Source organism: Momordica charantia (assembly GCF_013281855.1).
Source record: "Momordica charantia cultivar OHB3-1 chromosome 3 unlocalized genomic scaffold, Mcharantia_2.0 BLBB01000003.1, whole genome shotgun sequence".
Lineage (NCBI taxonomy): Eukaryota > Viridiplantae > Streptophyta > Magnoliopsida > Cucurbitales > Cucurbitaceae > Momordica > Momordica charantia.
Genome location: NW_028275161.1, coordinates 7127149 through 7199237, shown reverse-complemented (window position 1 = coordinate 7199237; position 72089 = coordinate 7127149). Strand labels below are relative to the sequence as shown.

General features: G+C 41.5%; 3 protein-coding genes across 5 annotated transcripts; 1 reads left to right on the top strand and 2 right to left on the bottom strand.

Moving 5' to 3' along the window:
• The first annotated feature begins 554 nt into the window (after positions 1–554).
• Positions 555–1058, top strand: LOC148212266 (uncharacterized). Its single transcript, XM_088122169.1, has one exon. The coding sequence runs from the start codon at positions 555–557 to the stop codon at positions 1056–1058; it is 504 nt and encodes a 167-aa protein (XP_087978295.1).
• Positions 1059–36459: 35401 nt separating this feature from the next.
• Positions 36460–36973, bottom strand: LOC148212265 (uncharacterized). The gene is made up of 2 exons (XM_088122168.1): positions 36534–36973; positions 36460–36478 (listed from the first exon to the last, which is right to left on the bottom strand). Exons 1-2 carry the CDS (start codon positions 36971–36973, stop codon positions 36460–36462), a joined length of 459 nt encoding a protein of 152 aa, XP_087978294.1.
• An 11476-nt stretch (positions 36974–48449) lies between these two features.
• On the bottom strand, positions 48450–50364 carry LOC111025496 (large ribosomal subunit protein eL38z/eL38y). 3 transcript variants are annotated; one of them, XM_022303363.2, is made up of 3 exons: positions 50213–50364; positions 48886–49069; positions 48450–48752 (listed from the first exon to the last, which is right to left on the bottom strand). In XM_022303363.2, the coding sequence occupies exons 1-3, from the start codon at positions 50213–50215 to the stop codon at positions 48730–48732; spliced, it is 210 nt and encodes a 69-aa protein (XP_022159055.1). In that variant the 5' UTR covers positions 50216–50364; the 3' UTR covers positions 48450–48729. The 3 variants fall into 3 exon arrangements, with proteins under 3 accessions (XP_022159055.1, XP_022159053.1, XP_022159054.1); XM_022303361.2 differs by having other exon boundaries at positions 50154–50292; XM_022303362.2 differs by lacking the exon at positions 50213–50364 and adding an exon at positions 50056–50163.
• Positions 50365–72089: the final 21725 nt, after the last annotated feature.

Below are 72089 nucleotides of genomic sequence, written 5' to 3'. Positions count from 1 at the left end.
CTGAGCCTGAAACCAGGTACCCTTAAATGGAGAAACTGGCCCTCACCTTAGTCACCTCGGCATGCAGGCTGAGACCGTACTTCCAAGCCCATACCGTGACCGTCATCACAAACTTGCCCTTAAAGCAAGTTTTCCATGAGCCAAAAACGTCTGGCCGTTTAATGAAGTGGTTTGTGGAGCTGAGCAAGTACGATATCCAATTCGAACCCCGAACGGCTGTGAAGGAGCAGGTCGTTGCGGACTTCACAGCCGAACTCACTCCTCCACCGGCTCAAACCTCTACGTCCGACTAGTCGTGGACGATGTACGTGGACGGTTTTTCGAATAAAAAAGGATGCGGCGCAGGTGTGCTCCTCCTCGCCCCGGATGGCATGTGTTTTGAATACGCCCTTCGCTTCAATTTTCGTACCTCAGACGATGAGGCCAAGTACAAAGCCCTGATTACCGGACTGCGCATGGCAAGAGGACTTGGAGCCAGCCACCTTCAAATTTTTAGCGATTCACAACTGGTAGTGCATCAAATCAAAGAAGAGTACTAGACAAAAGACTCTCGGATGGAGAAGTATTTGGGAATGGTCAGGTCGCACCTCACCCACTTCCAGGCTTACGAAATCAGCCAGATCCCGAGGTCACAAAACTCCAATGCCGATGCCTTGGCCAAATTAGCTTCTACCTATGAGACCGACCTGGCGAGGTTGGTTCTAGTGGAAAACTTGGATAACCCTTCCATTCTGGAACTAGATATGATGGAAATTGACTCCCAGCCTTCCTCATGGATGGATCCAATCAGGGACTTCCTAGAAGGCAATATCCTAACAGACCCAAAGATGACAAAGAGAGCAACTCGGTACCTGCTCCGATATGGAACAATGTACCAGCATGGGTTCTCCTTACCCTTCATTAAGTGCATTTCCAAAGACGATGGGAATTATGTTCTCAGGGAAGTGCATGAACGGGTCTATGGCAACCACTCAAGGGCCAGGTCCTTATCGGCCAAGGTCGTTCGTCAGGGTTATTATTGGCCTACCATCGATCAAGACGCAAAAGAAAATTTGTGAAAGCGTGTGACAATTGCCAGTGCTTTGCGAACATCATCCATCAACCTCCCGAGCTGTTGACTCCGATCTCAGCCCATGGCCCTTTGCACAGTGGGGAGTGGATCTAACCAGACCTTTCCCATTAGGTAAGGGATAAACTAAGTATGCTATGGTAGCCGTGGATTACATTACCAAATGGGCCGAGGCCGAGGCACTCTCAACAATTACGAAGCCTAGAGTCACGACCTTCATCTAGACAAACATTGTCTGTCGCTTCGGCATACCCAATGTCATTGTGACAGACAACGACAAGCAGTTCGATAATGGGAAATTCAAGGATTTCTGCTGCAAGCTCGGAATCAGCCACCTCTGCTCATCGCCAGCTCACCCAAAAGCCAACGGACAAGTAGAGGCAATCAAGAAAATCATTAAGCGCGGCCTAAAGCTACGGTTGGATGCAAGGAAATGACAGTGGGCCGAGGAGCTACCTGAAGTACTCGGGTCCTACCGAACTACCCTTGAGGAGTCTACTGGTAAAACTCCCTTCAATATGGCCTTTGGCTCCAAGGCCGTGGTGCCTGTCGAAATCGGGATTCCAACTGAAAGGATGGATTACTACGAGCAAACAAGGAATGGGGAAGAGCTACTCCTAAACCTTGACCTCCTCGACGAAAAAGGGAAGCGGCCCAACTATGCTTGGCATAGTACCAAAACGGATGGCAAGTCACTACAACTCGAGAGTTTGACCTCGGAGCTTCTAGGTCGGACACTTAGTCATTCGCAAAGTACAGAAGCATGTTGATCCGTTGGAACCAAGTTGGGAGGGGCCATTCGAAGTCAAGGGCATAGTCCGACCTGTGACGTATATGTTTGCCGATCTCGAACGAAAGTTACTTTTGCATCTGTGGAACAAAGAGCAGTTGAAGCAATACTACCCTTGAAATGTTGAAATGGTCCAAAAGTAAATGGGACTTGTAAAAATTTTCAAGGGTTAGTCCCAGTAAAATGCTCCATATTAATTTAATTTCATGTCTCCTAAGGATTTGAGTTGGACGTGAAATTAAATGGGGGCCAGATGAGGATTAAGACATAGAAAATTTAAGCCTCTAGAACTTACGAGTTCGAGGTAAGATGTGAACTAAAAACTTAGAAATTTCTAGATGAAAGCTAAGATTTAGAAAATTTGAGCCTCCAGAACTTACGAGTTCGAGGTAAGATGCGAACTAAAAACTTAGAAACCTCTAGACGTATGCTAAGACTTAGGAAATTCAAACCTTCACAACCTTCGAGTTCGAGGTGAGAGTTGAATTAAAACGCAAAATAGAAGTCAAGATGAAATGTTGTATTAATGATTAAAGTTTGGGCCGAGGCGTATAGACCTCGAGACCCAATACAAAAGAGGAGAGAAATAAAGGCATGACAATAATGCTGGAAAAGATGGAGAAGCCTTAACTGCTTCCGAGGTGCGACCAGAGCTGGCCCTGGGACCCAAGGATGTCGACCTCCTGAGAGTCTATCATTCCAACTTCTTGGGAGGAGTTCGTACCAATAGTTGGAAGGAGAGCCCCGTCAACTTCTTAGGAAGAAGGGTCTGCATCATCTCCCTCGTCGAGCTCGGCGTCAGACTCGAGCTCCTTCAGGCATTGCTCCACGAAGTCTTAAGAGTCAGGGGTCACGTTGGGACCCGAAGCCCACTTCTGCGCATACCTAAATTTGATAGGCACGAGGTCGAGCTCGAGAGCCACTTCCTTGATTCCCTTCATCAGGAACCTAAAACCAGCATCGTTGAAGTCCTTGGCAAAGCCGTCGAAGTCAGGATACTTGCGAAACGCCTCCTCTAGAAGGACCCCGTTGCTGAGCTTGGACTCATCGAGCTTGAGCTTAGCCTTCAATTCTGCCACCTCGGAGTCACGGGCTGTAGTTTGCCCTCCAGGTCTTCTCGGAGGCGCTCGAGGTCGTCGTTCTGCTTTATCAGCGCGAACTTCTCCTTTTCGAGGCACTTGGCCACAGAGTGTGCGCCCCTTAGATTCTCTAGGTGTCGAGCAGCCTCCGCTTGGGCACTTTTGAGCTCGACCTTGTCAGCTTTAGAAGTGGATTTCCATGCCTGGGCCTCAGCCAGAGCCTCCTTGAGCTCCCCTTCCAAGGTAGCGGCAGCCTCTAAAGCGGCCGAGGAGTCGTCCCGCTCCTTCACAATGAGAAGGTCACACCCCTCCAGTTCAACACGTACCTACCTCACCTCGTTCTCGGTGTGGTGAGCCTTACGCTTCTTCTTCTTGGACTTCTTGGGGGAGGCCTTCCTCTAAATCTCCCTAAGGGGGGAGACCTCAAGGATCTCTTGATCCTGAGAGTTTGCAGCCGCAGTCACTCCCTGTGTTGAAGCCGCTCCATGTTCGACCTCAACCACCTTGACCTCGGTGGGAGGGTCAACGACAGCAGGGTTTGGTGCCTCCTTATTCTTGGAAGCCTACCCAACGTGAGGGCACTTGCGCCTTACATCCTGGGAAAAGTCGCACACCATAGCTGCAAAGAAAACATATAGAGGTTAAACTCAAAGGAAAGCACTAAAACAGTTAAGTGCAAAGTACACCAAAGATAACCAACCTAGGTTTGAGTTCGACCTCCAAGCTTCAGAAGGGGCTAAAAGAGGGTTGTAGTCTAGCAGCCCGAAGGTAAGCAGAAGCTTGTCAGTAATAAGCGTGCTGATTTGCTTGCCACTCTTGAACCTGCCTTTGAAAAACTTCAAAACGTTGAAGGTCGACTCGAAAAGTTGTGGGATCGACTTTATAGCAACTGAAAATATCAAGGTGAGTTAAACTACGAAGAGACAATTGAAAGCACGTAAAGACTTTACTCCTTACCTAAATTCCCAAACCTGCAAGGGACGTTGTGGAAGGGCAGGTCGGACTCGTTCTTGGCCAGCCATGCTTCAGAGGCGAAGAACCATTTTCCACCCCACTTCTTTATGAAAGTTGGACCTTTTAGGAAGCCTCATGCGCCCTTCCTAGTGCATAAGTAGTACCTCCCTGGCTTCCTAGAGATCTACTTGACCTCAAAGCAGGCTAAAAGCTGGTCGACTCCAAGGAAGTTCAAGTTATCTACCTCCCTACATCTAAACCAAAATAAAACGGCTAAACCAAAGATGACTCCCCATCCATTGGGGGCCACTTGAGCAGGCGCTAACCCAGTACGGACTAAGAACTTCTGTACTAAGGGATGAACGGGAAGGCGAAAGCCATACTCGAACATCTTTAGGTAAAGGGTCACGCACCCCTTCGGTGGATTATCAGCTTGCTCCCCTTCCTTGGGAAGCCTAAGAATAATGTCATTTGGTATGCTATACCTCCTACGAAGGGGGCCGAGGTAGTTCTCAGGCATTTGGGAAGGGTATTCTAAATCTTGACGCAAAGTCGAAGTATCGCTATCATCTCCGTCATCTTCGGAGAATCTAAAGTTATCTATTTCCTCCTCCAGTTCGGAGTCTAGCCTACTCGCAAATGCCTCTACGGAATCAGCCTTCTTAGGGGAAGAGTCCCAACTCCAAGCTGCACCACTAGACGAGCTACTACTAGGTGAACTTGGGGAGCTACACGACGTTGACATGACTTCAAAAGTAAAAGGAGAAAATGAAACAAAAGCGAGGGAACGAGACTGACCTAAATTAAAAACTCCGATCTAATCAGGTCGGACTCTAAGATTTCAGAAAGCGTAAAAAGCGGAGATGAAGTCTAATGGGTATTTATAGTATCCCGATATTTAATCCCAACCGCACACTGCCCAAAATTGGACAACCCAGATTAGAAGAAGTCTGAACGTCAAGGGTAATCAAGTGTGCACCGAACGCCGGTTCCGTTTTTCAAGGTTTCCCAACGGCAATAATTACTATGACGGCGTTGGAAGTCGCCACGTGGATTGGTTTTGTAAAGAGAACTTCTCTGCTAGATCGAGATCGAACTCGGCAGAGAGGGGGCCAATATTTGGAGATGAAAAATCCTATTGCCACGTAAAGGACGGGGATTCGCTAGTAAAGCTAGATTTGAAAGAAAAAACTTACGAAGCTCCATCTCAGAACCTTCCAAGATGGAAGACTTGTCATTTCCTATTAAGGATCAACCTGTCATTTTCGGGAAAGTGTCCAAGCTCGATCTGCTGGAGCCCGACACGTCCGACCTCAAATCCGACCAAGGTAACCGCCTGTCGCAACCCCTGTCATAACCTAAACCTATAAATATAGAGCTTCATTTTACTATTAAGTATCGAATTTCTCCTCGAACTTAATATTGAGTCTGAGCTGCTTACTGACTTCAGCGTCGGAGATTTTACCCTCTAGTGCAGGTCATTCCTTAGCGTTTCGGGTCGGAGCAAGGGCCGGGTTTGAGCTAGATTGACGTTGTGCAATTTCTTGCATAAATAGGCATCAATTATAAGCAATTCTAAAATAAATTTTACTTTAAAGAGAATTGCTCCCCCTAAATAGATAAACAATATGCATAAGAGGGATAAAGTTCAAATCATACCTCAATAAGCTTTCACATAAACTATTAAGCTTAAGTGGAGGTGTTCATAGGAAGGATTCACAATTTTAGCTTTAATGAACTCGAACAATTTTAGAAAGTTATCCCAACATACTCAATTTCAAAATCACTAGTATACTCTTTTAAAATAATTACATAAAGAGGAATAAACAATGATGAGCAATATGAAAAAAAAAATCATATATAAATGGTATTACTCCCCCTAAAATCATGCATTCTCCTTTCAAAAATAGAAATCAATAAATATCAAGGAGATAAAAGAAATACAAGCAAAATTATCCTAACAACTTGTACAAGATAGATATATTAAAACAAATCATGGTATATCAATCTATCTTAAACAAATTATCAAAATATTCCACAAAATTTTCATTCAAGAAAATATGGCATAAGACAAGTAAAATTTCAAGACAGCAATTTTAATTCTTTTGGTTATGCACAAAAACAAATTTTCAAAACTAAATGATAGACTAAGCAAAATAATCTCAATGAATGAACTTATCAAATCCATACAAGATTTAAAACATCATCATGATACCAAAATATTAAATGTTAGAGAATAAACACCAATTGATAAAGAAAAACTAAAATTGATATCAATTTGTCAAAATAACAATATCACCGTTTATGTCACCAAAACAAATCTCAATAAACATTAGCAAATAACATGGTAAAAAGATTAATCGATTTTGAATAAATAGCTAATGGAAAACTAATTTCATAAATACTCCCCTTATGAAAATTTCAAAACAACTCTTTTCAAACAAAATTTGTTGATGAACAAAATTTTGAAATTAATTTTCATAGAGAGCATATAGTTTATGGAAGCATCTAAACAAATTCTTCTAAGAGAGTAAACAATAATCATCAATAATAATATTTCTCAAAACTCACTATCCTCGATATTTTTAAAGAAAGCACAAGGACCTAATTGACCAAAAATTAAAAAACTTTAAATTTATTTAAGAATCAAGAAATTTGGATAAATTTACAAATCAATCAATTAGATAAACATCAACATTAAAAACCAATAATCAAATACTCCAGCAATAAGCAATATGAATTATGGATAAATCTCAACAAAATCTACATATACTTTTAAGAGCATTAATTCACTAATTCATAAATAATCAAGTAAAAAGATTAATGTCAAAAATATTTCCAATGTACTCAAGGGTATTTAATCTAATAAACAATAAGGCTCAAGAGACAAATTCAAACTTCTCTAACCTAGCAAGAAGATAAAGTTACCGAAAAAGTCATTTTCCTTTGTTGTATTTCAAGCAAGCCATAGTGTTGCTCCTTTAAAATTTACTTTCAATTTGAAGTCCGAATCAATGGTTTGCTTCTTGAAACATACCTACTGATTACGCTTGTTTACATGCGTAAAAAGAAGGTTTTAGATGCTGTTTTTACTATGTTTCAGCTTTGTTTCGGATTTTTCTCGATCGTTTGAGTTCCAATTCATGCAAAATTCATATACTATGGTTTGTCGATGGCTTATATTGTATTTATGACATTTTAGGACCATTTGAGAGTGCAAATTAATCAAAAGAAGCAAAAGGACGAAAAAGTTACATGGGAGGCGCCAGGCGCCTGGGATGCCTGCAGAAAAACAGGTTTTCTTCCAACTTTGCCCTTAATGAAACGCGTCTTCCAATGCGTTTTGGTGGTTCCAACCGATGCATACGTGTAGAAGAAGTGTTCCACTATCAGTTTGAGCACGATTTGGTCAGTCAAAGGAGTTGGAAATGGGTGATTCACCATCGTTTTAGGACCTACCTAACCAATTCTGCAAAGCTATAAATTCCAGCAACTTCTCCACCAAATTCATCAAGCCTTGCTTCCTTCTCTTGATCATTTTTAGTGTTTCTTTGTTGCTTTCTAAGTACTTTTGAGTTGCTTTCATTAGTTGCTTTTGGTTTTTAAATCCCGAGCACTTTACATTCTTTTATTGAGCTTTGTTTTGTTCCATTTGTACTTAGTTATTTTCTACTTATTCAAATATATAAAAATCGAGCACTTTGCTTATCTTCTCTTTGTCTTTACTTTATTTTTAGTTAAGAGAGTTGTGTTTTTGGAGGAAAGAGCACGTGACACTCTCCCTTGCTTGAAAGAGAAGGGCGAAGCTCTCAATCCCGATAAAAACTCTCCGTTAGTTAACTTTCGTTTTTCACACATGCATTCCACATTCAACCATTTTACTTGCTGTATTTTCTTCAATATGTCTTTCTAAATTCCCGTCTCTAGCCCGGTTATGGATAGTTAGCCTTTTATGTCTAAAAAGGGTTTGCTAAGAAGTAGTGTTTTTACTTTCCATTCATTGCTCAACATGTTTTCCCAAAAAGTTAGGATTTAGAGAAGGCCACTGTAAGTCTTAACAAGTCAATACTGAAAAGGTTGCTTATTTGCATTGTTGAGTGGTTAAACCGAGGAGAGGAGCGCCTTAGACATAAGGGTTCCGCTTAAGTAGCCTAGACATAGGACCTTAACCCGAGGTTGCGACTATTTCCATCCTAAAACTAAGATATATCTCATAATAGACATATTAGGGAATGTCTTAGGACTTTGAACTTGCTTAGACATAAGTAAAGTGAGAAGCGTAGTCGTTAGTTTCTAAAGTAAAATGCATATTGTCCTTAGCATGTTTTTGATTCTTTGTTGGCTAACTTGAAGTAATTCGGGCTAGGTTTTATTATTATAAGTCCAAATCCCAAATCCAAAACCATTATTTGTGACCACTTCCCATTTACAAGAATCACTCATTTCAACATTCACTATTCTTTAAAACTTCAGAGTTTGGAAATTGTTTAGAAGTCCTTGAGGATCGATACTTGGATACTCCATCCATTTTATATTACTCTGACAGGTGTGCGCTTGCATCTATATAATTGTTACCACGCTTAGCGCGTGCGTTCAGCATAAACGCCCAGTCACCTACAAAAAGAAAGCTCAACCAAAAGATGTTGGTACCCATTTATTAGGTCCTTCATTGTTAGTGAGCATAGGTTTTGGAACCCATTTTAAATTATTTCCAATATTTTTAGTATTCATTTTTTACAAACGAATATCGAATTAATTACCAATTTTGCCATATCACACAACATTAGACAAGAACTTCTTTTTAGCAAAATTATTTTGTATACTATTTTTCTTAAAGAAATTCTTTCTTGGAGAATTTTTCAATCTAAAACAATTAGGCTTAGTATAACCTTTAACTCCACAAAAATGACATACGGCACAAATTTTGATTTTACAAGTATATCTCTAGTCCTTTTATGTCTAGGTACAACATAGGCATGTTTATGCACAAAGTTGAATTTTGCGTGTATATTTCTATCATTTCTATGTTTATGTATAAATTTAGCACTTCTATTGAGATTTGAGGTATTAGATTTAGACAAGTAACAAGAATAAGTTTTATGTCCATACCTGCCACATGAGTAACAAACAGCATTATGCAAGGATTTATCTTTTTCAACAAATTTATGCACTCTACTTTTCTTTTGGAAATTTTCTTTTCGAGCATTGTACAACTTTGCTGTTTGAGAAAAATTTCTTCTAGAAGAAGTAGTTTGTGCATATTTCAATTTAAAGCACTTAGGTTTAATATGACCTTCAATACCACAATGACAACATATAGGCACAAACTTAGTTTTAGCATTCTTAGAACCAACATTAGGCATATTAACTTTAGGCACAATAGGAGATGCTTTAACAAACTTGAAGAAGTAGGGCACTCATCAATATAGCCTAAACCTCTCTTATCACCATAAGGTTTTCCTACTTCAATTATTTTGTATAATCTTTGAGAACCTATTGTCAACTTTGTAATAGAATCTTTTGAATCTCAAGCTCTTTATTAGAAAGTATTAATTTTCTCACAATTATCATTGTTTAGGGAAGAGAATACCCTGGACACGTGGAGGACCCCTATTGGTGCTCCAAGATGACTCATGAGTCATGCCCAGCTCGGACCGCCGAGATCACCACCACTAGCGTTGACAGATGCTAAGTATGAGGGCCGAGGAGAACCTGGCCAAGGTCCGACCTACCGGGAAGCTCGGTAGGGGCCGATGTGAGCTACTGTCAGCGGCGTGATTATCGGGTGTAACCGTCGGTCCCGAGATTACCGGGTGTAACCGACGGTTCCAAGATTACCAGGTGTAACCGTCGCAAGATTAGCGGGACTACCACCCATAAGTAGAGGACCTCACTCCACGATCAGGTACGCACTCCAGAGAGAAATGGAGGCAATGCGCACACAAATGTGGTCCATGGAGGAAATGTATAACGAGATGATAATAGCTGCAGGCGTAGGATCCCGATCTGAAAATCGAATGACGCGCATTAACATACGCGAGCAAAGGGGTTCCCACCTCGGCCCAGTCGAGGAGGAACATCCCGAAGACAACGAGAGTGAGGGACACACTCGCCGAAGAGGAGACCTCCGTGAACACAACAACAGAAAGAGAGGCTCATCTCTCCGAAAAAGACAGTCACCATCCCGCTCACACGGGAGCTCCAACCAGCAGGCTGAATCCTCTCGCAACCCAGTAACTCCTGCAGGAGTGATTACAAGGGAGGAGTTCGACCAGCTGAGGGGCCAGCTTGACGCTCAGGTGGAGGCCTTAAAGGCCAAATGTGAGCAGAAAGAAGGTCCACTGAACGATGGCGACTTGGGAGAATCGCCCTTCACCTCGGACGTTTTGGAAGCACCGATCCCTCCGAAGTTTAAAGCTTCGACCGTGAAACCTTATGATGGGTCGAAAGACCCCAAGGATTATGTTGAGGTCTTTGAAGGCCTCATGGATTTCCAAGCGGCATCAGATGCAATCAAATGCCGCGCCTTTCAGATCGCGCTTACTGGCAGCGCGCGATTGTGGTATCAAAGACTGCCAGCCAGGTCGATCTCGACCTACTCTCAGCTGAGAAGGGAGTTCCTCGCCCAGTTCTCTTCTCGACATTATGACAAAAAGACAGCGACCCATCTCGCCACCATCAGACAGACGGAGGGTGAGACGCTGTGACAATATGTCACCAGATTACAAGAGGAGCAGTTGAAGGTCGCACACTACTCCGATGACTCGGCCATGTGCTATTTTCTCACCGGTCTAGTCGACGAGACCCTCACGGTGAAACTTGGAGAGGAGGCCCCGGCCACCTTCGTCGAGGTGCTTCAGAAGGCGAAGAATGTCATCGATGGACAGGAGCACCTCCAAACTAAAACCGGCCGACCAGAACGAAAGATCGGCCGGGGCAGAAGTGGAAAAGATATAGAAAGGGCAGATCCCAAGTCCAAGGACAAGGAATCATTTTCCAACGGCCGAGCTGAGTATCGGAGGGCGGAGAACGGACCTACCAGGAGCCGACCTTATGAACGCTTCACCCCGACCACGATTCCAATTTTCGAGATCCTAACGAACATCGAGAAGTCTGGAATGGAAAAACTACTCAAACGTCCTGAGAAGCTTCGGGGAGCCCCGGAGAGGCAGTCAACAAGATCATCAAGCGAGGCATCAAACTTAGACTGGACTCCAAGAAAGGCAGGTGGCCCGAGGAGCTACCAGAGGTTTTATGGTCGTACCGGACCACCCAAAGAGAATCGACGGGTGAGACCCCGTTCTCCCTGGCCTTCGGCTCCGAAGCTGTAGTCCCGGTTGAGATCGGCATGCCATCCGACAGAGTAGAGCATTACGAGCCTACGGTAAATGAGGAAGAGCTGCTCCTCAACCTCGACTTGTTGGAAGAAAGAAGAGCAATGGCCCAGCTACGCCTGGCGGAATATCAGGGCAGAATGGCCAGACATTACAACGCCCGCGTTCGACCTCGGACCTTTCAGGTCGGACATCTGGTCTTAAGGAGGGTCCAAACCCATGTAGGTGCCCTTGATCCGACCTGGGAGGGCCCGTTTGAGGTCAAGGGCATAGTCCGACCTGGGACGTACGTATTGGCCGATCTGAAAAGAGACGTCCTCGCGCACCCGTGGAACGCGGAGCACCTGAAGCGTTATTATCCTTGAAATGCCAAAGAGGTTTTCCATGGATCTGTAAAAAACTGTTTCAAAAGAATTATGATCGGAATTAACGTGGTGATTTAATTTCATGATCCCGAGTTCGACCAGAAATTAAATGGGGGCCACGGACTCCCACGCGATCACATTCCAGCAGTCGGTTAAAATTCAATCCTCCAAAACCTAAGGGTACGAAGTGCGATGCCAAAACCACTGATGAACTTAAAATTCAAACCTTCAAGGTAAAGGGACGATGTGAAAAGTTCAAAATGATCAAGCCTCTGAACCTGAGGGTACGATCTACGATATGAAGAACAGCTACGGACTTAGGATTTTAGCCTTTTAACGTTTTTAAGTTAAGGGTGCGATGTTAAAAAATCCAGAGTTGGTGCAATGCATTGAAGGCGCGACCTCAAAAGTAAGAGGTGCGAGGTAACATTGGCTGCAGTTCAAAGAAAAAGCAAAGAAAGGAAAGATGTTGCCAACAACAAAGTAAAAACAAATGGGAGCTTCTTTATTGAATGGAGAGCAGAGCCGAGGCTTATAGACCTTGCAGCTCTGCCCTGACACTTACAAACAAAAAACAAAAGAGAAGAGAAGAAAGACAGCGAAAAGCCTCTTGAAGGGTGGTCGCCTAAGAGCCTGCTTGAGGAGCGCCCTCTTGAGTGGTGCCGACCTGATCCTCTTCGAGATCGGAGTAGTCAGAGTCCAGATCTCTGACGTACTTGTCCACCAACGCTTGGGGGCCAGGGGTGCCGCTAGGCCCAGACGCCCACTGCTCAGCGTACCTCTTCTTCAGACCACCGAGATCGATCTGAAGGTCAGGCATGTCGGAAGCAATGCCCTTCATGAGAAACTTGAAGCCCGCGTCAGAGAAGTCTTTGGCAAATCCATCGAAGTCAGGATGTTGCCTAAACGATTCCTCCAATAGGGCTCCATTGCTGAGACGCTCCTTCACCGTCTCCAGCTCGGCAGTCGCATGCTTCAGCTCCTCCTCCTTCGCTTCAAGCGCTTGGAGCATGTCGTCCTTCTCCTTGAGGAGTTGGAACTTCTCCTTCTCCAAGCCCTTGGTGATAGCGTGGGCAGCTCGGAGCTGGGCCTTACGTTTGTCTTCTTCCTTCTTCAGCAGCTCGGCCTTCAAAATTTCCACCTCAGAGTGAGCCTTCAGCAGCTCATCCTTCATTGTGGAGGAAGCAGCCTCCAAGGCAGCAGAGAACTCCTCATTCTCCCTCGCTGCCAGAACTTCCCTCCCATCCAGCTCGGCCTTCACGGGCAAAGCCGATTGAATGGAAGCAATGAACGCCTGAGAAAAGGTACAACTAAGAACTTAGACCGAGCTACCTGTTAGGTAAATTGAGCAAAAACACCAATCTTACCTTAGCGGCGTAGTCGATGGTCCTCTGCAGAACGGACCCTGGGTCACTTACAAATTTGGATGCCCTCCTTAGGCAGCGGTCCAAACTTGCGGCCGAGATGCGGGACACCTGGTCCCTCACCCCAGAACTTGACGGCTGAACTCTGAACCGTGCCGTCACATCGGACGTCCCGCCTATCCTGGCCTCAGGATCGTCCACCCGACCTGCGAAGCTCGCAGGCAAGACCCCACGAGCTCCGACCTCCAAGGGGAAGGTGGTCTTCTTCTTCTTCCTCCTTCGCTTCAGAGGGACTTCCTCCCTCACCTCCTCGCCCAAGGGCGAGACGTCCACCGCCTCGGTCTAATCCCTGGGGCGCTTCTCCCTCGAAGGACACCTAGAAGACTCCAGCTCGATCACTAGGGCTGGATCATCCGAGGCTGGCCCTACCACAGCAGGGGTGGCAGGTTTCGAACTCTGGGCGGCCTCGAGAGCATAGGCTCGGCCCTTGGACTTGCACTTCACGTTGCTTGCAAATCCGCAAACCATGGCTGTAAAATAAAAATAGGGGTCAACACAAGGTTAGAGGAAAACGGAGGGAAGCAAGCTCGGCATACCAAGTTTGGAGTTCGGCCTTGAGGATTCAATGGGACGAACTGCGGGGTTGTAATCTAGCAGCCCGGACTCAAGCAGCAGCTTGTTGGTCACCAAGGTTCCGACCTTCCTACCCCTCGAAAAACGCTCCTTGTAATATTTCAGCGTGTCGAAGAAGGCTTGGTAAGCTCGGGGACTAGTCGGATTGAAACTGCACAAAGACAAAATTTGAGTCAGACCTGGATAACAAGAAAGAAAGTTATCACAAGAAGTAAGAACTACTCCGTACCTAGTTTCCCAAACCTAGTGGGAACGTCAAAGAAGGAACGACCTGACTCGTCCTTTGCAAGCCATTCCCCAGAAGCGTAGAACCACTTCCTCACCCATCCCTTGATGGAGGTCGGCCCCTTAACTACACCGCCTGCGCCTTTCCTTGCGCACATATAGAACCGACCAGGCTTCTTAGCTATTCTTTTCGCTTCAAAGCACGCGAGGAGCTGGTCTACGTCTAACAGCTCGACCTCTTCACTATCCCGAGCTCGTAGCCAAAAAAGGATGGCCAAAGCGAAAATGACACCCCACCCATTGGGGGGCCACTTGAGCCGGAGCCAGCCCAGTTCGGAAAAGAAACTCTTGGACGAAAGGGTGAAGGGGAAGTCTGAGGCCGTACTCAAACATTTTGAAGTAGAGAGTGACCCATCCCTCTGGAGGATTGTCAGCTCTCTCCCCCTCCTCCGGAATCCTAAGGAGGATGTTCTCAGGGATAGCGAACCCCCTAGAAGGGTATTCCAAACCCTGACCCGAGGTAGAGGCATCACTATCCTCCCCGTCATCGGAGAACCTAAAGTTTTCTATCTCCTCGAGCTCGGACTCTAACCTACGAGTTAAATCCTCATCAGATCCTAAGTTGCTGCTAAAAGAGGACGACATGCCTACTACGTTTGAAAGAGAAAGTGATGGAAGAGACCGACCTACCAAGGGTTCGAGCTACCTTCAGATCGAACTCCAAGAATTCAGGGAACGTAAGGTATGACCTGAAGGATTGGGGGTATTTATAGCTCGTCGGAGAAATTTCCCCACCGTACACGTGTAATCAACGAGCGGCTAGGATCCTCCCTAAGATCCAAAGCGTCGGAATATTTGAATATTCCGACGATAAATCTACCGCAACGGTCATATTTTCCCACGAATAGGAAGTTGCCACGTGTCCAAAGCAAGTCGAATGAACTTCTCTGCGAGGTCGAGATCGGACCCGACAGAGAGGGGGCCAATGTTTGGGGAAGAGAATACCCTGGACACGTAGAGGACCCCTATTGGTGCTCCAAGATGATTCATGAATCATGCCCAGCTCGGACCGCCGAGATCACCACCACTAGCGTTGATAGATGCTAAGTATGAAGGCTGAGGTGAACCTGGCCGAGGTCCGACCCATCGGGAAGCTCGGTAGGGGCCGATGTGAGCTACTGTCAGCGGCGTGATTATCGGGTGTAACCGTCGGTCCCAAGATTATCGGGTGCAACCGACGGTCCCGAGATTACCTGGTGTAACCGTCGCGAGATTAGCGGGACTACCACCCATAAGTAGAGGACCTCACTCCACGATCAGGTACGATAATTTCTGACCTCGAACTAAGCTGGGAATCCGACCTATACTGACTTGATCGTCGGAGTGCTCACCTTTTTGTGCAGGTCCGCCCAAGTATTCAGATCGGTCCGGAGGCCGAGTTCGAGCTGCAATCTGAAATACACTGTTATGCATATCCTTGCATAAACAATCATATTCAAGGAATTTAATTTTATCAATGAGACAAAATTTCTCTTTTTCTAAAGATGAATTGCTAATTTCTAAAATAACAATTTCATTTCTCAAACTAGCAATTTTATCTTTTAATTCAAAAGAAAAAGATTCAATTTTCTCATTTTTATTTCTCAATCATTTAATTCAACTTTTATTCACATGCTAAAAATTTGAAATCCTCATTCTCATTTTCAAGAAATTTAATCCTATCATTCAAGGCATGTTTTTCATCCCAATAATTATCAATATGCAAGACATTATTAGTAGCTCTATTTTTCAAACAATAATTTTCATCTATCAAAGATTTATTTTCAATGGACAATGTTTTGTACTTCTTTGACAGTCTAACATATTTAAAGCTAACTTTTTCAACGTCATTTTGCATATTCTCAAATGCATCAAATAATTCCTCATAAGTTGGGGGCTTATGAATTACCTCATCGCCATCGCTTTCAAGATCGCTCCCATTGTCCGAATGTGCCATCAAACACAAGGACGATCCATCACATTTTTCTTTTTCCACTTTATGGAATTTTTCTTGATTTTGAGAATTATAATTCTCCTTCACATCAAAAAGTCATTAGCAATACAAGGAGAATTTTCAACATTATACATATTATCAAGAAAATTTCAAATATCATATGCATTTATAAAATCTGAAACTTTATCATATATTTTTCTATCTAAAGCGCAATATATGATATATCATATGTTGATATATCATTCTCACAAACATACCAAATATCAAAATCAATAGCAATCAAAAACGTTTTCGTTCTATATCTCCAAACATCATACTTTCTACCATCAAAAACTGGAGATTTATCAATACAATAACTTTCAAATAAATCTAAAGTTGTCATAGCTCTAGAAATTAAGCTTTTCAAATCATTTTTCAAAAATTAATAAGATACTTAGTATCAAGATAAAATTTGAAAAATAATTTATGTAGAAGAGCGAAATCGAGCTCTGATACCACTTGTTGAATCAGTATGACAACCCTAGAGAGGGGTGAATAGGGTTTGAGACTTTTATAAACTTTTTACATGGTGGGCCCAATTTAAATAAATGAGTAAGTTTTTTATGATCAAATGAATTTAGCATAAAATTAAAGAACAAATTAGAAATACAAACACCCTAATTAATTTCACTACCAAAAATTTAAATATAAATATTGACCATAAAGATGAATAACAAATTCGAACAATTACTTTCATGCAATTTGTAATAAAGAAAGTTAATTGCAAAAATTAAATAGAGAGGGGCTAGAGAGAGTGACACTGGAAATTTATAGTGGTTCGGCAACAATCGGCCTACCCTACCTCTGAAGCTCCTCTTGGATGTTCAATTGAAGAACTTGCTTCTTTCCACAGCTTAGAGTCCGATCGGTACAATATTCTTACAAAATAAAGCCCTCAAATGGCTAAGAGAAATAAAAATTAGAAGCACAAATATCTCTCAAATAAAATCTCCCTCGAGAATTTAGAACAAAAATTGAAGATTTGAATAGAGATTAACGAGGTATAAATTGGAGAAAAAATTGGGAGAAAATTGTTGTTAAAATTTGAAAAAATGAGGGATTTAAATAGAGGAAAAAATTGGAAAGAAATTTGAAATGAAATTTAAATTTGGATCATTAGATTTCAAATGATTAAAGATGAAAGGTTGAGATTTAATTGAATAAAATAATAATATTATATGCATAAGATAGCCACCGAATAGTTTAAAAAAACTTTGATTTTCTTTTCATTTCTTTTCTCTTTCTTCTTTTTTTTCTTTTCTATTTCTTTTTTCTTATTTATTTCTTTTCACTTCCTTTCTTTTTTCTTTTCTTTCTTTATATTTTTTTAATGATACAAATTTCACCACATGTTATCTTTCTATTCGTGACATAGATAAATAATCTGACACGTCATCCGCCACATGTATTTTTCTTTCCAGCTCGTTTTATCCATAAATTATTTATTTAAACTCTGACTTGGGTGATTCAAAATTTGTTGGAATCGTTGTAACGAGCTCTACGCTGTAGACACTTCAAAATATAAAATTGTCAAATATCAAAATTAAGTTTGTTATCATCAAAACATTAATTAATTAATTTGAGATTAAAGGCCAAAAAGCTAACATCTTGTACCTGTTGTACATTGAAGTTTATAATGCAAATCTGAAAGCCTCGTTAAAGAAAAAGAGAGAATGTTTGGAAGTAGAATTTGCATATATACCAAAATAATAAGTCTTTAGACCCGCTTAATATGAATTATTTGGATGTTGCAAATGTTTTTAAATCTCCGGAAGATATGATGAATTTTGTTGAAGAGAGAATATGCAATGAAGATATATGTCTAGCAGATAGTGCAACTACGCACACAATACTGAAAAGTAGAAAACGTTTTTCCAAATTGACAATGTTGGAAGCAAAAGTCAATACAATATCAGGTTCTGCAAACCTGATTGAAGATTTTGGAAAATCATATATTATTTTGCCTAGAGGAATAAAATTTACAGTTGACAATGTATTATTCTCTATTCAATCAAAGAAAAATCTACCAAGTTTTAAAGATATACGTTATAATGGTTATCATATTGAGACTGATGATAATAATAATATAGAATATCTCTATATCATATCTATTGTCTCACACAGCAAATGTATACGGGAAAAGCTACCTGTTTTTTCTTATAGGTTATATTATACACATGTACGAGTAATTGAAACATATGGAACAATGAACCTGAAGTTCATGAATCCAAATATATTTACTATTTGGCATTACCGGTTGGGACATCCTGGATCCATAATGATGAGACTAATTATCGAGAATTCACATGTGAACGGATCGGATCCCACAGTAGAAGCGCGTGAACGTGTGTGCTTCGATCTTGTTTTAGAATTACAAAAAAAAAAAAGATATAAGCATGAGTAAGAAGGAAAGCGTTTCACCCCTCGACTTACACTTAAGGTTTGGGGAGCTCCGACAGGGGGACTTGAGTCTCAGCTGAAAGGGAAACTGAGAGATCGAGAGAGAATTACTCGTTGGAGTTTCGGAAACTCAACAGTCGAGTACCGAGATGTCCGTCAAAAGGAATTGGGAGAGCCCCCTTTTATAGGGAAGGAGGGAACTAGGAAGACCTCCCTACTTTCCACCATTAATGTGGGAGGTTTCCTCCCATTTTCCTTTTCCTTTTTTTTTCTTTTTTTTTTAATTAAAACAATTTTAGTTAAAATAATACAAAAAATTATTAATTTAATTAAATTAGATCTAATTTAATTTAACCAAATTAATATATCACATTAATTTAATGAATGTAATTAAATTATATTCAATTAAATTAAACTTAAAATAATCAACTATATTAGAATCAAATTATAATATCCATCTCTCTCATAATTTTGAATCCAATTCAAAATAAACATTATATTATAATGTATCAACATACATTATGTTAATTGCATCTCATACAATTAACCTTAATTCTCTTTAACTAATTTGAACAATCCAAATTCCTTTCAAGACTAACTGTATTTAACTATTCTTTACGAGCTAGCAAGAGGACCTAATGGACCTACAAATCGGAAGCTCCAACGATACGAGATTAATTGATTAAACTCCTTAACCATATTAATCAGCATTTGTTAACTGTCGGTCACTCCACTAAAGACCCACAATTGCACTCTTCTCACTGTAGAATATTTTGTCCATGGATTTTGACTAGTGACGGTAAGTCAATCCTTCACGAGTGTTCGTAACCACAACTGGGTCAAATTACCGTTTTACCCCTATGTTACATCTTATACCTTAAGTACTGTTGATCTTCTAATAACAACCCGGTTATGGTCCAACCAATAATCGGAAGTTCCTCTCGGGCCAGTGAGAGGGTGGGGCCCATTGTTCAAGTCCCAAAGTCAGCACTTAAGATAACACTCATTTACTTACCCTAAAGTCGGGAAGGAGTGAATTTCATCTTGTGTAGTTATGTTCCCAGCTCCCTACCCGGTCTCGTCCCCAAAATGGTAGGCATATTGAGTCGACAACTCGGGTCACTCTCACACATACAAATCAAAAGACAAGCCCTAACAGGCAGGAGTCCATAACTCACTCAGGATTGAGATCGAGTTACCTGGTCATCCTATTGAAAATTAATCTATTAGCTAACGGTGTTAGAGCTAAAGATTAATTATTTCGCGGTCCGATCTTCTACAAACTCATTCTATAGGATACCCCCACTTGCATGTCTCCACACGAACGACCTGGATTAAGTCATTTGTAACTATTACAAAGTGGGTCGTATCCATAGTGTTACCAGGATAAGATACCCAACCTTGTCCATATACTATAGATCCTTTTAGGTTACTACTGGAACATTATCCACCTGTATATCGAATATATACTGTATATCTGTTATATACTGTTCCAGTTACATGACATAACCTCGGATGTTAGATTATTTGATTTGAGTTAATGCAATTCTATCAATAACAACTTTATTGAATTAATATTCATTTTATGTTTACAAACCATGAGTTTAGGGCATAAAACCCAACAACATGGACATCCATTGAAAAACCAGAAGATTCTTCAATCTAATGAATTGTTATGTGATGCTTGCTCTCAAGGTAAATTAATCATTAGACCATCACCAACTAAAGTGGGGATAGAATCACCATATTTTTAGAATGAATTCATGGTGATATACGTGGGCCTATTAATCCATCAAGTAGACCCTTTAGATATTTTATGGTGTTAATAGACGCATCTAGTAGATGGTCACAAGTATGCTTATTATCAAGTCGAAAACTTGCATTTGCAAGATTACTTGTTCAAATAATTAAGTTACAAGCACAATTTTCTGATTATACAATTAAGATCATTTGTCTTGATAATGCAGGTGAATTTACATCCCAATCATTTTATAAAAAAAAGGGTTTGGCCAAATCATGTATAAAACGATTGCTGTTAATTGCTAGACCATAACTTATAAGAGCTAAACTTTCTACATCTGTATGGGACCATGCTATTTTGCATACAGCATCACTTGCACGCATTAGGCCAACAACCCATCATAAATATTCTCCAGTACAATTAACTTATGGCCAAGAGCTGAATATTTCGTATCTGTGAATTTTTTGATGTGCAGTATATGTTTCCATTGCTCCACCACAACATACTAAGATGGGCCCTCAAAGGTGGTTCAGAATATATGTTGGTTTACTGCACGATTTGCTTATTGTCATTTTAATGAGACAAATTTTCCAACATTAAGTGGAGGGTATTAAGAATTTGGAAAAATAAATTACATAGAATGCATCTTTATTGTCTCATTTAGATCACCGTATAGATCAAAGTGAACTTGAAGTTCAGAAGTGTTGGGTGTGTTGCCCTAAACTCGTAGTTGTATTTTGTAAAAACAAATATCTATTTAATAAAGTTTTATTCAATAAATTTGTTGTTGAATCATAGCTTTGCATTGTCCAAAATACAATAAACTAAATATCCAAGGTTATTCTTGATGTAATCGGGACAGTATATATACTGGGTATATAGTTGATGTACGGGGTATATATTTGATATACCACTGATATATGAATGAATAATATCCCGTGAATAACCTAAAGGGTCTATAGTATATGGATAAGGCTGGGTACCTTATCCTGGCAACACTATGGATACGGCCCACTCTGTAAAGGTTACAGACGACTCGATCCAGGTCGTTCGTGTGGACACATGCAAGTGGGGTTATCCTGTACAACGAGTTTGTATAAGATCAGACCGTGGAATAGGCAATCTTTAGATGTAACACCGTTAACTAATAGATTGCTATTTCTTAGGATGACCAGGCAACTCGTTCTCAATCCTGAGTGAGTTATGGACTCCTGCCCATGAGGGCTCGTCCTTTGATCTGTATGTGTGAGAGTGGCCCTAGTCGCCGACTCAACATTCCTACCATTTTGGGGACGAGACCGAGTGGGGAGCTGGGAATATAACTTCACAAGATGGAATTCACTCCTCCCCGACTTTAGGGGAATAGATGAGTGTTCCCTTAAATGCTGACTCCGGGACTTGAACAAGGGGCCCCACCCTCTCATTGGCCGAGAGAGACTTCCGGTTATTGCTTGGACCATAATCGGGTTCTTCATTAGAGGAGCAGTGGTGTTTAAAGAGTAAGATGTAACTGAGGGGTAAAACGGTAATTTGACCCAACTTGAGTTACGAACACTCGTGAAGGATTGACTCGTCATTAATGGCCATTATCCATGGACACGAAAACATTCTGCAGTGAAAAGAGTGCAACTGCGAGTCTTTAGTGGAATGACATGTAGTTAACGAATCTAGATTAACTCGATCAATGAGTTTGACTGATTAATCTTGCATCGTTGGAGCTTCGGATCTGTAGGTCCATTAGGTCCCCTTGCTAGCTCATAACGGCTAAAACGAGGATCAAGCTTTTGGAAGAATTTGAATTGTTCAAATTACTTAAGGGATTATATGTATATTGATACATTATAATATATAGTTAATTGTAAATTAAAACTATATATTATGAGAGATATTATTTGAATGAGATTCAAATAAAATTAATATGAATAAGATTCATATTAAAACTATAGGTTAAAAATAATGTGCATAAGATGTACATTAAAACTATAGCTTATACGAGAGTAATGTTTTAGAATATGATTCTAATTTTATAATAAATAATTAAGTGTTAATTATTTATGTATATATATATTTATTAATTATTAATTGGATTAATAATTAATTATATTAAGTAATTTGATTAATTAATTTTATATATATATTCATTATTATATATATTATTATATATATTTTTTAATTATTATTATATATTATAAATATTATTATTATTATTATTATTATTATTAACTCCCCTGTAAAATTGCAGGGGAGTGGGAAGTGTTGTGACGTGGGGAGTTACCCCACGTCACCCTTCTTCTTCTCCAAGTGTTGGAGAATGACGAAGAAGGTGTTACAGAACAGAAAAGAAAACTCTCAGATCTCTCAAAAGAAAAATTCTCTCAATTTCTCCCTCTCTTCGATAAAGGTGCTACCACAAGCACGATCCCGAGACCCAAGAGGATAGCGAGGAAGATCCGGTGGTGGTGTTCGAGGGGAATTCACTGAAGAAACGTTCTTCAAAGGTTTGGAATTTCCCCTGTATTTTCTTCTTTAAAACTCGATTTTGTATCCCGAAAATCAGCAACGAAAATCCGTTTCCGCTACGAGATTCACATCCCTTCAAGAAGATAATCCATTTTCAAAATATAGCAAAAAAAATTACCAAATGCGTTTATAGATGTTAAGAAAGTGACTAAGTCATATATTTCGCCTGCAAAGGCTCCATCGAAAATTGATATCCCAATACAGCAAGTTGCATTAATGAGTCTACGACACGCCAAAAGCATGGGAGACCAATGGGTTTCAAAGATAAAAATCCTCAAAAAAGAAAAGTAGTAAATGGTCAAAGTGACTCAATTGTGAATGTGGATATTCCAGCAGAAATCCAAAGTATGACTACTCATAGAGATAAATTCAACATTATTCCTTATATATCAAATAGCAAATAAGTTCAACATTCCTTCTAGTGAATGTGAAAAACAAGATTAAGTCTCCAAAATAAGTATCAAGAGACATTTAAAACAACAAAAGAGCTTATTTTATAATTTAAAAATGTTAAAAACCTTTCACCTCCTTCCCCTCTTGGACAATACAACAAAGAACTGACTTTCAGTTGTAAGTCATCCATTCTACTCCTATCTAAAGTGATGTTAGGTTGCTTCACCTTCACCCTTCACAAAGACAGGTACAGGTGCGCTTCGCTCGGCCACATGGTGAACATGTTTTGAGCTAATTGCATGTCAAGCGCTTAAGCGGATGGACAACAAGTGAATATTCTTGCCTTTTTTCCGCTTCGGTAGTGAATCACCTACTAAAAAAAGAGGCAGGCCTGCACGCCCTATTTGAGCAAAGGCAGAAGGAAGCTTGACTGCAAGACCCACCCATCGAGCAGGGACGAAAGTCGACCGTAGTGATTCGACGATGCCGAGTGGAAAGGTCGTCGCTCAACAGTCTCCAAGGAAAAAAAAACAAAACTTAAAACATCTGCCTAATGACCCAAAATAAAACCAAAGACCTAAATTAAAGCTCATAAGTAAGACTTCAAACAGTAATGCTTACTTGACGCGAAAAAATCTTAAGGCTCGGGTTAAACGTCTGAAACAATTTTTTAAAAAGAATTGAGGTTATAGACTCCCCATTTTAAAAATCTTTCGTCCAAATCACCAGTCAACAAACTTTGGACACTTTGAATTCAACTCATCATTATAACACTTGACCTAACACGATATAGCAAGTGCTTATGTTTTTGTTATTCTGACTAAAGTCATAACTGGTCTTTCTTTAGGTGAGGGTGTCTCCATTAAAAGGGACTAACTCACCATCCAATTCATCTAAGGTCATCATGTATTATATATCTTACGTTTACTGTTAGGGTTGACTTTTTACTACAGAAACATGTGTCGGTAGCCCTGTTTGACCACGTTTTTGACCCATTTCCCATCTTATTTGCCAAAAAGGATCACATATTCTTAAAGTAGAACATACATAGATTATTTCTGCATAAAAGTCAAACTATGGTACTTTAGGAAAAATATGAGATAAATACGGTCAAAGTTGGAAGAAAATAACAGAATTCTTTTTTTCCAGAATTGTGCCCGGCGCATTTTTGGAGGGCAATTTGTCAAAACGTACGTTTTGATTAATGAAGGGCAAGGAGGACATTTCTCACATGTTTATAACCGTGAGTCCAAGTCCAAGTGAGATGGTTAGGTGAATCTCACCCTTTTCCACCTAAAATGGAGGGGAGTTTCAACCAGGTGCTATAAAAGGAAGTCATCCATCCCTCAACAAATGATCCCTTCCAAGCTTCATTTCATCTTTTTTTATATGCTCTCTAGTTGTAGAATATGTTTTTAGGGTTTATGTTCATGTTCTAGTTGTTCATTTCTTCGTTTTTCACGCTTTTACCTTTTGTAGTGCTTTTAATTCGAGTTCTTACTTTCGTTCTTTGTTCATTCTGTTATCTTAAAGTTCTTTAGCGAGTTTCAACTCCCCTCACGCTCAAGAGAGAAGAGGGTCAAGCTAGAACTCCTTGTACGGCTTATTTATTCATTTAAATTCAATGAAAAATAGTTTTTTATGTTTTCGTGCATTTACTTTCATTTAATTATGTTCTAAATTAGTTATCAACCTCCTTTTGGAATAATGCCTTAGTCAAATGATTTGATTTTCAACACGCTCGGGATTTTAGCCAGATTGCGCCTGGCACTTTTTTGGGTTGGTTTCTAAAAACTTCTATTTACGTCTTTGTTCATTTGGCTAGTGAGAACTTGATTTATACACTAAAGCTCAACCTTGGGAAAGGTGAGTTAGGTAAAATAATAGGAAACCAATATGGGATGTGACTTAGGAATAAACGCATAAAACATGGTTCTAGGCATAGGCTCTCTGACCCATAATGCAAATGAGTTGGTAGATATTCTCTAGGATTGTAATCACACATAGGAAGTTACCCTAGCCTCTACAGCAACCAAAAGCGGTAGTGAAAGAGTAGAACTCAAATCCCAAGAAAAGTCAGGAATTGCGCCTGGTGCATTTTCCCAACATAGTGTGTTTTCCATGTTTTGCATAGGTCGGAGACAAGGAGGTTGAGTTTCATTAAATTGCTTGTTTGTTAAAACCCCAAACGACAACATCTCATCACATTTTTCTTCCTAAATCACAATTGCATATTTGAACCATTTCACTGCATTACTTGATTTTGAAAAGCAACAAGTCCTTGAGGATTCGACCTTGGATTACTTCCGAGTATTACTTGTGACCGTGTGCGCTTGCACGAGTGTCTAATCTTTTTAAAGGTAGAGAAAATTCAAACATTTACCATTAGAGTAAAAGTTTAATCATTTAGGGGTCTAAATAGCAGTAAAGAGCTTTCTCACTCTCACTACTTAACTAACAATTAATGAATAGTCTAAAGATTCCAACTATAGGCTTGTTGGCAAACAGAAGCAAAAGGATGCAGGGAACGACTCAACCTTGAATTGAAATATGTAGCAATATGATTATGAACTACGTATTTAAAGTAGAGTAAATCACTGAATTAAGAGTACCAACAAATAGAAAGAGGAAACTTAGTATCTTTTACATGTTCATGAGTTAGTGAACTGATGCCCACCTTTACTAGAGGTGTCTTTTAAGTTATATATGATCTACATTTCAAACCACTGATCAAACATTCTTAGCATAGTGGCCTTTCTTTCCGCACTTAAAACAAACCCTATTTTGTAACCAACAAAGTTCATCGTGGTGTTTTTGAAATGAGGAGAACAATGTGCGAGTACCTTGACCTTGTACGTGCTCCTGAGGGACCACAGAGATTTGGTCAGAGAATGACGAAAAATTACTTTCTCTTAACTCCAGAGGATGAGCCGACCTTATGTTTAGGTTTTGCCTCATTGGGGACAGTCTTCACCGTAATCAAGATACCCCGACTACTGTAGAAGTTAGTTTTTCTCAGAGTGACTAGCCATTTTATTTCTTTGTGTAGCCCTTTGTGAATCTTTTTTATCTTCTTTGCCTTAGTATTGACTAGATCTTGGCCAAAGTGACACAGTTCCACAAACATCCTTTCATACTTGGCTACTACCATAGTCGCTTAGGTGAGGTGTAAGAACTCTATCTCCTTATCATCCTTCACAAACTTTAGAAATTAGTAATCATATAATAGGTCCTTAAACCTTGTCTATGTGATGGGTATGTTGGTGTGGCCTTCTGAGGTTACTACTAAATTTCACGAATTAAACGCTTCGCCTCTCAGCATGAAAACTGCTTTTTAACCTTGAATCGGTTGTTGCAGCTTTGATATACAAACAGAGCTTCCAAATCCCTAATAAACTCATCAATCGTCGTAGCCTTCCCGATTCGTTCATCAAAGGTAGGGGCTCAAAGTGCCTAAAGTCTTTGATAAGTTGGGCTTCATCATCGAAAGCATGTGCTGGATAAGGTTGTTGGGTTGTAGCACCACCTGCTCGGTTTGTATTGTCAATTAACGCTTGCAGTGCTTTTTCAAGCAATGCCACGTAAGGGGCCATTTTAGAAGATACAAGGAAACTAGGGGGTCTTTGAGGAGATACCAGGAAAGTAGGGGGTCTATTTCAGGAGCTGTCAGATGAATAAGGGAGTCTACCCCTAGTATTATGTTTTCATATTCAAGAGTTGGATCTGTATAAGCACGATTTATCAATTGATGATGAGCTTTGTTTTTCATGGCTAAAAGCTCATTTTCTATGCATGTTTGATATGAAAAGATCCATTTCGTCTCATAGTTTGCCTAATTTTATTACATATTGTTAAAAATTAGAAAAAACATATTATTATTTCATGGAATTAAAAGTACGGCATTTTGAAGTAAAATTACTCACTTTGTGGGAAAAATACAGCAGAAACTCATTTTTTCTCAAATTGCATGTAAGTAGCGCCTGACACTACTTCCAGGACTTTTTAATGACATATGTGTTCTGATGTAGGGGCATAAAAGACATCTCCAATGTCGGCTTCCTTAATCAAATTCGACATGGCACGAGTCAAGAATCGCTTTGTTCAACAAAATCTCATGGCTTAAGCTCAAGTTCCTCCTAGCTTGGTGACAAGTCACAACCATCTTATAAGCTATAAGTCGAAGAGCTTCCTCAGCAGAATTCATCTCCAACTTACCATTTTTTAGTCTTAGTTCTTAGATAGAACCAGTTCATTCTTGTTTCTTTACAATTTTATTCTTTTCAAACCTAGCTTTATCGCAATTCAATTCTTAATTTTCATTTACTTCTTTTCAAGTTCCAATTCGTTTGTACTTCATTTATTTTTGTTCCTTAAATGCTTTCGGGCAAGATTTAACTCCCTTCAAACTCGAAATAGAAGAAGGTTAAGTTAGGGTCGTTTACTTTTGTTAAGCTTTAATTTCAATCGATGGAAAGAATTTCTTCTATTTATATGAGTGTTTTCCACACATTCATCATGCACTAAATTAGTTTTCAATCTCTTTGTGAAATGCCTCAGGTAAATCTATTTAAATTTAGCATGAGAGAAAAAGCTCAGGTAGCGCCTGACGCATGGTTGGTTAACTTCTCAACATCAAGCGATTTCTTAAGTTGGCCGCTACAAAGTTTTGCTAAACTGAAGCCTAATACTGAAAGGTTAGGTCAAGTATTTTAGTTGGGAGTTCATGTGGGATATGGTTTACACATAAGCACATAAAATATGATACTAAACATAGTTCTTCTAACCTATAGAAGTAGATGAGTTGGCAGTAATTTTCTAGTTTTGCAATCATACATAGACATATGATAATACTTGCCGTAGGCTCTAAAAGAACCCAAAGTGGATGTGACAAAAGTATAACTCAATTTCCAACACAAGTCAAAGTAGCGGTTGGCACGTTTTTTTCCTGTTGTGTGATTTCATTTAAAATTAAGGCAATAGGCGTTGTCCTTTACTAGAAGCCTTAATTTTTTAAAGAAAAATCAAGACTTCCACACCTATTATTACCAATAAAACTCAATTACAGTTTAAAACATTCATCAAATTTATTTTAGATCAAAAGTCACTGAGGATACAAACTTGGAATTTTTTTTTCCTGTATTACTTGTGACCGTGTGTAGTTGAACAATATCTTTTATCCATTGAGGTAAAGAAAATCTCAACAAGTTTTGACATTGTTGTGGGAACTTAATTTCAAAATTATCATTTTTTTGGCGAACTGTTTCATATTGTGATTTTTGCATACCTTTATTCCTTGAGATTTTATTTGTTATATCTAAGTTGAAATGATTGAGTTTTGTGTATGAGCACATGATTTGGCCTACACGATTTTGTTCCCGAGATAGAAATAACCCTTAGGAGGATAAGACATGAGTAGAGGAAAAGAAGACAAATAGGAAATAAAAAATAGATCAAAGTTGAAGAGACAACCGAAAGAAATCATAATCCACTTAATCCACTAGTGAAAGGAGACATAAATGATGAGCAAATCGAGTAGTAGGAGAGAAGTTACTAATCTAATCCTGTTAACTAAAAATTGACGCAGTCATGCGGAATTATGTCACTCATGCCTTCCACAATCTCAATTTTGAGATAAGCAACTCATTGCCCTTAGTCGAGCAGTTCGAGCTTAATCCAGTTATGCTTCAAATGTTGCAGACAATGGGACAATTTGGATGCTAACTAATGGTATAAAGTCAACAAAAAATTGATTGAATATGAAACCATAACTTTATTGAATATAAATTTGTTTTAACATAATTACAAACTACAAGTTTAGGGCAACACACCCAACAGGTGGAGTGTCCTGCTAATACACTCCGACAATCAAGTCAGCAATCATAGCAAGAATAAAATATGAATAGACACCTTAAGGGTTTAGTGAAAGGTTTTTCACTTACTTGGTAGTGATGAGGTCCTTCCCTTTTATAAAAGTGGATGGTCGACCAGGAAGGATGATGGTTAGAGGTGTAGGGGCACGTCGGGCTGTACGGGGTTCTAACTGCGGGGGTGGATGTCTCCATAGATCAGTGGGTGGCGCCCCTGCCTGTCGAGTTTTCCCCTGCGGCTACAGATCGCAAGTTGATCCCTCAAGCTCTTGCCCATACCGCTCTGGTGGTGACACATCCATACGCACGCGCATCGTACGTTGCTAACCGTCTATGGTCACGCACCTCGTTATCATCTCTAACCTCAACACGTACCCTGTTCAGATTTCTCTCTCAACAAATAACATCTACCTAATAGCCCAAAAGAAAACACTATTAAGCAAATAAGAAAAATTACAACAAAAACACCATAACAAATGAAAGAAAATAAAATTCAAGACAAAAATCTAAAGAATTGAGATTAATCCAACCTAAGGAACACATGGTATTATAGGCCTAGCCTCAAGGACTTGTCTACTGCCATAGTTCTAAATATTAGTTGACACGTCGATATTTCCATCGACATGTCCATGTTTTCATGGGTTCGACATAGACATGAGGGGTAAATCGACTTTTCCATCATAGTACAAAAAAATTTACAATATATGAAAAATACAACAAAATATCGTTAATATATACATAATATTATATTAATTAATTTTAAGTTATTTAGAAATAAGAAAATATTTCTTTGTTAATTTAAATATTTTTTACGATTTTTTAATTTCTCTAACTTTTACTGAAATATCTATCGACATCGACATTTTATCGATATTTCCATGAAATTGAGACATCGACATTTAAAACCTTGCATACTGCAAGCCGTCGGCCACCATTGAATGTCAGAGCTCCTTTGCACGCCACATGTCAAGCACACGAGTGCTAGCCCTATACCATCGCTAATACAACACACCTCGTCCATGTTGCATGCCACACCCCCACCATGCACACGCCTCCCACACCACACATGTCATGTAGCGGACGCTCGCAGGCCCCTACAACATGTGCCTCCTACCGCTACGGGCACTCCTTGTCGCATACGCCCATGCACACCTCCTGCCACCCGCACCTCCTGCCGCTCCAACGCCCCACATCTGCTACTTCGCGCACCTGTCTCCCCCAGTGCCTATGCCTGCACGCCCCATGCATGCACTCCTCGCCAGCTACCTGCCACCTACCGCCCACACCCTACGCCCATGCCACCTACTGCCTCATGTGCTTACACCCATGTCGTCGCGTGCACGCCTTTCCTTGCTGCGAAATTTTCGTGCCACTCCATCATATTTAAGAATTATATTTTCTTTTTATTTTGTTTTTACCATTTTAAATTTATGGAATAATTTACCTTGCTTGATTAGCAAGTTGCTAATTTTATCGAATACCTTTGCATTTATTTTATTCATTTTATTTAACTTTGATTTTTCGATTCATTTTATTTTACAAAATTCTTTTAAAGGCCATTGGCCTTGGCCTATAAATAGGCGTCCCACCTTGTAGTTTGACACAGATTATTCAAGTTGAATAAAATTCGAATGGAGAGATTTCTCATCCCTTACCTTCATGCAATCCCCACCCCCAAATAGTGTTATCCTTTGTGTCGTTGAACTTACGGTGCATTATTACCAGAGCATGCTTGTTTGGTTGGTAACAAAACTAGTGGAGTGTTTCAGCTTCGACCATAGTGAGTATTTTGTCTGCTCATGGTTCGACTGCAAACGTAATCCATCTAATATTTTCCTTTCAGTTTGAACAAACTATACGATTAGATTCAAGTGGCTAGAGGCTTGAGAAGTTTGTATGCTTGGGTTGTCGTGTATCACGAAGTACCATATCTTGGTGCAAAGCTGGTGCACTTATGTATGTTGCTAGTAATAAAAGACCAAATAAAATATTTTCAGTAAATTCATTAGACAAATATAATTTTTCTCAACAAATGGACACTGGAATGAAATTAAGCATATACCGATATGATCATGATTGGCCAAAAAGCTCCAAAAATCAACCTACATCAACTAAGAGGAGGTATAAGATGATATGACCTTTAAAAAGAGGAAGCTTTGTTAGATCCACAATCAAATTTTGACATATTTTAAGGACCAAAAGCATCTGACAAGGGTCAAGAGGAAGATCGAGAAAGAAGAAAGGCCAAGCAAGCGGCCATGTCTGAAGGATTTGTCCAACTGTAAGCAAGCCTCGCAGTGACACGCCCAATGCACGCTTACCAAGGCCTACAACCATGCCAGTGCCAAGCCTCCCTCGTGCCTCCTGATGCTCGCCTACACGCCCAACCACTTGTACGTCGTGCCGCCCATGCACACCCAACTACGGCACGCCTCCGGAAGCACAAGCCTTTGCCCCGTACCACGCAACGCGCTGTATGGATGCCCTGTCGTCCACACGCCCACAATCGCCATCCACCTGCGTGCCCACGACCGCTATTCGCCTACGCAACAACGACCACCATCCACCGACGTGCCCACCAACCTTCATACAGCCTACATCACATGCCTCATGTTCCTTATTGCCCATTACGGGTGTTCATGTGGTGGGTTGGGTCAGTTTAGACATGTTTTATGGACCAACCCGAAATTTTAGGTTGATTGATTTACTAACCCGGATGAACCGGATGCTCGCTCAACCCAACCAAACCCAACCCTTAATATTTCAGTTCGGTTCGGGTCGAGTTCTTGTGTTGCTTTTTTTTCTAGAGAAAAGAATTCATAAAAAACAAATATGAGTGTTTAAGCAAGGGTTTGCACAACGGTTCTTCACGAATCAAGCTCGAACCCGGTCTCCGGTTCCGACCTGAGCACTAGGGTGGACCTGCACAAGAGGGTAAGCACTCCGACACTCAAGTCAGTATAGATCGGACTCCGTATTTAGTTTGAGGTGAGATTCGATACCTGAGCGTGAAATGAAGCCCTCTATTTATAGGTGATGGATCCGACAGTACACACGACCGGCGGTTATATGTCTTTTCTCATATCGGACTTGTCGGGTTCCGAGCAGGTCGGACCCCAACCAGGTTGAACCTTGACGCTCATTCTTAGTCTTCCATAATGGGTGAACCCAGTCTCCTCGGCAAGGCCGAGGTGGACCTTGGCAGTTCCTCTTATTCAGTTTCTTCAAACACCAATAAGGGTCCTCCACGTGTCCCGGGTATGTATTACCCCCAAACATTAGCCCCCTCTCTGTCAGGTTCGATCTCGACCTGACAGAGAAGTTCATTCGAATCCATTCTGGACACGTGGCGACTTTTCATTTGTAGAGGGAATATGTCCGTTGTGGAAGACGTTTCGATCTGCTAGGCTGCCGGAGCACTCGAGTATTCCGTCGTTGCGGATCTCGAGAAGATCCTAGCCGCTCGTTGATTACATGTGTATGGCGCAGAGGTTTTTCCGATTAGCTATAATTAGTCCCGAAACTTCAGGTCAAACCTTACGTTTCCTGAATTTCTAGAGTTCGATCTGAAACCAGCTCGAACCCTTTCTGTAGGTCAGTCACTTTTCCTTGCTCTTACTCTTCTTTCAAACATGGTAGTTTTCTTTGTCTTCCCCCTCCAGTAGTGATAGCCTGGGTAGTGTAGGTCGGACTATAAGTAGTTCACCCCCCAAACCAAGTGATTCTTAGGAGGTCTTAGCTCGTAGGTTAGAGTCCGAGCTAGAAGAAATTGAGAACTTTAGGTTCTCAGATGATGGAGAGGATAGTGATACCTCCACCTCGGGCCAGGGTCTGGAGTACCCTTCAAATATGCCCGAGCACTATCTCGTACCCCTCCGTAGGGGGTTTAAAATTCCAAATGATATCCTTCTTAGGATTCCGGAAGAAGGGGAAAGAGCTGACAATCCACCAGAGGGATGGGTCACTCTTTATTTAAAGATGTTTGAGTACGGCCTCAGACTTCCCCTTCATCCTTTTGCCCAGGAGTTCTTAAACCGAACTGGACTGGCTCCTGCTCAAGTGGCCCCCAATGGGTGGGGTGTCATTTTTGCTTTAGACATTCTTTTTTGGTTGCAAGCTCGGGACGAGGATGAGGCCGAGCTACTAAGCGTTGACCAACTTTTTGGGTGCTTTGAGGCCAATAGGATAGCTAAAAAACCAGGTCGGTATTATATGTGCGCGAGGAAGGGCGCGGGTGGCATAGTCAAGGGGCCGACCTCCATCAAAGGATGGGTAGGTAAGTGGTTCTTTGCCTCAGGTGAATGGCTGGCAAAGGACGAGTTAGGTCGTCCCTTCTTTGACGTGCCTGTTAGGTTTGGGAACCTAGGTATGAGGCTGTTGCGTTTACCTCTTTGAATTTTTTTATTCTTCCTTTTTCATGTCTAACTTGAATCTTTTTTGTCTTGTGCAGTGTCGATCAAACCGATTCCCGAGCTTGCTCAAGCCACCTTCGATACCCTCAAATACTACAAGGATCACTTTCCCAGGGGCCGAAAGATCGGAACCTTGGTCACCGACAAGCTACTCTTAGAGTCGGGCTACTGGACTACAACCCTCTGGTTCGTCCAAGTGAAGCTTCAAGGCCGAACTCCGAGCTCGGTAAGCCGTGTTCGATCTCGACTTCAGTATTAACTTTCCTTTGATCTCTAACTTTATGCTTGTTTATTTTGCAGCAATGGTGTGCGGATTCACTGGAAGTGTGAAGCGCAAGTCCAAGGGTCATGCTCACGCCTTCAAGACCGTGGTGGGTACTGAACCGGTGACGCCTACGGTGCCACGGACTGAGGCTCAGGGTAACTCTGGGCCATCTTCTACAGTCCCCACCCCCGTGATCGAGCTAGACTTGTCTGGGGGTCGATCTGGTGAGAAGCGTCCAAGGGAGAAGTCTGAGGCGCTTGACGTATCTCCCCTGAACGAGGTGAGGGGAGAATCTCCTTTGAGGAGAAGAAGAAAGAAGAATAAGACTTCCTTCTCCTCAGAGGCTGGGGCTCGTGGGACTCTGCCTACGAGCCATGCTGATTTGGTGGATGACCCCGAAGCTCGGATGGGGGGAACATCCGATGTGAGAATGCAGTTCAAGATGGAACCGTCGAGCTCCAGGGTGAAGGATCAGGTGTCCCGCATCTCGGCCTCATGCTTGGACCGTTGTCTGAGGAGAGCATCCAAGTTCGTGAGCGATCTTGGGTCCGTACTGCAGAGGACCATTGACAACACTGCCGAGGTAAGACCTGTTCTTGTGTTATTTTACTTCCCAATTCTCAGCTTAATCGAACCATCGTGTTCTTTGATTTCCGCAGGCGTTTATTGCTTCCATTCATTCAGCGGTTATGGTCAAAGCCGAACTGGATGGAAGAGAGGCTTTGGCAGCAAAAGAGAGGGAGAACTCTTCTGCTGCCTTAGAGGCTGCTACCACCATGAAGAGCGAGCTACCAAAGGCTCGTTCTGAGGTGGATATCTTGAAGGCCGAGGTGGACGCCAAGGCCGATCTCTTGAAGAAGGAAGGTGAGAAACACAAGGCCCATCTCAGAGCAGCCCATGCTATCACCAAAGGGCTAGAAAAGGAGAAATTTCAACTCTTGAAGGAGAAGGACGACCTCGCTCAAGCTCTCGAGGAGAAGGATGCCTTGATCGGACGCCTTACTACCGAGCTGAAAGACGTGAAGGAACGCCTCACCAATGGAGTTCTGTTGGAGGAAGCCTTCAAGCAACACCCAGACTTCGATGGGTTTGCCAAAGACTTCAGCGATGCCGGCTTCAAGTTCCTGATGAAGGGCATTGCTGTCGACATGCCTCATCTTCAGATCGATCTCAGCGATTTTAAGAAGAAGTACTCTAAGAAGTGGGCTTCTGGGCTTAATGGTACCCCTGGCCCCCAATCACTGGTGGACAAGTACGTCAGGGAGCTGGACTCTGACTACTCCGACATGGAGGGAGAAGATGCCCCTAGTCAGGAGCCTACTGAGGTCGGCACGACCCAAGAGGAGGCTCCTTCATAGCAGGGCGGATCCTAGGAGGTCAACCTTCTGGGCTCCCAAGGCGAGTTGTCCTCCCACCTCGGAAGTAGCTGAGGCTTTCTTTCTTTCTCTTTTCTTATATTTCTTTTGTAAGTTTTTTGGGCAGAGCTGCAAGGTATATAAGCCTTGGCTCTTGTCTTTTTAATTAATGAAATTGCCTTTCTCCATTTCTGTTTGTTCTTTTACTGCTTTTCCCTTAATCTTTTTAAACTTGCTTTTGTAAGCTGGAACTGATCTATGAATAATTTCCATCTCGGACCTCTTAACTCGTAAGTTTGAAGGATTGAGCGTGAGATACTTTTTCACCTCGCATCCTTAAAGTTTGAATCTGAGTTTGTTTAATTGGTCTTTAATATTTCTCCTCGAACTCAGAAGTCCAGAAGATAATACTAAGCAACAATTTGAACTTCCTACATCGCACCTTTAACCTAAACGTTTGAAGGGTTGAATTTTTAGTCCATAATTAATATTCACATCGCACCTCAAACCCGTAGGTTTAGAGGACCGAATTTCCTGCACCTTTAACTTGAACGTTTAAAGGGTTGAATTTTTGGTTCTAATTGATTTTGACATCGCACCTCGAACCCGTAGGTTTTGAGGATCGAATTTGATCAATTTTTGCCCTCACTTTGCGATTTTAATTCTTATGGAGTCCGTGGCCCCCATTTAATTTCTAATCGAACTCGGAGTTATGAAATTAAATCACTCCATTTATTAAAAGTTCCGCCCCTTGAAAATTTTTACAAGCCCCTTCTAGGACTATTTTGACATTTCAGGGGTAATAGCGCTTCAAGTGTTCCGCGTTCCATGGATGCGCAAGCATTCTTCCTTCCAGGTCGGCCAACATATAAGTTTCAGGTCGGACTATGCCTTTGACCTCGAACGGTCCCTCCCAACTTGGAAGCTTCGAGGTCGAACTCGAGCATAGTAATGTCGGGCCATTTTGTTCCGATACTCTGCTAAGCGCAGCTGAGCCATTTCCCTCTTTTCTTCCAATAAGTCTAGGTTAAGGAGTAGCTCTTCTTCGTTCTTCGCTGGCTCGTATTGCTCTACCCTATCTGTTGGTATGCCGATCTCGACTGGTACAACAGCTTCGGAGCCAAAGGCTAGCGAGAACGGAGTTTCACCAGTTGACTCCCTTAGGGTGGTCCGATATGACCATAATACTTCGGGTAGCTCCTCGGCCCACCTTCCCTTTCTGGAATCTAGTCTTAGCTTGAGGCCTCGTTTTATGATTTTGTTTATTGCCTTTACCTGCCCATTTGACTTTGGATGCGCAGGGGACGAACTGAGGTGGCTTATGCCCATCTTTCTGCAAAAGTCTTTGAACTTTGCATTGTCAAACTGCTTTTCGTTGTCTGTCACAATAGTGTTTGGTATACCGAAACGGCATACGATGTTTGACCATATGTAAGATGTGACTCTGGACTCGGTAATGTGGGACAATGCCTCGGCCTCGGCCTACTTGGTGAAGTACTCCACAGCGACAACGGTGAATTTGGTTTGCCCTTTTCCCAGAGGAAAATGACCTATGATATCTACTCCCCATTGCGCGAATGGCCACGGGGCCGAGATGGGGGTGAGCAGTTCGGGAGGTTGGTGGATAATATTTGCGAAGCGCTGGCAGTTGTCACAGGTTTTCACAAATTGCCTTGCATCCTGCTCGACAGTGGGCCAATAGTACCCTTGTCGAACCACCTTGGCCGACAACGACCTGGCGCCTGAGTGATTTCCACACAGTTCTTCATAGATTTCTCTAAGAATGTAAAGGCCTTCTTCGGGAGTAACACACTTAAGCAGAGGCAGGGAGAAGCCACGTCGGTACAACGTTCCTTCTCGGAGTGTGAACCGAGCTGCTCTCCATGCCAACTTCTTTCGCTCCTTCGGTTCTTGCGGTGGATTTCCTTTGATGAACTCCACGATTGGGTCCATCCAAGAGGGTGATGGAGGGTCAACCTCCATCACATCTGGCTCCATGATTGAAGGACTGTCCAAGATCTCGACCGGGACCGATCTAGCCAGGTCGGTCTCATATGCTGATGCCAATTTGGCTAAGGCATCTGCATTTGAGTTTTCAGATCTTGGAACTTGACTCACCTCGTAAGTCCCGAAGTGGGCAAGGTGCGATCTGACCTTGCTTAGATATTTTTCCATTCGGGGGTCCTTCGTTTGGTACTCCTCCTTAATCTAATTTACAATTAGTTGGGAGTCACTAAAGACCTTAATGTGGTTGGCCCCTAGTTCTTTGGCGACGCGCAGGCCTGCCAGGAGTGCTTCGTACTCGGCCTCATTATTCGAAGTCCGAAAGTTGAATCGCAGAGCATACTCAAACCGCTCGCCGCCTGGTGCGAGTAAGAGGATCCCTGCCCCACACCCTTTCTCATTGGAGGATCCATCAACGTAGATCGTCCATGGTAGGTCGGCCTTGGCCAACTGCGGTGGTGGGGTGAGCTCTACAATGAAATCGGCCACTGCTTGCCCTTTCAACGCAGTTCTTGGCTCGAACTGGATTTCGTACTCGTTTAGCTCCATTGCCCACTTCATTAGGCGCCCTGACGTTTCTGGCTTATGGAAGATGTTCTTTAGGGACAAGTTGGTAAGTACTACAACGGTGTGAACTTGGAAGTACGGCTAAGTCTCCGGGCCGAGGTGACTAAGGCGAGGACCAGCTTTTCCATTTGGGGATATCTGGTCTCGGCCTCCGTCATGGCTTTACTAGTGTAATAAACGGGACTCTGGCGCGCTTCCTCCTGCCTGATTAGGGTCGAGCTGACAGCGCTGTCAGACACTGCCAGGTATAAGTGGAGCTTCTCCCCTGGCAGTGGTTTTGCGAGCAATGGTGCCGAGCAGAGATAGTTTTTCAATTGTTCCAATGCATGCTCGCACTCTGCCGTCCATTCAAATGGTCCTTTCTTTCTTAGAACCTTGAAGAAAGGAAGGCACTTGTCCGTTGATCTTGACACGAACCTATTGAAGGCTGCAATCCTGCCATTGAGACATTGAAGCTGCTTTAGAGTCTTGGGTGCTTCGATCTCGAGCACGGCCTTTATCTTCTCTGGGTTAGCCTCAATCCCACGGTTGTTTACCATAAAACCAAGGAATTTTCCCGAAGAGACTCCAAGGCACACTTGGTCGAATTGAGCTTCATTTGGTATTTGCGCAGTACTCCAAAGGCTTCGGTCAGATCGGAAAGATGCGACTTTGACTGCTTGCTCTTGACAAGCATGTCGTCCACATACACTTCCATGTTTCGACCGATCTGCTTGGCGAACATTTTGTTAACCATCCTTTGGTAGGTCGCACCCACATTCTTTAGGCCAAACGGCATCACCTTGTAACAATACAGACCTTGGTCTGTTATGAACGTGGTATGATCTTGGTCTGGCAAGTGCATTTTAATTTAATTGTATCCAGAGTAGGCATCCATGAAAGTGAGTAGCTCGTGCCCGACCGTTGCATCCACGAACTGGTCGATCCTCGGAAGGGGGAAGCAATCTTTTGGGCATGCCTTATTCAGATTTGTAAAGTCCACGCATATCCTCCACTTCCCGTTGGATTTTTTAACTAATACAATGTTAGAGAGCCACTCAGGATACAAAATTTCTCATATATATTCAGCTTTTAAGAGTTTGTTTACTTCCTCAACAATTACATCACTCCTCTCCTTATTTACAGGTCTTCTTTTTTGCTTTACAGGTCGAAATGATGGGTCTATGTTGAGGCGATGCACTATGATCTTTGGGTCGATGCCAGGCATGTCCTCGTGAGACCATGCAAAGACGTCTGAGTTGGACCTGAGGAAGTTGATCAGTTCTTCCCTGTCAGCGGCCCCCAACTTGGTTCCTATGCTTACTTGTTTTTCGGGGCTAAGCAAGGGAACGAGCTCGAGCTCTTCTGTTGGTGGGAAGAACTGCCTTTTGCCTACCCTCGGAAGGTCGTCTTGACTGGTCTGCTCTTCTAGGGCACATACTGACGATCCTTTGAGCGCGGATGCATAACACTCCCTTGAAGTTTTTTGCTCACCTCGGACAATGCCGACTCCACTAGGGGTTGAGTACTTCATGACCTGATGTAGTGTGGAGGGGACGGCCCGGAATGAGTGGATGATGGGTCTCCCGAAGATGGCGTTCTAAGCCGACCTGCCATCGATCACTACGAACTCAGCCATCTGTGTTACTTGGGTAGCATCTTGTCCGATCGTGACTGGTAGGTCGATACACCCTTCTAGGGAGACCGATTCTCCAGAGAATCCAACCAAGGGTGTTGGACTCTTTTTCAGCTATGACCTGGTCCATCCCAATGCTAGATATGTTGGGAGGGACATGATTTTGGCAGATGCACCTCCATCTACCAGTACTCTTCGGACCAAGACGTGATCAATGAGAGGAGCGATCACAAGTGCATCATTATGAGGCAAATGAACTCCCTCCAGGTCGGAATCGCTGAAGGCAATGGAGCAAGTAGGCCTCTGCTCCCTAATGATGCATACCTCACGCCTGGCCTCGCGAACAAGTTCTTTCCTTTTGTTTCCAGATTGGCCCCCACTGGGGCCCCCGAATATTGTGTTGATGACCGCAGGTCGGTCATCTCGACGAGGTGGCGTCCTTGAATGCTTCCTCTCTTCTGTCTTCTCTACCGAGTTGGTCCTCGGCTTTCCTACGAACTTTTTGAAATAGCCATCTTGAATGAGGTCTTCAATCTGACGCTTCAGTTCCCAGCAACTCGTCGTGTTATGGCCGTGATCGCGATGAAAACGGCAGTATTTATCTTTGTTGCGCTTTTATGGGTCTCCTCGGAGCTTTTCAGGTCGCTTGAGGAGTTTTTCCATCCCGCTTTCCTCGATGTTTGTGAGTATCTCAGAGATGGGGATGGTGGTTGGGGTGTACCGTTCATAAGGTCGGCTCCGGCTGGGGCCGCTCTCCGACCTACGGTACTCGGTTCTTCTGCCGGAAAAGGACGGTCCCTTGTCTTTAGACTTAGAATCAGTCTTCCTCTTCTCTTGGTTTAGTTTCTTCTAGTCGATCTGCTTCTCAGGTCGGCCAGTTTTGGTTCGGAAAAGCTCTTGCCCATCAATGACTTTCTTCGCCTTTTGCAGAACTTCAGCGAAGGTTGCTAGAGCCTCCTCTCCGAGTTTCACGGTAAGGGTCTCATCGGCCAGGCCGGTGAGGAAGAAGCACATGGCCGAATCATCAGAGCAGTGTGCGACCTTCAGCTGCTCCTCCTGGAACCTTGTGACATACTCTCTCAGCGTCTCACCTTCCTTCTATCTGATGGTGGCGAGGTGAGTCGCTGTCTTTCTATCGTAATGTCGAGAAGAGAATTGACTAATGAATTCCTTTCTCAACTGAGAGTAGGTCGAGATCGACCTAGCCGGCAGTCTCCGGTACCACAGGCGCGCGCTGCCGGTAAGCGCGATCTGGAAGGCGCGGCATTTTATTGCATCTGTTGCCGCTTGAAAGTCCATGAGGCTCTCGAAGACCTCAATATAGCCCTTTGGGTCCTTAGACCCATCATAAGGTTTCATCGTGGGAGTTTTGAACTTCGGAGGGATTGGAGCCTCCAAGATGTCTGAGGTGAATGGCGATTCTCCCAAGCCGCCATCGTCGAACGGGCACTCTTTCTTCTCGCATTTGGCCTTGAGCGCCTCGACCTGCTCATCGAACCTGTGCTTCATCAGGTCGAACTCTTCTCTAGTGATCACAGCTTCTGGTGTCAGAGGCTTGTACTTTGATTGAGCCTTGAGGTACGAGTTCGAGAACTCTCGGGAGTAGGACGGAGAGTCTTCCGGCTCCCGAGATGCTCTCTTCATCTTTTCAGTGAGGTGCTTTCTAAGATCATTGTCCCGCAAGCTATAGTCCACCCCCCTCATTGTTGGGAGCGGGCTCGCGGTCGCCAGGATGAAAAGATGGAACCCGTCCTTCCTTTTCTCCAGGTGCGCCTGGGACCCTAGAGGGGGACGCTGTCCGATTGGCCCGCGTCGCCTCGGCGTACATTTCTTCCATCGTGCGCAACCGATGGCACATGTCATCCAACTCGCGCTGGAGAGTAGACAAAGCCTCAGGGTCTGCTGTCGGATTGGCCCTTCGGGAGGCCTTTCTGGAGGTCCTTCCTCGGCCTCGGTTGGCTTTTGAGGGTTTAGGGTGAGCAGGGGGTAACTCCTGGTTCGCATGGCGGGCCAATCTCCGTGGAAGGTCTCCCTCTTGCCCTACTCGAACCTGGTCCTCGACCGTTCTAGCGTCAAGATCTCGCTGAGGGCCGTTGTCAGCGTTCAAACCCCTCTGTTCTGTCGTGTTAGCAGAGTTTTCTAGCTGCACCATCTTTGCATATGTTTCTTAGGTCGGGATGACTTAGGTTGTTTTTCTTTGCTCCCCACAGACGGCGCCAAATGTTTATGCAAGGGTGTAACGCCCCGAGTCTCTCAGGTTAGTGGGTCTCGAATCAGGAGATTTTTCATTTAATTTCTAAATTAATTGTTAAATTAAATTTATACATATTCATCGGGCTCTAAACTCCAATTAAATTTATATTCGCCGGACTTCGTGTAGTGGGCCTTGTTTTAAGATGGAATGGACTCCTTTCTCCTCTTGGGCTTGGATATATTGGGCTTTTGGGTTGGGTTGGTTTTAAAACAAAAAGAAAGAAAAACAAAAGGGAAAAACCTAGATTCCATCTTCTCCTTCCTTCTCCTTCATGTGGATAGCAGCCCCCCCCCCAGTTCACTTTCCCTCACCGGCGACCTTACCTCACGGCGGCGAGTTCGTCAGCAGCGGGCACGGCGGCGTCGCGGCAGAGCAGCAGCCCTCTTCCCGCTGCTTTGCGGCGTTTTTCGGTGTGGGTATCACGTTCTCGAACCGGCGGCGCGACCTCCCCGAAGCATCCCGGCGGTCTGTAGCAGCGGCGGCGCGTCCCGGTGGTCTGCAACGAACCAGCGCCGCACCTCCTCGTGGCGGCACACGGCGACGGGCTAGATCTGCGGCGGCGCACGGCGGACAGGTGGTACAGGGGCGAAACGGCGGCGAACTGCTTCTACAATCCGACGAACGACAACTCCAGCGGCGAGATTTGTACGTTACAGCGGTGTTTAAGACGTTTGACGGTGACCCACATCCGTTCGAAGCTCGATTTAGGCTACCCACACCTTGGCGAGCTAGATCTAGGTGACCCACATCTATACGAAGTCAGTTTTGGTGGTAATGCATCATTCGAACCCTTTTAGAGTTGATTTCGAAGGCTAAATAGCGTACGTAACGTGCTGTATTTTCTGTTTTGGTGTGCTTAGGTGTGAGGTCAACGCAAAACTTAAGGGTGCGATTGTGTGTAAGTAGGCAAGGGGCGTGTGCGTGCGTTGATGTATGCTAAATGGTCTACAACGTGATGGTTTTGCAGCGTTTTATGCAAATTTTGTTACGTCATTGTGCTAAATAATTCTTGTTGCGTTAGTCGATGTGCTTGGAGTTGTGTTGAATGTTTGTCGATGAAAATGGTGGGATTTTCTACTTTGCTAAATGATTGAGTATTGCTGCGGTAATGTTGGTTGCCTGGATATGCATGTTTTGTTCGACGTGTTTTTGTGAGCTATTATCCTTAGAAATACTTGTTAAATAATGATGTATGATATTGAGCATGATTGGGTTATTGTCCCGTTTTTAAAAGTTGCCTAGGTTGTGGAAGCATGCTGAATTGTACTTGTGAGTTGAAAGATGCAGGGTTAGTGGTATAAGAAAGTTTATGGTAAGACTCTGGTGAAAGTTGGATTCTTGAAGGGAATGGAAGAGTGGGTGTCAGGGCCTCGGGTATAAATGGTCGAGGGCTGATACGCCAATTATGGAGTGAATGAGTGAGTGTCAGGGCCTCAGGTATAAATGGTCGGGGGCTGATACGTCACTAATGGAGTATCGAGGCCTCGGGTATAAATGGTCGAGGGTCGATACGAGGAGTCCTTTGGGAGGGAGACTATTGGGGCCTTGGGTATAAATGGTCAAGGGCCAATAGATGGTGAAGTCATCGGGGCCTCGGGTATAAATGATCGAGGGCCGATGCAGTAATGTCGGGACTCTGGGTATAAATGGTCAGGGGCCGACTCTACTCGAAGGAGATAACTGTGGGAGGTTAGGATGACTGTTATAAGCGTCGGGGTACTTGTGATGTTAGGGAGACTAGAGGTTGGTTGTTAATGTGCTTCCTGGCTGTGGTTGTCACTAAATTTTATGGAATGTGTTTATGTTTGAATGCATGATGTATTGAAAAGCATGACTACGTATGTTTCCTGTTATAGTTGAGTATGGTGTGTGTGTGTGGTGAGGGCTACTTACGGAGTATATTTAATGTACTCAACCCCCCCTACAATGATTGTTTCAGGTGAAGGACTTGGGGGCGACCATGGTGATGGGACGGAGGAGACATGACGAGCGAGGACCATAGGCTGCTTAGTCACTCTTGCTTAGTTTAAGTTATTAGTTAAGACCTTATGTTATGGTCGATAAACCATTTGTTTGTATTTTATTTATTGGGAGGTTTCCACTGGTTGTTAATTTCATTTCGGGATGAGTGCCTATTTTAGATTTCTTCCATTCGTTGAGTTTTGCCTAGTTGAATAATAAAATTGCCTCGTGAGGTGGCCCACGATTGTTGTTGATCGATATTCTATCTAATTGATCTATTGTTGAATTGATAAAAAGTGGAACTTGATTTTATATCTTTGTTGCATAGGGACTTGGCATGACGTATTTGGGGTTAAGTTTAATTAGTTGAGTAGTTAACGTGACCTAGAAGTGTGTGGGAAAGTCTGGGGCGTTACAAAGGGTTTGCACAACGATTCTTCACGAATCAAGCTCGAACCCGGTCTCCGGTTCCGACCTGAGCACTAGGGTGGACCTGGACAAGAGGGTAAGCACTCCGACGCTCAAGTCAGTATAGATCGGACTCCGTATTTAGTTCGAGGTGAGATTCGATACCTGAGCGTGAAATGAAGCCCTCTATTTATAGGTGATGGATCCGACACTACACACGACCGGCGGTTATATGTCTTTTCTCATATCGGACTTGTCGGGTTCCGAGCAGGTCGGACCCCAACCAGGTCGAACCTTGACGCCCTCCTCGGTAGGGCCGAGGTGGACCGTAGCAATCCCTCTTATTCAGTTTCTTCAAACACTAATAAGGGTCCTCCACGTGTCCCGGGTATGTATTACCCCCAAACAATGAGTTTATCCCATTTTGTGTGAGATTATACAGCCAAACAAGAAAACCCATTTCCCAAAATATGAAACTTGATTGATGCTCGGATGCATGCCTTTCAAATCTGTGGGCAACAAAGTTCTTTTTCCTCCTTATGTGTTCAAAAATCATTATCCCTTTTGCTCCATCTACAACTAAATATCTACAATGAGCCAAGAAATTTCCAAAATATCTTCAATCTTTTTGTTTACAAAATGAACCCCCTCAAGCGAAATGAGTGAGATAACCACAAGCGAAATGAGTTAGATAACCACATCGCGAGTGAATATGCCAGCAGTGAAGTAGATCTACAGTAGAGACATCGAAGATGATGTAAATCTGGGGTAAATACAACGATAATGAGGTAGATCTGAAGTGTAGACGCTTGCGGTGAGGTAGATCTGAAACGGAGATACCGAGATGAGACAAACCTGGAGTGGAAATGTTAAGGGTGAGAAAGAGATGAAGTAGAGTTGGTATTGATGGAGAGATATAGAAAGAAAATCGATTCTGTTCGAGTTGAACCGAATTTTTTTCCCTTAAACCCGAGAACTGAACCGAATTGGTCGGTTCTTATATTTTTTTTAACCCAACCCTTATGGTTTAGGTTGGGTTGATCGGGTTCTTCAGGTTATCAGGTTTTTTTAACACCTTATTGCCCATGTCGAGCGCCCCTACATGCCACGCCACTACACCCACACACCTCTGCAACCTACCGCCTGCATGCCTTCTTTGCTACCTACCGCGCACGACTGCACGAATATTCCCTACCTCAAAATATTCTCTACCTCAAAAGATAAGAGACACATGCAAGCGTACACATTCACAAGAATACAAGGTAGTAATTCGATGGTCAAATCCTCAAGGATGTTTTGCTTCCATAATGAGTTTGATGAAATGAAATGTTTCAAACTATAATCGAGTCTTATGAGTAAAAATGGATTGGCTTAGATTTGAGAGAAAACATACACTAGATAAAAAAGCGTTAGGTGCTACTTGAACACTTTCTGGAAATTTGAGTTATACTCTCTCACGCACCTCCTATATCAGTTTCCTATTATTTTATCTAACCTAACCTTCTTAGTATTAGGCCTTAGTGTGTAGATCAATTTTTTAGTAACCAACCCAATAAATGACTTAAGGTAAAGTTTTTAGAAACTACCCTAGAAATGTGCCAAGCGCAACCTAGATTTTTCGAGCTTCAATAAATAATTTTAGTGCATATTTAAAGGAAGAAAAATGCTCAAAGAAATAAGATAATATTTTCTATTGATTTAATTTAAAAAAAAATAACAAGGTGCACAAGTCTAGCTTAACCTCCATCTCTTTCGAGCTTGAAAGGAGTTTAAAACTCGCTAAGGAACGTTAAAGAAATTAAATAGATGAAGTACAACCGAAACAAAATTGAATTAAATCAAGAAAAAAATGCAAAAACGGTATACTAAAGCTATTGTTTCGAAAACAAGTAAATGACAGAGAGAAAATTACAACAAAACTAATCTATCATCTAAGACTTAAAATGAAGTTAATGAGATGCTTTGTATGGCGAGGGAGGCTCTAGTTGAACTTCCCAACAAAATAGGAGAGAATGTTGTGATTTTGCCAAATTGAACGATTTTGACTTAGACTAGGCCGAATTGGTTAAAGCAATCTAAATGTGAGATGATTTTCATACCCCTTGTGATTAAAACGTGCGTTCTGATTAATGTTGCTACTATGCACCTGGTACAATGTCCTTGAAAAATGAAAAAATGTGAGTTTTTGCCTAGTTTGACCCTAATCTATCTCAATTTAACTTCAAACATCTCATATTGCAATTTACCCAGAAATGTTCAGCTTATATCCTACTTTAACAATATGTAAATAGTTTTGATAAAATATGTAGGAAAAAGGGTCGTTTCAATAATCAAATATGACCCGACAGTAAGCTTTCCATAGTAAAAAGTCAAAACTTATCAGCAAGCTTCATGCCGCCCATGCTCGCCTGTGTGCAATCTCTATGCCACCCAGCACCAACCCCTTGCCGTCATTTTGTTGCTTGTCACCCAACTGTAACAAAATAAGGAAAATATTTTCCTTAAAATTTTTAACTTGTTTTATTCCCTTCAGATAATTATTTTCCTTTAGTTTTAAGCAAGTATAATTTTTTTATTTTTAGGAAAGAATTTTCAATTTCTTTTATTTACCATATATTTTACGATTTATTTTATTTTACAAATAATTATTGTAAAGGTCTTAGGCTTTGGCCTACAAATAGTTGTCCTCTTTGTAGTTTGACAAGTTTTAAGTAATAGAATTTCAAGTTGACAGATTTCTCACCACTTGCCTTTGTGCAAACCCCCTCCCCCAAATAGTGTATCCTTTGTGTGGTCGAACTTAGGGTGCATTATTATCGGAGTATGATTGTCTGGTTGGTCACCAAACTCGTGGAGTATTTCCAGCCTTGAGTATAGTGAGTATTATGTTTACTCATGGCATTTCACAACAAAGGTAATCTATTTAACCTTTTTCTTTCGGGTTGAACCAACTATACAATTTGATTCAAGTGGCAAGAAGCTCAAGTAGTCTATACACCTGGATTGTCACGTATCATATACTCAATTCAAGGAACAATTGATATTGTTGGTTTTATTCTAACAAGTCAAATTTTTATCTAGTTGGTTATGAAAATTCTGGATATTTATTTGAGCTATCAAAAACTAGACCTCAAACAAGTTATTTATTTACATATGGAGGACCTGCTATATCATGACAATTAGCGAAACAGACCAATAACAACCACCTCCTCAAATTATGTTGAAATTATTGCAATTTATGAGCTAAGATTAATAACTCGACACATTCGTGAAACATGTAATTTGTCTTCTAGTAAAAATATCTCAACGATATTATATGAAGATAACACAACATGTATAGTTCAAACCAAATGAGGATATATTAAAGAAGATAGAACAAAATATATTTCACCACAGTTTTTCTTACACTCATGATCTTGAAGAAAATGGAGACATCACTGTACAATAAATTTGTTCAAAGGATAACATGGTAGACTTATTTACCAAGACATTACCTACTGTAACCATTGAAAAATTTGCGCACAACATTGGATGGTAGATCTCAAATAATGTTTGCATGAATGGAGCAAATATATTGTACAATAAATGAATGATAAAGCAAGATTACCACCCAAAAAAAAAAAAAACTTAATTCTTTGTTACTTTTCTAAAGAAAGTTCTATAAGGCTCTTAACATCATTCATTATTAGTGGATTATATCTTATTCATTTTTTGTCTTCAAATGTCTCTAAGGTCTAGTTTTTTTTTTTTTCAACCTTCTCTATTCTCTCTGCTTCTTTTAAGGATTTTCTTTTTCCTGATTAATGCCAATTGGATCATGTAGTTTATTTTACAAAAAGCTATCTTGGTTGTGGAGTCGACTCAAAGCCTTTTTGTATTTCTCGCTTTTGTACTTTACCTTACAGTGGAAAGGCTTGTTTCTTATCCAAAAAGAGATCTATATTTGATACGATACAGTTTATTGATAAAAATAGTGACAAAAACAGCCTAATGACAAGGTACAAGACGTCCCTCTCCCAAAAAGGCTAAAAAAGAAGAGTTCTCCAATAATGTAAGATTTGAGAGAGGTGGTAATTACAAAGCTGCCACCCTTTCAGCAAACGAGGAAAACAAGAAGAGGTGATCTAAAGATTCCTCATTCCCCAAACGGACACAGCACATAGAAGGGGATAAATGCCACGCGGGACATCTTTTTTGTATCCTATCATGTAAGATTTGACGCTCGTGATTTCCTCAACCTCGTGCATCTTTGAGTTATGAAACAATAGCAAGCGTCCCTTTACATGTAAAATCCGAAGGGATGAAAGAAAAAAACAAACTTTCGGAACTTCCCAGATGATACATCCAAATTTCTTGCCCTACCCTATCACATTCTTGATCAAAAGCGTACTATTTTAGATTACACAAAATATATTTTAGATTACACAAAATAACTAACCGACGCTTGCTGCCTAAACTGAACACATTGACCAACATAGGAGTAGATGATACCATAAGACACCAGACACCGTGACAAAGTTGAGGAATAATATACCAATACCATAAGGCACCATGTCCAATAAACCCTTAGGCTTACAATTTTTTTCTTAATCTAATAGGCCTCTTCTAATCTCCATCAAAGTTCAATATCTAATCGACTGGTAGCAACTCTATATTTTTGAGGAATTAATTAGACAAAGTTAACAATTTCACAGTTCTAAAAGTTAATAATAGGCCAACTAACACAATTTAAAAAACTAATATAACATTTAAATAAATAAATAAACATCGCAATAGATTTAATGGTATGTATCCAAATTAAAAAAATGTTGGTAGGCCAGTTAGAACCGACGGACAACGTATTGATACCTTTTAAAAATTTCAAAGCTAAGATAAAATATAATGGATGAAGTTTTGAATCAACAATTAACAAATTTCCCGAATGACCAAAGTGTGAGAGATCATAAAATTTAACAAACACTAAAATAGCAAACCAACTCCAGTCTCTACGTGTTAGGACAATAATAATGGCAATCCCTAAACCAATACCTAGACAGAAAACAAGAAAGAAATACTATGAGAACGCGTTCGCTTCAGCTCTTGATTTTTTTCCATAGGAATCTCAAAAAATCAACAACTACTTCAAAGATCTTGCACACTCAAACCTACAAGAATTCAAACAAAAATAAAAATGCATGAATAAATTATCCACACAAGAATTTCTACAAATTTGATGGTACAATATCAAAAAAGCAATCAAACCATCTAAACAAATAGAATAGGAGCTAAAAAGAATACCTGGGGGAAGAGACTGCTTCAATTTGTCAGCCTTCTCAGAGTCGAACACGCAGAGCGTGTAGAGGTACTTGGAACAGCGAACCTTAAACTTGACTACATCTCTACTCCTCTTGATTTTGACTGAACGGGCATCCTTTCTTCTTGCAGTGAGAAGAAAATCTTTTATCTCATGGATTTGCTTCGGCTGTCCAAGAAGAATTTAACACATGTTGTTCCGTAAAACCTTAAGTATTGATATTCATAAAATAAAGTGCATAAACCCATCAAAGACAGAAACAACTCATGGCAGTATCTAAACCGGAAAGAATGCAACTGAGAGATCAATAGCAACCACTTAGGAATGAAGTTGATAGGTGAATGAACCTCAAAATAAATACTAAAAATCAAAACACAAAAAATAAACTGCATTCAAATATAAAATTCCTCCACAACAATTTTTAATACAATACTGGAAAATTGTGGTTCTTTTATGAGAAACCAAACCTTTCATTGATAAAATGAAAAAAGAAACAAAGAAAGATACAAGACATAAGAAAAAATCAGTCCTAATTACAAAAATAATTACTAAAGGTAGGGGCACCAATCAGAAAGGATGCGAGCTAACTCAACTGGAGAGCAACCTCAAATAAGGCAATCAATGTTTTAAAAAGCTTAAGGCGGCTTTAAAAGTATAAAATTCATAGCAAGGTAAAACAATGTATTATTAATATGTTAGTGTTAATATAGAAGTATGAAATACATCATTTTTGTTAATTAGAACTAAAAATTAATTCTAAAAATTAGGAAAGTAAAGAAGAATACTGAAAAATATTAAAAAACAAAAAGGAAAAATAGGGAGAAAGGAGAAATTTGAAAGAACACATCAAACGGAAAACAATACTTAACCAAATTAGAAAACTTGTAGAATATTTTGGTGTAATATTCGTGAAATTTTTTTAAGACCATATTGGGTTAGCAGGCAGTGGCATCACATATAGGGTGGAAAAAGCCAGAACAAAACAAACAAACAAAAATAAGTTGCTTGCTACCACCGTTAAATATTCCAGTAAGCAAGTCCTAATTACAAAATATATATATATATATATATATATCATTCGGGTACAACAGAACTGATTGATTTTGCAGAAGAAAAACTATCATACTCAAATTAAAAAGCTTCCCAGAGACTACCGAAATTTCCATACAGCAACGAATTCGACAGAATCAACAATAGGGAAGAAACGAAGAAAAACTATCATACTCAAATTAAAAAGCCTCCGAGAGATTACCGAAATTTCCATACAGCAACGAATTCGACAGAATCAACAATAGGGAAGAAACAAAGTACCATTTTTAGGGTTCAGGAGAAGCAAACAGATGGGGGCGTGGAGCGAGCGGCTGCGATAATAGATTTTAGAAAGTAGAATACAGATGGTTTTAGAGAAACCTAAACCAAATTGGGCTGCGTTTTAGTGGGCCTTTTGTTTTGTATCTAGTGGGCCATTACTTGGGGATTTTTTTTTTTTTTTTGAGAATTTACACCAGTGTCCCTATTGTCACCCCATATTGAAAAATGCTCAAATCATCTTTCATAATAAAAAATGTCCATTTATATTCTTGTAATTGGTTTTCAAGTTTCATATTTACCCTTTTACCCTTCTATTTAGTTAGTAGTTTTAAAATCAAAATATCATGACTTTCATTATCTCTCCTATATTTTATACCTCCTTGATTGCTTTTTTTTTTCCTAACCACAATTATTATAAATTTAGATATATATGGAGATAGAATTCGCCAATTATAAGGAGACATCACATTGACGGAGACGATCAAGGATGGAATCTATCAGAGTTGAGTTGACGGGAGAGAAGAGGCAACAACGATGGGCAATGAAGTGGGTTGCAAGTGGAGCGGGGTAAAGGAGAGGGAGACCTATACGTTGAGTTTCGATAGTTCGTGTACCTTTTTGATTTGAGGTAGAGTGCTTTAAATTTTTGTACTAACTGTTCACAAAAATATACCTTATTTCTTCATAATATTTGTATTTACTTACTTGATCTTGTTCACTGTATTTATTACTCTCTCATTATTTTTATATTTTTGTATTAATTGTTCAAGAAAATACACCTCTCTTCACCGTATTTGTTCCTCTATTCACCATATTTGTTTCTCTATTCACCGTATTTGTTGTATTTTTATGTTCACCGTATTTGTTCTACTTTTGTTTCTCTATTCACCATATTTGTTGTCCGTATTTGTTGTATTTTTGTTTCTCTATTGACCATATTTGTTGTTTATTGTATTTTTGTTTGTTTGTTCACCGTATTTTTTATTTGTTGTTTTTGTTTCTTTAATTACTGTATTTGTTCATCAATTTGTTCTAGCTCGAGTGTTATTTCTATTTCTAACTATTTGTTTTCCTTAGAATTGTTTTTATAATTCTCTATAAAATTGTTTTCTAATATAGGTAGGATTCTTAAAATATTTGAATTATCCTATAATGATTAGGTAGGATTCCGATGAAAAAGAAAAAATAACAAATTCATTTTAAAATTATTTTAGAAGATGGTAATTTCGTACCTAAAATATTAGTACAGATCTTCCTACTTTTATGTTGATTATTATTTAAAAATGAGAGTTGTTTGACCATATTTTGAAATTGCAAATTTTAAATAGCTATATCTATTCCTATCCCAAAAAAAAGGATTAATTGCGACCAAATTTAATAAGACGTTTTAAAAAAATGGCCAAACCCCTGGGATATTACAATAATGGCTAAATGGCTTTTTTTTCTTAAATACTAAAAAAAATGTTAAAGACAAATATACCTTGTAACCAATTTGGTATATAGGCATAATTTTAGGGATTTAAGATTTTTACGAATTGCAAAAATAATTCAGCTTAATAATAGAGATTCAACTGTATTTAATAAAAAGTAAATGAAATTAAAAAAAATTATCATAAATCTAATTTAAAATTGCTAATTAGAATTTGAAAGTAGATTTAAAAAAATTTGATAAGACTGTATCGAGGTATATTTTGAAATTTACCCCTCTAAATGAGAAGATTTACAAATAAAAAATAAATGAAATTAAAATAATTAACTTAAATCTAATTTAAAATTGCTAATTAGAATATGAAAGTAGATTTTAAAAAAATGAGGTATATTTTGAAATTTAGCTATTTAGATTTATAAATAAGAGGTAAATATAAATAGGAAAAATTAACATTACCTTTATTGGTTTTTTTAAAATTAAAAAAACAAAACAAAACAAAACAAAAGAGTTTTGAACAGTACCATGCCCCCAACAATCCAACCTTTAGAACCTCCTGCCGCGCAACAATCCAACCTTCACCGCTGCCCAACCCTTAGCCGCCGTCCATACACACCGGACGCCGTCGAACGCCGCCGCCCCCTCAACACCGAACGATGGCCCTCACTACTTCACGCGGCCGTGCCCCCTCCTATCACCACGTCATCCACCCCTCGTTCCTTCATGCCGAATGCAGTCACTGCCGCATCGCCCATCCCGCTGCTGCAATGCCCAGCTCGCACCGATTTGCCCAACCCGCAGCCGCATCGCTGTCCCTCATTCCTTCACGCCGAACGCAGTCGCCCAGAATCCAACATTCACTTCATCCGTCCAAACCAGATTCGACCCTCCCACCACAGACTAAAACCGGTCGTGGTTGCCCATTACTCCGACTGTTTGATTAAGGTAAAATCTTTGTTCTGGTTTTGCCTATAAAGCTTAATTTAAAAAGATATTTTTTGTCTATCTACAGGTGTATTTTTTAAAATATATAAATGTGGGACCTACTACATGAGTGTTGTTAATAACCAAAATTGAGGAGTCTATGCATTTAACTCTAACAAACATACTATATTTAAGTAAAATTAAAACTAAATAAAATTTACAGATACGGTTAAAGTTAGAGGAGGAATAACTCGACGATCAAGTGAACGATTAAAGGCTGCTTAGATAACAAGGCGTCGAAGAGAAACATGGACGGTCAACTTAGACAATGAAGAAGAGGTATATATGCAACAGTTTATATATGGCTTGTTTTTTTTAAAAAAAAATCATCCCATAGATGTTTTATCTTTATATATAAGATTGAATCATTGAGAACCAAGAACCCTGAGGTAAAGGACTATGCTACGTGGCCCTCCAATTGACTTGGCACCTTTGCCTTCCCTTCACTGTCAGTTGGGCTATTGGGAGGAGAAAGGATGGGTGGTATTCATATACCAGTTATTTTGAGGCAAAACCAAAGAAAAATCTCGAAATAAAAGGAAGGAACTAAGTAGGAAAGTTTTGGTAAACGCAGAGGAAGAAGCTGTCCAAGGGAAGATAAGAGTGGACACATTCTAGCTCACTTCTTGTGGGGAAGAGGATTAAGTTGGCCCTTGCAAATAGCTTGAAAGACCCCGAGAGAGACTCCAATGTTGAAGGAGACCAGCAACAGGAGGGGTGTGGGAGACTTAGTCGGAGGTAAAACAAAAGAGACTAAACTTGATCCTAAAAGAAATTTAGGTGGTAAGGAATCTACCAAGAAAGTAAGAACTCAATGTATGTGTGTTGAATAGTAATATTTAAAAATTATATTCACTAACATAATTCTACTTTTATGTTTTAGGGAAAAGGAAAGTTTCTCAATATAGTTGAGGAAGAGTGTATTGTTAGTGAGGTAATTATTAAGATATACATGTACTAGCTTTATTTTTACAGTAGTCAATAGATCTATTGACTTTCGTATTTTGTTCATGAATTGATATATACATCAGTTGACTTTCATGTTTTGTTAGTTGTTGAATTATTAGCGTACATACATATATAGACGTTTTAATTATTGGGATATACGTGTACTAGTTTTATATTTATGATATTTTAGTTGTACAATAGTAAATAGATGTATTGAGTTATTACTTTTTAGTTGTTTCTTGAATTGATATATACATCTATTAACTTTCATGTTTTTGTTAATTGTTGAATTATTAGTATATACATGTATAGACGTTTTAATTTTGATGATTGAGCTGCATAGTGATATATATGTGAATTGTATTCTAATTTTGGTTTTTCATCAACTGGTATATACATTTACATTTTGATAATTCTTCTAACATAAGGATGATACAAAATCTGATGAAAATAATCAAATGGTGAGATAGGAACCGTGTAAACACTGTTAATACGTTTAAATTAACTTAATTTTCTAATAAAAGAATTAAAATAATTAGAATAAAATCTCTTGAAAATAGGAAACAACATTTGAATTGAACAGCAAGTTTGTAGGGTTGTTAAAATACTTCTAAATTCTAAAAAAGCATAGAGAGGGCATTGTGGGGGAAAAAACTAAAATATGTAAACTTCTAAATATATCCTTTCGCCATTTTTGCAAAATTATAAACAAATAGACATTTTGTTAAGTTAGTGGCTATAGCCACTTACTTAAATTTTCCTTTTGTTTAGTATCCAGTGGCCCATTATTTAGGGACTTTTCTTTTCTATTAATGTTTTTTTTAAACCCTAATTTATATAAGAGATGACCTACATCACATCATCAACAAACTATTTCCAAGTATTATTCTTGGAAATAGTTTGGTGGAGAATATATTTTTGAAAAAAAAAATCCTCACCGTTTAGTTTTGGGTTATCTCCGTATTTAATGGGCCCTCGGTCTAATATTGTTGGGCTGCTAATATAAAATAGGTTAACTACACAATTAGTCCGTTTCGAGATCTTAATTACAAAATTATCCAGTTTTATTAAAATTTTACAAATGTCTAAGATTTACAATAGAAGTCCAAACTTAAATTACAGTAATACCCATGTATTGAATGTAGAAAATATGTTAGCACTCTAGGACAACCGTTTTAAAAAACGGTTACCAAATTTTGTTTTAAATTATCCTATTATATTTTATAGGTCTAAAAAGGAAAGTATTTTTATATTTCATTTTAAATGTCTCAAATTTATTAAGTCACATCTTACGGTAAAGTGTGAATTAATAATTATGAGTGGCGCAAAGACCACTAGAAAAATTAATCACCCCGAGTGATGGATAATTTCAATCTCTGTCATTGGAGTTTTATGAAACTATTTTAGTATCACGTACAAGGCATGTAATAAAATTTTTAATTTTATTTATTGTAAAATAATTTATTTATTTATTTTTGTAAAGGAAAAATAAAATAATTTATTTAACTAAATTAGTATATGAATTAAAATTTATAGAAATATAATAAGTTTGTTAAATATATTTTAATTTTTATAATTAGTATAATGGTAAAAAATATAAGATTAGATGTAATTATTATACTCTTTCAAAAAAATGTAATTATTATTAATAAAATATGTTTGGGGAAGGGAATACCCTGGACACGTGGAGGACCCCCATTGGTGCTCCAAGATGGCTCATGAGTCATCCCAGCTCGGATAGCCGAGATGGCTGCCACCAACACCGACGAAAGCTAAGTATGAGGGCCGAGGTGAACCTGGCCCAGGTCCGACCTACCGGGGAGCTCGGTAGGGGCCGATGTGAGCAACTGTTTACGGCGTGATTATCGGGCGTAACCGTCGGTCCCGAGATCACCGGGTGTAACCGACGGTCCCTAGATTATCGGGTGTAACCGTCGCGAGATTAGCGGGACTACCACCCATAAGTAGAGGACTTCACTCCCCGATCAGGGACGATGATTTCTGGCTTCGAACTAGACTTGGAATCCGACCTATACTGACTTGATCGTCGGAGTGCTCACCTTTTTGTGCAGGTCCGCCCAAGTGTTCAGGTCGGTCCGGAGGCCGGGTTCGAGCTACAACCAGGAACACACTGTTGTGCAAATCTTTGCATAAACATTAGGCGCCGTCTGTGGGGACGACTGACAATCTAAATCATCCCAATTCCTTTAAACCAACACGCGAGGGAACATGGTTCAACCAGCGAATTCGACCAATACGACGGATCGAAGGCCTCTAGCTGCCAGCGATGCCTACTAGAGGGAGGTCGGAGCAGCGGCGGTAGAGGGGCAAGGTCCCGACGGCCTAGCAGCGGAACCCCTCCGCAGGTCGGCACGAATCACCGCGCCTGCACACCCGAGGACGTCCAAGGCCACCCGTGGCCGAGGTGGGACCTCTAAGAAGGGCGCCTGGGGTCCAGCTCCGGCTCCAACAAGCGAGAATTTTGATGCGCTTCAGAGAGAGATGGAGGCAATGCGCACATAAATGCGCTCCATGGAGGCAATGTATAACGAAATGGTGCTAGCTGCAGGCGCAGGGTCCCGATCTGAAAATCGGGCGACGCGCATGGACGTACGCGAGCAAAGGGGTTCCCACCTCGGCCCGGCCGAGGAGGAACGTCCCGAAGACAACGGGAGTGAGGGGTACACTTGCCAGAGGGGAGACCTCCGTGAGCATCTCAACCGAAAGAGAGGCTCGTCTCTCCGAAAAGGGCAGTCGCCGTCCCGCTCCCACAGGAGCTCCAACCAGCTGGCTGAATCCTCTCACAACCCCGCAGGGATAATCACAAGGGAGGAGTTCGACCAGCTGAGGGGGGAGCTCGATGCTCAAGTGGAGGCCTTAAAGGCCAAATGTGAGCAGAAAGACGATTCACTGAACGATGGCGACTTGGGAGAATCGCCTTTCACCTCGGACGTTTTGGAAGCACCAATCCCTCCAAAGTTCAAAGCTCCTACCGTGAAGCCTTATGACGGGACGAAGGACCCCAAGGACTATGTTGAAGTCTTTGAAGGCCTCATGGACTTCCAAGCGGCATCAGACGCCATCAAATGCCGCGCCTTTCAGATCGCGCTTACTGGCAGCGCGCGATTGTGGTACCGGAGACTGCCAGCCAGGTCGATCTCGACCTACTCTCAACTGAGAAGGGAGTTCCTCGCCCAGTTCTCTTCTCGGCACTACGACAAAAAGACAGCGACCCATCTCGCCACCATCAGGCAGAAGGAGGGGGAGACGCTGCGGGAGTATGTCACCAGATTCCAGGAGGAACAGTTGAAGGTCGCACACTGCTTCGATGACTCGGCCATGTGCTATTTCCTCACCGGTCTAGCCGATGAGGCCCTCACGGTGAAACTTGGAGAGGAGGCCCCGGCCACCTTCGCCGAGGTGCTCCAGAAGGCGAAGAAAGTCATCGATGGACAGGAGCTCCTCCGAACCAAAACCGGCCGACCTGAACGAAAGATCAGCCGGGGCAGAAGTGGAAAAGATGAAAGGGCAGATCCCAAGTCCAAAGACAAAGGATCCTTCTCTAGCGGCCGAGCTGAGTATCGAAGGGCGGAGAACGGACCTACCAGGAGCCGACCTTACGAGCGCTTCACCCCAACCACGATTCCAATTTCCGAGATCCTAACGAACATCGAGGATTCTGGAATGGAAAAACTACTCAAGCGTCCGGAGAAACTTCGGGGAGCCCCGGAGAGGCGCAGCAAGGACAAGTATTGCCGCTTCCATCGGGAGCACGACCACAACACGTCGGACTGCTGGGAATTGAAGCGCCAAATTGAAGATCTAATTCAAGACGGCTACTTCAAGAAGTTTGTGAGAAAGCCCGGGACCAGCTCAGCAGAGAAAAAGGAGGAGCGAAAGCGTTCAAGGACGCCACCTCGGCGCACCGACCGACCTGCGGTCATCAATACCATTTTTGGTGGGCCAAGCGGGGGTCAATCCGGACATAAAAGAAAGGAGTTAGCCCGTGCAGCCAGACGCGAGGTGTGTATCATCAGGGAGCAGGGGCCGACCTGCCCAATCACCTTCGACGATGCTGACTTGGAGGAGGTCCACCTGCCCCACAATGATGCCCTTGTGATTGCTCCCTTGATTGATCATGTGGTGGTTAGGAGAGTGCTGATAGACGGGGGTGCATCCGCTAACATCCTGTCCTTATCGACCTACCTCGCCTTGGGCTGGACGAGGTCGCAATTGAGGAGAAGCCCGACGCCGCTGGTTGGGTTCTCTGGAGAATCGGTCATCCCAGAGGGTTGCATCGACTTGCCGGTCACGCTGGGGCAGAACCAAACCCGGATCACTCAAATGGCCGAGTTCGTGGTAGTTGACGGTAGGTCGGCCTATAACGCCATCTTTGGGAGACCCATCATCCACTCATTTCGGGCCATTCCTTCAACACTTCATCAAGTTTTGAAGTATCCCACCCCCAATGGCGTGGGCACGGTCCGAGGAGAACAAACCGCTTCGAGGGAGTGTTATGCCGCTGCACTCAAAGGCCCACCGGTCTGCGCCCTCGAAACTCTCAGGGATGGGACGCTCGAGTTCGAGGCCGACCTGCCGAGGAAGGAGTTTGCCGCGCCCACTGAGGAGCTCGAGCTTGTTCCTCTGCTTAGTCCCGAGAAGCAGGTAAGCATAGGAACCAAGTTGGGGGCCACCGACAGAGAGGAGCTAATCCACTTCCTCAGATCCAACTCGGACGTCTTTGCGTGGTCCCATGAGGACATGCCTGGCATTGACCCGCGAATTATGACGCATCGCCTCAGCATAGATCCATCATTCCGACCTGTGAAACAAAAGAGAAGACCTATAAACAAGGAGAGGAGTGATGTAATTGTTGAGGAAGTTAATAAACTTTTGAAAGCTGAATACATAAGAGAAATTTCGTATCCCGAGTGGCTCTCCAATGTTGTATTAGTTAAAAAATCTAATGGCAAGTGGAGAATGTGCGTAGACTTTACGAACTTAAATAAGGCATGCTCGAAAGATTGCTTCCCACTGCCGAGGATTGATCAGCTCGTGGACGCCACAGCTGGGCACGAACTGCTCACTTTCATGGACGCCTACTCTGGGTACAACCAAATCAAGATGCATGTCCCAGATGAAGGTCATACCGCTTTCATAACAGACCAAGGTCTGTACTGCTACAAGGTCATGCCCTTCGGGTTAAAGAACGCAGGAGCGACCTACCAGAGAATGGTGAACAAAATGTTCGCAAAGCAGATCGGCCGGAATATCGAAGTGTATATGGACGACATGCTTGTCAAGAGCAAGTAGTCTAAGTCGCATCTCTCCGACCTGGCCGAAGTCTTCGAGGTTCTGAGGGCATATCAAATGAAGCTCAACCCTGCTAAGTGTGCCTTTGGAGTCTCCTCGAGAAAATTCCTTGGCTTCATGGTAAACAACCGGGGAATCGAGGCCAACCCCGAAAAGATTAAAGCCGTGATCGAGATGGAGGCACCTAAAACGCTGAAACAGCTTCAGTGCCTCAATGGCAGGATTGCGGCCCTGAACCGGTTTGTTTCAAGGTCAACGGACAAGTGCCTCCCTTTCTTCAAGGTCTTACGAAAGAAAGGGCCGTTTGAATGGACGGTAGAGTGCGAGCAAGCGTTTCAGCAATTGAAGAACTACCTCTGTTCGGCACCCTTGCTTGCCAAGCCTATGCCGGGGGACAAGCTCCAATTGTACCTAGCAGTGTCTGACAGTGCCGTCAGCTCGGCCCTAATCAGGCAAGAGGAAGCGCGGCAAAACCCGATCTACTACACAAGCAAGGCTATGACCGAAGCCGAGACTAGATACCCTCAGATGGAGAAGTTGGCTCTCGCTTTGGTCACCTCGGCCCGACGACTTAGACCATACTTCCAAGCCCATACGGTGGTGGTGCTCACTAACTCGCCCCTTAAAAGTATCTTCCACAAGCCGGAAGCTTCCGGACGCCTAATGAAGCGGGCAATAGAGCTAAGTGAGTACGACATCCAGTTCGAACCCAGAACTGCGTTGAAAGGACAAGCAGCGGCAGATTTCATAGCCGAGCTCACACCACCTTCCGAGCTGAGCGGGTTCGACCTGCCTTGGACAGTCTATGTCGACGGATCCTCCAATGAGAAGGGGTGCGGAGCCGGGGTCCTCTTGCTCGGACCAGGGGGTGAACGATTTGAGTATGCCTTGCGGTTCCGCTTCCGGACTTCTAACAACGAGGCTGAGTATGAAGCATTTATTGCCGGCCTGCGAGTCGCTCAAGCATTGGGGGCCTCTTGTGTTAAGGTCTTCAGTGACTCCCAGCTGGTTGTGGGCCAGATCAAGGACGAATACCAAGCCAAAGACACCATAAATGGAGAAGTATTTGGGCAAGGTCAGATCATACCTCGCCCAATTTCGAACTTACGAAGTAAGCCGGATTCCGCGGGCAGAAAATTCTAATGCTGACGCCTTGGCCAAGTTAGCATCGGAGTACGAGACCGACCTGGCCAGGTCGGTCCCCGTCGAGATCCTAGATAATCCCTCGATCTTAGAGCCAGATCTGATGGAGATCGGCGCTCCAGAACCCTCATGGATGGACCCGATCGCGGACTTCATTAGGGGCAACTCACCACAAGACCCCAAGGAGCGCAGAAAGTTGACAAGGCGGGCAGCTCGGTTCGTGGTCCGAGATGGGGCATTGTACCGACGTGGCTTTTCCTTGCCTCTGTTGAGATGCCTAACCCCTGAAGAGGGCCTGTACGTCCTCAGAGAGATCCACGAAGGAGTGTGCGGCAATCACTCAGGCGCCCGGTCGCTGTCAGCCAAAGTGATCCGACAAGGATACTATTGGCCGACCCTCAGCCAGGACGCCAAGAACTTCGTTAGAACTTGCGACAATTGCCAACGCTACGGAACCATAATCCACCATCCTCCCGAGCTGCTCACCCCCATCTCGGCCCCGTGGCCATTCGCGCAGTGGGGGGTAGATATCATTGGTCCTTTCCCTTTGGGCAAGGGCCAGACCAAGTTCGCTGTGGATTACTTCACCAAGTGGGCCGAGGCCGAAGCGCTCTCCCACATAACGGAATCCAGGGTCACGTCCTTCGTATGGACGAACATCATATGTCGCTTTGGTATACCACAGGCCATAGTGACAGACAATGGGAAGCAGTTTGACAACGCCAAGTTCAAAGACTTTTGCAGCAAACTTGGCATAAGTCATCTCAGCTCGTCCCCCGCACATCCGCAAGCAAATGGGCAGGTGGAGGCGGTCAACAAGATCATCAAGCGAGGCATCAAACTTAGACTGGACTCCAAGAAAGGCAGGTGGGCCGAGGAGCTACCAGAAGTTCTATGGTCATACCGGACCACCCAACGGAGGTCGACGGGTGAGACCCCGTTCTCCCTGGCCTTCGGCTCCGAAGCTGTAGTCCCGGTTGAGATCGGCATGCCATCTGACATAGTAGAGCATTACGAGCCTTCGACAAATGAGGCAGAGCTGCTCCTCAACCTCGACTTGTTGGAAGAAAGAAGAGCAATGGCCCAGCTACGCCTAACGGAATATCAGGGCAGGATGGCCAGACACTAAGCGTGGCTTGCGGATTCTGGTTGTAATTGACTGGTGGTTATATGCTGAACGCACGCACTAAGCGTGGTAACAATTCTATAGATGCAACCGCACACCTGTCAGAGTAATATAAAATGGATGGAGTATCCAAGTATCGATCCTCAAGGACTTCTAAATTATTTCCAAACTCTAAGGTTTTAATGATTAGTGAACGTTGAAATGAGTGATTCTTGTAAAATGGGAAGTGGTCACAAATAATGGTTTTGGATTTGGGATTTAGTCTTATAATGGTAAAACCTAGCCCGAATTACTTCAAGTTAACCAACAAAGAATCAAGGATACGCTAAGGACGATATGCATTTTACTTTAGGAACCAACGACTACACTTTTCACTTGACTTATGACTAAGCAAGTTCAAAGTCCTAAGACATTCCCTAATATGTCTATTATGGGAGATATCTTAGTTTTAGGATGGAAATAGTCGCAACCTCGGGTTAAGGTCCTATGTCTAGGCTACTTAACCGGAACCCTTATGTCTAAGGCGCTCCTCTCCTCGGTTTAACCACTCAACAATGCAAATAAGCAACCTTTTCAGTATTGATTTGTTAAGACTTACAGTGGCCTTCTCTAAATCCTAACTTTTTGGGAAAACATGTTGAGCAATGAATGGAAAGCAAAAACACTACTTCTTAGCAACCCTTTTTAGAAATAAAAGGCTAACTATCCATAACCGGGCTAGAGACGGGAATTTAGAAAGACATATTGAAGAAAATACAACAAGTAAAATGGTTGAAATTGGAATGCATGTGTGAAAAACAAAAGTTAACTAACGGAGAGTTTTTATCGGGATTGAGAGCTTCGCCCTTCTCTTTCAAGCAAGGGGGGTGTCACATGCTCTTTCCTCCAAAAACACAACTCTCTTAACAAAAAATAAAGTAAAGGCAAAGGGAAGATAAGCAAAGTGCTGGATTTTTATATATTTGAATAAGTAGAAAATAACTAAGTACAAATGGAAACAAAACAAAGCTCAATAAAGGAATGTAAAGTGCTCGGGATTTAAAAACCAAAAGCAAGTAATGAAATTAACTTAAAAGTACTTAGAAAGTAACAAAGAAACACTAAAAATGATCAAGAGAAGGAAGCAAGGCTTGATGAATTTGGTGGAGAAGCTGCTGGAATTTATAGCTGTGCAGAATTGGTTAGGTAGGTCCTAAAACGATGGTGAATCACCTATTTCCAACTCCTTTGACTGACTAAATCGTGCTCAAACTGATAGTGAAACACTTCTTCTACACGTATGCATCGGTTGGAACCACCAAAACGCATTGGAAGACGCGTTTCATTAAGGGCAAAGTTGGAAGAAAAACTGTTTTCTGCAGCCTTCCCAGGCGCCTGGCGCCTCCTGAGCTATTTTTCCGTCTTTTTGCTTCTTTTGATTAATTTCCACTCCCAAATGGTCCTAAAATGTCATAAATATAATATAAGTCAACCATAAACCATCATATATGAATTTTGCATGAATTGGAACTCAAACGACCGAGAAAAAGTCCGAAATAAAGTTAAAACATAGTAAAAACAGCATATAAAACCTTCTTTTTACGCATGTAAACAAGCGTAATCAGTAATTCCCACATCACTATTGATTCGAGCAATTTGACTTCTACATCTAAGTATCATAGAGATGAATAGATAACTGTGGGCAGTGGGCAGACTCTACCTATCACACATTCAGGTTGTGGAACTCTTACCATTTCTACTTCTTCCTTGTCTCTTCAACATCTTTTATATGTTCCACATATATCAACTAATCTTATCTTTGTTTATCGCCTCTGTGTCGATAACAATTGTGTTGTCAGTTTTTATTCTGACCATTTCTCTATTCAAGACAAGTTTTCGGGCCTGATTCTCTTTCGCAGACCCAGTGTTAATGGGCTCTATCCCATTACTCTAGCTACTTTAGCTTTTCCTTTTGCCCATTCTTCCTTTGATTCGACTGTTGCTCATGTTGGTGCGCGCACATCTTCTTCGGTCTGGCACGATAGGTTAGGTCATCCTAGTGACCCTATTCTTCGTTCTGTTTTACAATGTATGCAATTACTTCCATGTAATTCATCTAAATGCATTTGTATCCATTGTATTCAAAGAAACATGCACAAATTGTCTTTCCCTGTTTCACATTTTGTTTCCATGTTTCCTTTAGAACTAATACATAGCGATGTATGGGGCCCTACTCCTCAAACTTCAATAAATGGATTCAATTACTATATTTCATTCATTGATGACATGTCTAAATATACATGGTTGTTTCCTATTTCTCGAAAGTCTGATGTTACTACAGTTTTTAAACAATTCAAACCCCTTGTTGAGACTCTGTTTTCCTCTCGCATTAAAATCCTTCGTACTGATGGGGTGGTGAATTTGTCAATCACTTCTTAGGTTCCTTCCTTAGCTCCCATGGTATTCTTCATCAAAAATCATGTGCCTATACTCCTGAACAAAATGGCACCGCTGAAAAGAAACATCGCCATGTAGTAGAGGTTGCTCTCACTCGTATTTCTAAGTCTTCTTTACCTCAAAATCTTTGGCCGTTTGCATTTACCATTGTTGTTTTCCTTATTAACAAGCTTCCTTCTCCATCTCTTTCTCATAAATCTCCCTTTGAGATCTTATTTCATAAATCTCCTGATTATTCCTCTCTCAAGATTCTTGGTTGTGCTTGCTATCCCCTTCTAAAACCTTATACTTCTAATAAACTACAACCCAAAACCACACAATGTGTCTTCTTAGGATATCCGCCAGATTTTAAGGGATATTTGTGTTACAACATGAGCTCTGGTTGTCTTTATACTTCCTGTCATGTCATCTTTGATGAGACTTTATTTCCCTTTTCGTTATCCACCTCCCCTTCTTCTATTTCTTCTTTAACTTTTTCTCCATATGTTCTCCCTTCACCACTGTTCTATACTTCTCAAAAGTTCCCATCTAATTCTCTGTCACTTCCTTCTGTTCCCTTGTCAACTGCTCCTCATGATGCTGCTTCTTCTTCCACTGATCCTTGTGATGTTGCTGTATTGGCTCCTGGTCAACCTACCACTGATTTGCCATTAGCTACTGACATACCATCAGCTTCTTTGCCATCTGCTGATATAGCTCCAACAAACAACCATCCTATGACCACTAGCAGCAAATCTGGCATCTTTAAGAAAAAGGTGTTCATTGCTACTTCTTTGTCTAAATCCGATATTGAACCAACTTCCTATACGGCTGCATCTAAACTTCCTGTTTCGCAAGGTGCAATGACTGAAGAGTATAATGTCTTAGTTAAACAAAACACATGGACACTCACTCCATTGCCAAGTGGAAAGTGTGTCATTAGTTGCAAATGGGTTTATAGGATAAAACATAATTCGGATGGTAGTGTTGCTCACTATAAAGCCCGGTTAGTAGCTAAAGGATATCATCAAGAGGTCGGCATTGATTATGAGCAGACCTTTAGTCCAGTCGTTAAGAAACCAACTGTCCGAACTATATTTTCCTTAGCAGTCCAATTTGGTTGGCCTCTTCGACAATTATATATTAAGAACGCCTTCCTTCATGGTGAGTTACAATAGGATGTGTATATGCAACAGCCTCAAGGCTTTGTTGACTCCTCTCATCCCACCTATGTTTATCGTCTCCTTAAATCCTTGTATGGATTGAAGCAAGCACCTCGAGCATGGTTCAAATGCTTTACATCTCACTTTCTTACTCTCGGTTTTGAAGCTTCTACAGCTGATTCATCTCTTTTTGTTAGACATATGGATGATACTGTTACATATTTACTCCTCTATGTTGATGATATCATCGTGACTGGTAGTAACTCCTCTTATATTGGTCAATTAGTGTGGCAACTTTATCATCAGTTTGAAATGACAGACCTTGGTATTTTGAAGTATTTTCTTGGTCTCGAGATTGGATATTCTGCTGCTGGAATCTGTGAATCAAACTAAATATGCTCGTGATGTACTTTCTCGTTTTGGCATGGTTGCTGCAAAACCATGTACTACTCCTATTGTTTTGTCTAACTCTGTTGTTGCCACTGATCTGTGTTCCGTGGAGGATGCTACTGTTTATCGAGCTATGGTTGCTGCATTACACTACCTCACCTTTACATGGCCAGATATTGCCTTTTCGGTTGGGAAACTTGCATTCCCCTACCAACAGTGATTTAGTTGCTGCAAAGCATGTTCTACGCTATGTGAATGGTTCTTTAACTTATGGATTGCTGTATAAACGGAGTTCTTCTACTGCTGATGCCTTATGTGTGTCCGCCTACTCTGATTATGATTGGGCTGGGGATCCTTCGGATAGACGATTAACAACAGGGTTTGTTATTTTTCTTGACTCCAATCTAGTTTCGTGGGTTGCTAAAAAGCAGTAAACTTTGTCTCGAAGCTCCACCGAGGTTGAGTATCGTGCACTGGCTATTACTACTGCTGAGGTTTGTTGGCTTCGGGATTGTTAGCTCTCGATCGGCTGTCCTTTATTGTGACAATTTATCTGTCATTCAACTGGCTAAGAACCCTATTTTTCATGGCCGTACGAAACACATTGAGATTGATTTCCATTTTGTTCATGAGCATGTTGTTCGTAAGGACATTTTTCTGCAATTTGTCTCTACTGTACATGAACTGGCTGATCTGCTCACTAAGGGTCTCACTGCTGATCGTCTTTTGTTTTTGAAGTCTAAACTTATACCCTCTTAGGGTATTCGTTTGAGGGGAGATGTAAATATAGCAGTTTATAGTTGTGTTATTTAATTATCAAGTAGTTAAAATTTCTGTTATTATAATTCTGAGATTTATAAATAGGTTTTAAGCTTTTTTTTGTAATTAATGAGAAGATCTTTTTCACTTAAGTGAAAGATTATTTCAGTTCCAACCTTCGGCCCGAAGCTGCCTTGGTTGATCCACCTCATAGAGAGAAACGCCCTGTGCCTGCTTATATATACTAAGATAATTTTCCGACCATGCTCCGATGCCCTTGAGTAAGCCACTTGCATGAGAAATCGAAATAGATCGATTCCGTGCGTACCAAATCGACCACAACATAACCAACAAAAGCTACAAGTCAGCCCAGGGAATTAGCTCCTTCCACCCCCGAAGAAAATTCAACATAGCAAAGGACACCCCACCCCGTAGAATAGGGATGAGGTGAGAAAACTTGGAGCAGGCCCAAATTTGTTGCATTTTTTTACACCGTCAAAAAATATGAAGCACATTTTCCCCCTTTTGACCACAATATCTGCAAATAGAGAGTGTATCAATCCCCCGTACAGATAAATTGTCCCCGATTGGCAAACGATCCAGACACAGACACCACCCAAACATTTTAATTTTACTCGGGATTTGAAGCTTCCAAAAACCTCGCCACCATGTAAGCAGAGAATCCAAGGATTAAGATCACGGGAATTGATGAATAAGCTCCTGTTGAGCCACCCGATAACCACTCTTTACTGTGTACAACCCTCTTTTTTCAAAATGCTTTTTATCAACCAAACTAACCCCCAGCGGCATCGACAGGATCAAGATGGCCTCCCTTTTGAAAAGTGCAATCTTAATTTATCCTCATCCCATTGACCGGAAGGGGTCCAAGGATCACGGACTAGACTATCCTTAGGAAGCGAAGGTCTTGATTGAACCGAAAGTATCCCGTCACGAGGAATCCAATTATCTTCATAAATTCTGATATTAGCCCCATTACCCACCCGCCATCGGAGACCAATCCGTAGAAGGTCACACCCCCACAAAAGGCTTCGCCAAATAAAAGAAGCACGAGAGCCAACAGATGCCTCTATAAAATCACAATTTTTAAAATACTTAAATTTCAACACCCAAGCAAGAAGAGATGAAGGATCAGAGAAAATTTGCCACCCCTGTTTAGCAAGTAAGGCCTGGTTAAAGAATTCCAAATCGCGGAAGCCCAAACCACCCATACACTTCCGTAAACACATGCGTTTCCAACTCACCCAATGGATCTTGTGATCTGCATCCCCATCCCCCCACCAAAATCGAGCCATTACCATATGCATCTTATGAACTAAATTCCTTAGAAATCTACAATGGTTCATCGAATAACAAGGAATAGTCTGAATCACGGATTTAAAAAGTACCTCTTTTCCACCCACTGAAAAGAGCTTTCCTTTCCAACCTTGGAGATGATTCCACATGCGGTCCTTGAAAAAGGGAAGATGTCCCCGCCGATTGCACGACATAAAGGTTGGTAGACCAGGTAACGTGAATGATATTCCTCGTGTCGCACCTCCAATAAAGCACAAAGTCTGACCTGTACATCAGGCGGCGTACCCTTACTAATGGAAAGCACGGACTTATCCAAATTAATTGTTTGGCTGGAAGCTTTTTCGTAAAGACCCAGAATATCCTTAATCACTCTGCCCTTGGCCGGCGTGGCCTTAAAGAAAAGCAGGCTATCATCAGCAAAAAACAGGTGGGAAATAGGCGGTCCCTGGCGAGATAATTTCATACCCGAAAGTAAACGCTGCTCTTTGGCCCCTATCAATAAACTTGAAAGACCCTTAGCGCAAAGTAAACTAAGATAGGGAGACAGAGGGTCACCTTGACGAAGCCCCCGGTTCGGTTGTACCCGGCCCACCTTGTTGGCATTAACCTTAAAAGAAAAGGAAACAGATACATACACCGGACAATCAGGTCCACCCATTGCGAGGCGAATCCCATTCGTAACATAATATGTTCCACAAAGGACCATTCAATCTAATCGTATGCCTTACTCATATCAAGTTTCAGCGCAACCCAGCTTGTTTTACCCGCTTTTTTGAAACGGAGCAAGTGAGTACACTCATACCCCAAGATGGCATTATCGACCACACAATACCCAGGAATAAAAGCACTCTGATTTTGCGAGATAATCACATTCAAATCTAACTTCATTCGGTTCACCAAGGCCTTAGAAATTAGTTTATAACTGACATTACACAGAGAAATCGGTCTGAATTCTGAGATACGTCGTGGGCGCTGAACTTTCAGTATCAGAGTAATGAACGTCTCATTAAGGGCCCACGGAGAATGTTGACCATTCAAAACTTGCAGACATTAGTGTACCACATCATGCCCTACAATGTGCAAGTAATATCTATAAAAGGATCTAGAAAGACCATCCAGGCCCGACGTCTTATTCGGGTGAATCTGTTTCAATGCAGTCGCAATATTGCTTTCAGTAAAAGGGCGTAGCAATTGTTGATTCATTCGGTCCATCACACATAGTTTCACATCTGTCAATGCACTCTGTAAAACTGAACCTGATTGGAGTGACGAAGAAAAAAGATCTATAAGATAGGCTGAAATAATACCTCTCATGACCGCCGATGTTTGTTGCCATATCCCAGAACTATCCTCCAGGCCATCAATCATATTCACCCGTTTCCGGCAAGATGCTCAGGTATGGAACCAACACGTTTCTTATCTTCCCACTTAAGCCATCATTCTTGCGATCACTATTGCCAATAAATTTCTTCCTCCATTATTAACTGCTCCAGCCTCGCCTCAACGGACAGTACAACTACCTAATAACCCTTTAAAACTAGATTATTGATAGTTCACTGCACCTGTAGAGAGGCCTCCCGGATGCGACGGCCATAACCACCAACTTTTGATTTACCTCACTGATGAAGAGCCGTCATGCAATGTTTTGTTTTTAGTGCCAAAAAGGAAGTGGTTCCATCCACGAGAACCGAATGCCAGCCTCGAAGTATCACAGAACGACACTCGGGATGAGATAGCCACGCTTCTTCAAAATGGAGAATATTATTAACATACCTTTTAGCCGGGACAAGACAAGCACCCAATTGAATCTCAATAGCCCGATGGTCGGACAAAAAGAAATCCAAATGGGTCACAGAAGCGTGAGGAAACAGGGCCCGCCATGCAGAGTTGCAAAAACACCGATTTAAACGTTCAAAGATTGTCTCGCCCGCCTCCCGCCGATTTACCCACGTAAAAATGTCACCATCAAACCCTATATCAATCATCCCACATTCATCCACTGCCAAGTGAAAATCTAGCAACACGTGATCGGATTTCGCACGGCCCCCAACTTTCTCACGATGATGAAGAATTTCATAAAAATCCCCACCAATAAGCCACGAGACATCGTCACTCCCTCTGAGATGCTTCAACAACGTCCAAGACGAAGATCGAGACTGATCATCCAGGCTACCATAAGACCCCGTGAGACGGCATTGCTTGCCCTCATAATTCACCCAGCCATCGGCTCACTTATTACTAGATATGTTCCATCTGAAGACCAGCTTGCTGATATCTTGACCAAATCTTTGGCCAAAGTCAAATTTTGCATTTAAAGTAACAAACCTGGTGTTTAGAGCATCCCTACATCCGATTTGAAGAAGAATGACAAAGTACTACAGTTGTCACAACCTTCAACTGAAATTCCCAAGCATTACCAGTTGAATGTGTGCACTGTTAATCCTGAAATACTGTCAAAGGATGCTAATATAGTACGTAGAAAATCCACTAAATGATGTGTACAATCAATTCAATGTTTGCACTGTCATGGAGGCATAAAGTCCAAAGAATAATCCTTCAAACATGAGGATTTTTAGCCACTGCAACTCCTAAAATCACTCACTGTTTTTAGTAAATCCATAAGCATTTATGTTGTCTTTATGTTGGTGAATCTTGTGTAATTACCCCTTTGTACCATTGGGATTTTCTCCCTCTCAAATTAGGAAAGTATATATTTTGTATCTTTTTTAGTCTCTCTATTTCTCTAGTTAGGAATAGTAGCAAGTCTGTAAATAAGGGAAATGGTTTGGGTCTTTTTTTCTTTCGTCGTATATTCCTTCCTATATGTTATATTGAGGATGAATCCTCTTAGTAAAGATATCTTTTTGGAGAATTATTGAGCAGTCTTGTAAAGGATTCATCAAAATTCTCAGTCTGTGGCATTGTCTAAAAATGATATTTTATTTCAGAGTTAAATGCTTCTCTTTTAATATTTTATTTTCTCATAATGGTGCTTTGTGTGTGTAAAGATGTTTTGATCTATATCTACAATTAAGTTTTTGGTTCTAAGTCCTAATTTTGTCAAGTAACATGCTCCGGTATGTTTATGCACAACATAAGCCATCCGATATCGACTACGAGAAATTAAAAAAATAAATTAACTTTTGAAATTTTGTTGGAAAACTAAAAAACGTACGAAACAGATGTACATAAAAAACAATGAAATTGAGAATAAACTATCTTAAAATTTTTAAAATGTAAAAATGTGAAAGAGAGATAATTCCAAAATTATTTATTTTGTATTATTATTTTATGGGTCTCTTAATTATTACTTTGACACATTACCATGTTTGTGTCACAAACTGTCTTACACACTTTTCCTTAAAGTTGTTCCACTATTTGTGGTTTCGAGGCTCTAACTAATTCGCTTTTAACTTTATTTTAGATGGGCGACTTATTTTACAATGTCATGTTGTATATCCTAATTATAGCTTAATGACTAATTAAATGTTTGTGAATGATGAAGTTTCAAAAAATTAATTTCCTAATTCGATATAAACAAACAATTACACTAAAATCTACTTTAAATAAAAACAATTAAGATTTGTCACATGAAAATTTCAACAAATTTTGAATGTTTTTCAAATTTTCTTTATAAATTTAAAAATTATTTTTCAAATTTGAAGAAAAGGAAATGCAATGGTTAATTTTTGTAAAGAATGAAGCCTAGAGAGTGTCATGTCATATTCGTCTACATTCGTCTACAGGTGTGCAATAGGCTCCACCAACCCATAATAAGTAGGTAAAATGCATTGGAACTGTGCCCAACCACCAGAAAGGGAAGGTCAGGTGTCGTCCTAGCAATCCTAATACTAAGCATGTGAAAGTGTACACAAACGAGGTTGCAACTAGGGATGGCAAAAAAACCCGCGAGACACGATCTCTGCGGGTACCCAACTTTATCGGGGACGAGGACGGGGGAAGGTGTCCCCGCCCCGTCCTCGTCCCTGACCCCGCCTCGTTTCATATTTTATTAGTTTATTTATTTTTATATATAATAATATTAATATATTAATTTTAATAAATACTTTTACATTTTTTTTTAAAAAAAGAATCCATGTCAAGGCCCATTTACTTATTTTTTTCTTTTGCTTTTAACACCCATAAAATAAATAAAAAATAAAAATATTAAAATATTTATCGGGGATGGGGATGGGATGGCCCTCTGGGCCCCATCCCGCCCCGCTGTCATCCCTAGTTGCAACAAGTGATAAAAGATTGTGAACTCCACGGGGATTGCACCACTGTTTCACCCTAGACCTTAACTTGGGAAATCGATAACCAAACAAATACTTATTTGTTTAAAAAACGTTAAACTATAACTAAGTGCGTGTAAACACAAGTAAAAGCAAAAGAACAAGCACCTAGCGAATGATAAAAAAAATTATAGCGAAATCCGAAAGAAATAAAAATGGAGGACGTTAATTCATTTTTACTCAACTCCCAATACTTGAAGCTCTACCATCACAGTCGAAACTACTACTAGCCAAAAAAACATGATATTTTTTATAATCATCCAGGTTTTCTTAACCACAACTTTCATTGCTTAAATAAAGAATTAATCAAGTGTTTAGGTAGCGCTCTGGGCGTTGATCTTATCTGTAAGCATCTAATACTCTTTATAAAATTTATAGATCTAGCACCCAGTAATGTTAAACAAGTGCAATCAAGTTTCTAATACATTAAAAATAGCATAAATAGTTAGTTGAAATATGGTGGTCACTCATCTAACAATATAACAATTAGTAATTGCGAATCTTTTCAGCATGTTTTGTCCTTACTCACATGCTTCCTAACAGATCCGTTCGGAAGTCACTCAACCTGTTTGGGGATGAAAATAACCTGGACACATGGAGG

What these genes read in the sequence shown, in the direction of transcription:
- LOC148212266 (XM_088122169.1), top strand. Translation starts at nt 555, where the DNA reads ATGGAGAAGTATTTGGGAATGGTCAGGTCGCACCTCACCCACTTCCAG.
- LOC148212265 (XM_088122168.1), bottom strand. Translation starts at nt 36,973, where the DNA reads ATGGAAAAATATCTAAGCAAGGTCAGATCGCACCTTGCCCACTTCGGG.
- LOC111025496 (XM_022303361.2), bottom strand. An exon ending in GAAGCAGTCTCTTCCCCCAG is followed by an intron (nt 48,753 to 48,885) that starts GTATTCTTTTTA and finishes GAATTCTTGTAG; the next exon opens with GTTTGAGTGTGCAAGATCTT.